We start from the raw sequence: 72,089 nt of genomic DNA, 5'->3' as shown, positions 1-72,089 counted from the left end.
TTCATCAAAGGGGCTCAGGCCCTGCCCATGTCCCCACTGGGGATGAAACCCATCAGGGCACTGGGGTCCACAGACTTCAGGGAACCCTCTGCCCTCAGGACTGGTCTCCCTTCTTCTAACCAGCTGCTGGCCCTGATTCCACCCCCAGAGCCTGAGGAGTAGTCCAGTGTATAGAAGGATCACTCAGTCTTCATGTTCCTGTTGCTGGACATTTTGATGGACTCTATGTCTTGGCTATTTTAATAGTGCTTCCCTGAAAACGGGTGCATGCATCATTTCAAATTGTGATGTTCTCCAGATCTGAGCCCAGACCTGGGGTTGCTGGATCCCATGGCCCCTCTGTTCACTTTCTTCAGGAACCTCCACACTATTTTCCATGGTGGCTGTACCCTTGTGCATCCCTACTCAGAGTGTAGGAAGATTCCATATTCCGTACATCCTCTGCAGCATTTATTCTTTGGAGATCTTTCTGATGATGGCCATTCTGACCTGTAGGAGGGGATTCCTCACTGTAGATTTGATTAGCATTGATTTAATAATGAGCAGGTCTTCTCTGGTGCGGCTCAGCAGTAAAGAATCTGCCTGCAGTGCAAGAGATGTGAGTGATGCAGGTTCGATCCCTGGGTCAGGAAGATCCCCTGGAGAAGGAAATGGCAACCCACTCCAGTATTCTTTCCTGGAAAATTCCATGGACAGAGGAGACTAGCCGGCTACAGTCCATAGGGTTCCAAAGAGTTGGACATGACTGAGCAACTGGGCACAGTAATGAGTGAGGGTGTCTTTCGCTAGACATATGTACGTTCTCTTTCAGGTTCTCCTCCCATATAAGTTATTACAGAGTATTGAGGAGGGTTCCTTGTGCTATGCAGTGGGTCCTTGTGGATGATTTTTATAAAGAATAGTGTGTGTATGTTAATCTGAACTGGCTCCTTTCTCCCTGCTGTCCTCTTTTCCTCCTTGGGAACCATAAGTTTCTTCTTGGGAACCATAAGTCTGTGAAGCCATTTCTCTTTGGTAAAGAAGTTTATCTGTCTCCATTTTTAGATTCCACCTAGAAGAGATACCATATAATTCTTGTCTTGCCCTGTCTCCCCTACTTCACTTAGAATGATCACCTCTACTTTCCTTCCTGTGGCTGGAAATGTCATCTGATCCTTTTTAATGGCTGAATAATATTGTATTATGTCTAGGTACCCCATCTTCTTTATCCGTTTGTCTGTGTTTTGCACTTCGATTCCTGCCGTGTCTTGTTTATGGTCCTAGTGCAGCTGTGGTCATAGGGCTGCAGGCGTCTTTTCAAATTCTGGTTCTCTCCACATCTACACCCAGGTGTGGGACTGCTGGATCCTGTGGTACATCTATGTTTAGTTTTTTAAAAGAAACTTCATACTCTTTGCCTCCTAGTGAATGTACCGATTTACATTCCCACCAAGAGTACGAGGGAGTTCCCTTTTCTCTGCATCCTCTGCAACATGTACTGTTGGAGATTCTCTGAGATAGCCATTCTGACTGGTGTGAGGTGTTAGCTCATTGAACTTTTGATTTGCCTTCATCTAACTGAAGGAGGAAACAGACAGAACAGGTTCCATCTTGAAAGCAGGACTCCGTCTTGGGCTGGACTGTGGACTTTGAGCTATATGCCCAGTATCTATGGAAACGACATACCAACTGGAAAACCAGACCCACCCCCACCCCGCCCCCTGGCCATGGAAAAACCCCAGGGCTCATACCTAGACTCTCTGAAGTCTAAAAGAATACCCTAATTATCTGTGTAACCAAATAGAACCATAAATTCTATTATGCTTATTGGGGTATGACCACAGGCCTATTGATAATTGTCCATTGTTAACTACCTAGGCTTAAGGCATAAGAATCACAGGTCTAAGGTATACTAAGCTGGAATCAAGATTGCCGGGAGAAATATCAATAACCTCAGATATGCAGATGACACCACCCTTATGGCAGAAAGTGAAGAGGAACTAAAAAGCCTCTTGATGAAAGTGAAAGAGGAGAGTGAAAAAGTTGGCTTAAAGCTTAACATTCAGAAAACTAAGATCATGGCATCTGGTCCCATCACCTTATGGGAAATAGATGGGGAGACTGTGGAAACAGTGTCAGACTTCATTTGGGGGGGCTCTAAAATCACTGCGGATGATGACTGCAGCCATGAAACTAAAAGATGCTTACTCCTTGGAAGGAAAGTTATGACCAACCTAGATAGCATATTAAAAAGCAGAGACATTACTTGGCCAACAAAGGTCCCTCTGGTCAAGGCTATGGTTTTTCCAGTGGTCATGTATGGATGTGAGAGTTGGACTGTGAAGAAAGCTGAGCGCTGAAAAATTGATGCTCTTGAACTGTGGTGTTGGAGAACACTCTTGAGAGTCCCTTGGACTGCAAGGAGATCCAACCAGTTGATCCTAAAGGAGATGAGTCCTGGGTGTTCATTGGAAGGACTGATGCTGAAGCTGCAACTCCATTACTTTGGCCACCTCATGCAAAGAGTTGACTCACTGGAAAAGACCCTGATGCTTAGAGGGATTGGGGGCAGGAAGAGAAGGGGACAACAGAGGATGAGATGGCTGGATGGCATCATCGACTTGATGGGCATGAGTTTGAGTAAACTCCAGGAGTTGGTGATGGACAGGGAGGCCTGGCGTGCTGCGAATCATGGGGTCGCAAAGAGTCGGACACGACTGAGCGACTGAACTGAACTGAACTGATCTGAATCATGGGTTTACTTTGATTGTATCTGTTTTCCCTTTGTTCAGACTGTTTTGTCCGATGTCCGAATCCCCGAGCGGGAAGAGAGAAGGCTTCCAAGACAATGCAACTCGCAAAAAAGGGAAGTTTATTACTGACTCGAGCCAGGGCTCTTGCCGCATCCAACGCAGTGGTGCAGGGTCAGAGAGCCCCGAGCCCAAGCTGTTACCCAAATTTATAGGGTATGTATAAGCGGTTGGTGGCTGGCTTAAGCGGATTGGTTACATGTTTGCAAAGCAATTTTATTGGTACAAACTTTTGTGGGCTTTTTTCAAACTTGGGCGTTCGCGGGCTTTTCAGCTTTCCCTTTGTTACTTACTGGGCGCATGTTGATTGGCTGGCTCCAGGCGGCCTGATGGGGGCAGGGAATCTTACCATTTGAGGGGAAACCGAAACTTAGGTCCGGGCCGCCTGTCATAGTGTTAGCCCTGGAAGCCTCACACAGACTAGTTTCGGAGAATTTGTGGAGGTGGATTTGAGCATGTACACTTAGGGTATATAAGGTTTTCACAAAGACTGGTTGGGGTCCTTGGCTGAGAGGAGACTGCCTTAGGCCCTCTGGTGCAATAAACTGCACTCCACTATCTGCATTGTCCTTCTGAGTGAGTTTGTTTCCCGGAACACGTGGCTACAACATAACTGATTAATGATACTGAGCATGTTTTCAAGTACTTAATGGCCATGTGTATGCCTTCTTCATAAAATGTCCATTGAGATCTTTGGCCCATTTCTTATTGGGTATTTTTGTTTTATTTTTGCTATTGAGCTGCTTGAGCTGTCTGTGTTTTGGATATGAACTCGTTGTGGGGATCTTTGTTTTGGAATATTTTTTCCTATTCTGAAAGTTGTCTTTTTCTTTAATTCAGGGTTTCCTTTGCTGTGAAAATGCTGCTAAGGTTAATTACATCCCTTTGGCTTATTTTTATTTTATTTTTTGTTACTCCAAGATGTGGATCCAAAAAGAACTTGCTGTGATCTACAACAAAGCGTTTTCTGCCTATATTTTCCTCAAGGGTTTTAGAGTGTCCATCCTTACGCTGACACCTTCAAATCATTTAGAGTTTATATTTGTGTATGATGTTAGGGAGTGAGAAATGGACTGTTTCCTGCTGTATCAGTAAAAAAGGATGTCATAGTCATCAGCCGGTGAGCCCTCGGGAACTCAGGAAGGATAAGAATATCTGTTTTCTTAGCCGCACTAAAGAGCCTCGTGATGAAAGTGAAAGAGGAGAGTGAAAAAGCTGGCTTAAAACTCAACATTCAGAAAACTATGATCATGGCATATCCTGTCCCATCACTTCATGGCAAATAGATAGGGAAACAATGGAAATAGTGACAGACTTTATTTGGGGGGCGGGGGCTCCAGAATCACTGCAGATGGTGACTGCAGCCACGAAATTAAAAGACACTTGCTCCTTGGAAGAAAAGCTATGACAAACCCAGACGGCATATTGAAAAGCAGAGACATTACTTTGCCAACAAAGATCCGTCTAATCAAGGCTATGGTTTTTCCAGTAGTCATGCATGGATGTGAGAGTTGGAATATAAAGAAAGCTGAGCGCTGAAGAATTGATGCTTTTGAACTATGGTGTTGGAGAAGACTCTTGAGAGTCCCTTGGACTGCAAGGAGATCAAACCTGTCCATCCTAAAGGAAATTAGTCCTGAATATTCACTGGAAGGACTGATGCTGAAGCTGAAACTCCAATACTTTGGCCACCTGATGCGAAGAACTGACTCATTAGAAAAGACCCTGATGTTGGGAAAGATTGAAGGTGGGAGGAGAAGGGGATGACAGAGGATGAGATGGTTGGAAGGCATCACCAACTTGATGCACGGGAGTTTGAGTAAGCTCCGGGAGTTGGTGATGGACAGGGAAGCCTGGCCTGCTGCAGTCCATGGGGTCACAAAGAGTCAGACATGACTGAGTGACTGAACTGAGAAGTCATCAAACTGCAGACACTCCCTAAAGTAAGCCCTGAGGAAAGGAAGCTCAGGATGTGAAAACAGAATACTGGCTGCAGATAGGTGAGGTGCATGTGAAAGGAACGATTTCAGTGAGCCAGGACTCTAGCATCTTCCCTTACACAGAAAAGCACTAAATTCCTTGACTCAGGATATCTGGTTTTCTTTAACAATAATCTTTTGATATTCAGACTACCTGTCCTTTGTTACAAAGTTCCATGTAATCGGCTCCTCCCTTAACCTCCTGGGAGCAATTCTCTCAGGATTACTTGAGATGGTGTCTCGTGGGCTTGAAGTCCTAAAAATTCCCACTGAATAAAACATAACTCTCAACTTTTAGGTTGTGAGTATTTTTTTAAGTTGACAGGAATATTGTAATTTTGTTCCCATTTTCATTGTTTAAGGAACCTCCACACTGTCTCCATGGGCTTCCCAGGTGGCACTAGTGGTAAAAAAAATCCACCTGCCAACACAGGAAACATAAGAGACTTGGGTTCGATCCCTAGGTGGGGAAGATCCCCTGGAGGAGGGCATGGCAACCCACTCCAGGGTTCTTGCCTGGAGAATCCCATGGACAGAGGAGCCTGGCAGGTTAAAGTCCACAGGGTCGAGAAAAGTCAGACACGACTGACGTGACAGCACGCACACATACTGTCTCCATAGTGGCTGTTCCCAATCGACTTTCCAGCATCGAAGGAGGGGGGTTCTCATTTCTCCACACCTTCTCCAGCCCTGGTTCTTTGTATGTTTGACAATGGCCATTCTGACCGGTGTGAGGTGATACCTCATTGTAGTTTTGATTTGGATTTCTCTAGTATTTAGCAAGGTTGACATCATTTCCTGTGATTTTTTTTTTAAAAAGAGTATGAGTGAAACATCTTGCAATTGACTCTTGAACGTCTGCCCTGTGTTTTGATGAACACTCCTAGAACATTCCTTGAAGGCAGGTGGTGTTTACTCAGAACCCCACGGACCTTCTGAATATTAAGTGCCCATCAGCACAGCTCAGTTCAGATGAGATTTCGACGTTGTTGTTATGGAAAACGGCCACAAGGTGGCAGCATTTTTTCATGCCCCTTTTTTTCTTTTTCTTTCTACGCAATTTCCTTTTGATCTTACATTGGAATAGAGTTGATTTCCAAAGTTGTGTTTGTATAAGGTGTACAAGTGTTGCAGAAACCAGTACTCGAGAAACCAAGCGCCACACTGGGAGGGTTGGCGATCTCAGGTTTATTACACCGGTGGGCCCAGGGGAGTTAACACTCCAAGCTCTGAGCTCCAGAACAAAGCAGGGTTACAGAGTCTTCATACAAGGACATGTGGTGACTCAAGAATGAAAGAGCAGATAACTAAGGAGGGTCTTGGAATGCAGGAATGGAAAAACCAGACCCTTATCGTCCTTCCCTCCCCTAAGTTGTGACTATTAGTGGAACTGTATAACCTGTCTCCCCTCCTACCCCCATAGGGAGGAGGTATTTGCCCTACTCTTCCCCCCCACCCAGTATAGTGCCTCATCCAATCAGGAAATGACCTGCAAGACCCCTATCCCACCCCTTGTACCCTGGGTATAAAAGTAGACTAAGGACCCCCATTCAACATTGGGGTGGCCCACTGTTCTAACAACGTCTCCCACTCTAATAAACTTTATTTCCCTCTCATTCTATCTCATATCTGGAAATTCTTTTCCAACCCGGGCCTGGACCACGACATTTTGGGTGGCCTGTACGGGGAACTTGGCATCTCTTCCCCCTCCTCCTCACTTCTGTTTCATAGGGACCCTCTGCAAACAGGCAAGTGCTATGGAAGCAACTGAGGAACTCTGGCCAGGGTTACCCTCGGGTGTGTTCCAAAGGCCCCACTGCTCACTGCGCCCCAGTAGCTGCCGCCCGAAGGGGTGAGGGTCTCTCCTTTGTCTTCTTTCCAACTGAGGACTAGGCCACCCAATATTGTGTGGGCACAGGTCAGTCACTTAAAAGCCATTAGGGCGCCTGCCACATGAAGACTCCCGTATGAGGATAAGGGGGACACAGAACGGATCAGGCCACAGGGGCATTGCCCCCAGCAGGAAAACTTCCGAGCACCGGGTGAGGCACACCGTGGTTGAAGCAAAGCAGAGACCATTGTCCTCTGGCCACCACCTCCCCATAGGATTGTAAGGATTGTAAGGCGGATTCCTCAGCCTTCTTCCCTGTCACTTTCACTTCTTTCCCTTTCTATCCAGATTGATTTACAAGAGCCTAAGTATTGCCTCTGAGACATCCCAAGAGTGCCTTCCTCGTTTCAGGGAATCGCCAAACGGTGAGTCACTCGGTTGCTCCCAGGAATCTGGTCTTTCTCTGCCCGGGTCACGTGACATCTCAGCTCTGTCTTTCTTACCCGGGTCATGTGACCGCACGGTTCTCCGCGGTCACCTCTCACTGTCGGCTGTGACTGTTGGGACAGTGGACCCTTTTTGTGCCGTTAGCCACACAGAGAGATCGCTGGGACAAAAGGGACGCTTCTCTGTCAGCAGGTGACCCCCAGTACCCCCATTCTATGGCAGGTAGGCTGAGTGGGTTCTGGTACGTCCCAGGAGCCTCTCTTAGACTCACCCCTTGGCTATATTCTCAGAAACTGGAAAATTTTGACCCTGCAAAAGGCCTGGTCCCAATACAAACTGGGGGACCCCCCCAAAAAAAACTTTTGCCAAAAGCAGGGAAAAGACTCAGAATTTCTTTATGTTGAGTCCTTCATGGCCCTCAGTCAGAATCCGGATTTGAGGGACTCAGACCACATGTGTCTTTCTGTTGCTTCCCTATCTTCTGTCCCCCTCTGTCTCTCTCCATCAGATTTCCTTGATGACCCCTACTTGACCTTTCATATCCACATGACTTCTAGGAAAGAATTCTGAGGTTCCCTTTGGCCCAGATCTTTCTCCTATATTCAAAAGCCTGAAGGATCAAAAACTTTCCTAACACTCTAAAGAATCCCTTTCTAACTATGCTTATCTCTCAGGTGGAGAGGGAACCAAGTTTCCCCCACTCCTGAACATGCTAAAGAATTCCCTTCTAACTACTGCTGTTTCTCAGGGTGGGGAAGGACCAAACTTCTTCCCCGACTCCTGCAAATTCCCTTAACCCTTCAGATTCGTCTGATGGGACAAAGACTTCACTTTCCACCAGAGGGACAATCCAACATCTTTATCAGATGATCTGCCCCTGATATCAGAGTCAATCTGAGCACTATTTGGTCTATATTTTAGCTCTAAAACTATGACTATAGAAAGGAAAGATGACTTTTTGACACAGTATGGCCATGATATTCTTTAGACTCCAGAGAAAACTGGTTAAAATGAAATTTTTTCTCTTGGAAACTGCAAAACCGGTTTTTTTTTCATATGCAATTAAAAACAACTAGTGGTGTCAGTCACCTTGAGCCTGGCGAGCGCTGTGGTTTGATGAGCAGGGGCAGCAGGGCAGTGGGAGTACAGACTGAAAAAAATGCAGACCACCGGGGCACTACTCATTTCCCCCACTCTGATCCGCTCTTGTACCAGGGGTCTGATCAGGCCTGTGTCTGCCTCCTTCCTGAGTAGGCCAGGGATCCCGTCCGTACAATCTTCCTACAGCAGTGGGCCACAGCAGGTGGCCCGGCGGGAATTCCAGACCAGTGTTGTCTCCCGGGACATTGACACCGCAGCCGTGTTTATTGGCGCTGGGGCTGCCACAGTTGGTGTGGCTGGTTCAGGGGCCGGTATTGGAACAGCGTTTGGCAGCTTGATCATTGGCTATGCCAGGAACCCGTCTATGAAGCAGCAACTCTTCTCCCATGCCATTCTGGGCTTTGCCCTGTCTGAGGCTATGGGGCTCTTCTGTTTGATGGCCGCCTTCCTCATCCTCTTCACCATGTGAGGCTCCGTGGAAGTTACCTACCCACACTTGCTGCTTCGACTCCAGGCCATGCCCCATGCTGGAGTGTGCTAACCTTTACCATTAAACACAATGTTTCTCTAAACAAACAAACAAACAAACAAAAAACTAGCTTGACTAAAAGGCCTGCCTAGGGAAAAGCTTGAAGTTAACCCTTTCCATGTCCTAGAAATACGTAGCCCACTTTGCCTGAGACCTCAGCCTTGGGCAAATTAGAACTTCAAAAAAAGGGGGGGGGCATCAAAGAAACATTTTAAATCTCTAGCAGAAAACTATGAGATTTCTGTCTGTCGTCTGGATTTATGTATGTCTCAGTGTGTGTCTTTGGCTTTTTAAAAAATATTGCTGAAGTTGTAAATAAATTCTAATTTAATTAGCCTAAAGAAAAGTAAGTGCTTACAAATCAGACAATTCTAAATACAAGAGAAATTAACATAAATGAATATTAGATTCTCTTGAACTGAGAAATAGTCAATATTAAATATCTAGTATTAATGTTTGTTTGCTAATCTAATAGAGATATGTCTAAGAGTCATTAACATAAGCATAATATTTTCATTAACATAAGCATAATATTTTCACTGTGCCTAGGTTTATTATAAGTTAAATATTGTTATATTGTTATATTTGTTATAAGTTTGTCAGCAAGGAAAGTACCTCGAGTGAAGAAACTTCAAAAAAATGTAAGTGAGATATGAGCTTTTAGATTAACTCTGTTCAGGATAATTATACTTTAGAAATGTCTGTCTAAAACAGTCCCTCTAGATTTTGGTAACCTGAATTTCTGCTGCTGCTGCTGCTAAGTCACGTCAGTTGTGTCCAACTCTGTGCGACCCCATAGACAGAAGCCCACCAGGCTCCCCCATCCCTGGGGTTCTCCAGGCAAGAACACTGGAGTGGGCTGCCATTTCCTTCTCCAGTGCATGAAAGTGAAAAGTAAAAGTGAAGTCATTCAGTCGTGTCCGACTGTTCGCGACCCCATAATTTCTAGGGTTGTGCTAAACTAAGTGACTGATTTATTGAATAGCTAGATCATTTCCAAATAAAATAAGATTCTGGAACATTCATTACTGAACACTAACTTCCTCTTACAGAGAAACTAGAGATTTTGGACTATTAGTGAATAATGTTGATACCATCCTGAGATGTTCTCTAGAATTTTTTTTTTTTTCCAGAAATTATCACTGGTATTTATGTTAAACAAATCTATAGAATGCTAATATAAAGGTCAGTTCCTGGTTGCTTAAGGAAAGTATGATGTGTGTTTTCAGTAAAGAAGGCTTGAGGAATGAAATTACATTTTATGAAGGGAAAAGGAAGTAGGTCTGACTTACAGGTGGCTGTTTCAGGATGGGAGAACAAAGTAATGGGTACAGAAATTGATAAGAAGGTTTGATGGAAAGTGCACCCCAAGAGAAGAGTTTTGTGCATAAATACAAGTTTTCTTGAGATGTTGAACTGCCTTTGATAATGGGTTTTAAGTTTCTTTACCTCTGAAGAGATCTGTTCTATATTTACCTTTGAAATCTTTTGTTAACTTTGGCTAAGTGAATAACTATTTTTTCACAGTGACTTATATGATCCTATCTGATTGAGTGTCATAAACCCTTTTGATATTTATTGAAAACACTTCCTAAATCATTTGACTTCTAGCTAACTTTGGGATGCTTCAGAGGGCCCCTGAAACATCCCAAAGAGAGATATTAAACTATTTGAGTTCATTTGACATGTTAGATTACATAGGAAGTATTGTTGGAGGAATGATGAATCTTCTCAGATTATATTGTATGGTTGATGTTGCTAATATAGATATCCTAGAAATTATGTGAAATTCATGAAAATCTGATATGTCCTGGTAAAATGTTGTCAGTTATAATTCTAGTTATCATATTAAAGTGCTACATATCACAGCAATGACCAGGCTACTTTGTCAGTTACAATTTAATCAGATTTTAAACATGCCTTCTATGGTTTCACTCTGATGCCTTTGCAAGAATACTGCTACTTTAAGATTTATGGCAAAGACTTCTAAAATTAACCAATAAACAAATTTTGTTTGTTATCTGGTAAGCTGGTACCACCAGACTGGAATTTAGTCTACACTCTATGTTAAGAGAACAAAATTTTCTTAGAATGCAGCTTTCAATAACAGATTATGAATTTCTTTGCCTTTAAGTGATTTATATTTGTTTTTGAAATCTTTTGTTACTTTGGTAAAGTAAATAAACATTATTTAAGATTATAGTACATGTAGACAAAGCTCATTCTGCTTCTACTAAAAATAAGCCCTCGTGGTTAGACTTTTGCTATTCTGATGTCCTTAAAACATGGCAATAGTCTACTCCTAAATCAGGGAATTAAAAATGGGTGAACAATAGCTGTATAAATCAAAGAGTCAGGGCTGTGGGAAATCCACGATGGCCACTTGGACTTTCCCGGCTCCCTGACAAAGCTCATTTTTATTTGATGGGTTAAAGCCTTCCCTGGCTACAGGGTTAATGCCCTCATAATGAAAAAATTACGTTTTACTGAATATTAAGCTTTGTTAATTGTCAAACTAAGTTTCTAGTTTTGTTAATTAAGGTCTAGTGTTTACTAAGACTCACTTCTGAGACAGTTTGTTGTTGTTATGTTATATGGCTAAAAGATTGAATTGTTATTAAAAAGGAAACTCTAAGTTTGTTTCTAAAGCTTATCTAGTAAGCAATCTTCAGATAAAGATCAGATGCTTCATGATGTACAACCAGGAGATTAACACCAGGGTATAGTCATTTAACAAATGAAGTCAGATGACCTGGGGTATACTGGGCTCTACCTAATGAAAGTTCTTGACTTATAATTCTAACTTATGACCTTACTATTAACTGCTAGCTATATTATTTTCTATGTAACTTGTTTCAGAAGATTGTTTCTTATGTTACTAAATGTGTGACTGAGCCTGTGATAAAATGCTGATATGCAGTTCCATATGAGATCAATGATTGTAATAATGTAACTCTAGATATGAGAAGAAGCAACGAGAGAGGATATTTTCCTGGACCAAGAAGCTAGTAAGACAGGTATGGTCCAGAGACTTTTGCTGCTTGCAAGACCAGGTCTAGTAACAGCACATTGAATGGCCTGTCAATGGAACCTTCATTAGACCTGGGAAAGAGCCTTCCAGCTCCATGGGAGAAAATTGGCATGAATGCCCCCAAAGCACGGTCAAATATGTGGCTATGAAGGGACTCTGCTGACTGAAAGTTGACACTTGCCAGCTGCCTCTACAAAGATTGCATCGTGACCACTGCAAGCTGCTGAACTTCAACACCCCCTTGAAAGGAGTTCAGGTTGGAGATCAGAAATAAGGCACTCTGTGCTCTGGGATAAACCCGGAAGAACCGCCCTTCAGATAGTCAGATGTTTTCAGGTAAAGATTTTATGAGTCCAAATTCTTGCATCTTCTCATAACTAGAGAAACACTAATGTCACAAACCAAGGTCTAGTCCTGATTCTCCTGGCTAGCTCTTGAGCAGCTTTTCTACTTCTATTCATCTTTGGGCCATGTACCTTTAAATTTCTTGTTAAGTTTGTTTCATCTAGAATACAACAAATCTCCAAGTGATAGTTTGACAAGAGTTTTCCCTGACCAACAAACACCTAGACAATGCTGAAACAAGTCACCTTATCATTCCATGGACTCTCATCTCCCTCCATAAATGCACCCTGACAGAGAGCAGGCAAAGGGAGCCCAGAGCCCCATGATGCGCCTGGACAGCCTGAAGAAGCCAGTGTGGTCATCACCCCTTTTCCCCTGAGACTGGGTTCCCAAATGCCTGAGAAGGGATATAGGTAGACTGTTAGACATGAGCAGCGTATCAAAAGGGGCCAAAGAATTGGCCCTAAAAATAAAGAGAGGGAGGAATGTGGTGGCCCAAGGACAAAAAATCAGATACCAAGGAGGTCTTGGAATGCAGGAACAGAAAAACCAGACCCTTATCCTCCTTCCCTCCCCCAAGTTGTAACTATTAATGGAACAGTATAACCTGTCTCCCCTCCTACCCCATAGGGAGGAGGTATTTGCCTTACTCTTCCCCCCACGCAGTATACGTGCCTCATCCAATCAGCAAATGACCCACAAGAACCCCTATCCCACCCCTTGTACCCTGGGTCTAAGAGTGGACCAAGGACTCCCATTCAATGTGGGTTCTCTCTTGAGCTTGCCCGCTGTTCTAACAACGTCTCCCACTCTGATAAACTTTATTTCCCTCTCATTCTGTCTCATGTCTGGAAATTCTTTTCCAACCCATGCCCACACCATGACAGGACAGCCATGATTAAGCAGGTTTGTGGATTTGCAGGGGCTAGGGGGATTGCAAAGAGCAGGACAAGGGTGAGTGAGATAAGCTCCAGTTCCTAGTATTGTGAGTCCCCACTTTCTGAGACCTACATGATCTAGACTTTGCAAGGAGCAAGCTGAGTTACAGAGGCAGGAGAAGGAGGTAAAATTTTAACTTTTCCTCTTCATAGGAACTTAATTCAGTCCATGCATAAACACATATCTATTCTTTTTCAGGTTCTTCTTCCCATATACAGAAGATCCTAAAAAATACTGAGAAGCAAGAGTCAAAGAAGAGAATAAAAATGTGGCAAGAGGTGGTGGAAGTGTTGGAAACAAATGCAAAATCCAAGAAATGTAATCCTGTGGAAGCGGAGCTCTGCAAATTTAAAGTACAGAAACTGGATTCTGGAATTCTTTATGATGGGTACATTTTCCCTAAGAAATCGCCAGAGAAGCCACCCACTGTGTCTATTGACTTTGATTTTGAAATGGAGAAAAGAATCAATCAGCGAGACAAATCAAAGAGGGTATTGGAGGATAAACACTTTCATGCGAAGCCTTGCCCTTATCATATCCTGTTAGGTGTTGTGGGTGTTCCTGTTAAGAAAGAAATTCCACTTACCATCCCCAGGACTCCTGCCTTTGTTCAGAAGAAGAGAACCCCCAAACCCACCCAAGAGGGTGAGGATGAGGAGCAGCCAATGGTGATCAGAGCTCAACAATTGCCCCATTACGGAGTACCTTTTAAGCCCAAAATCCCTGTGAGGAGAACTGTGGAAATATGCCCTTTCTCTTTCAATTCAAAAAGTCACTTACAGAAAGGGAAGAAAATAAAACAGCTGCAGAAAGAGGAGGTGCCCAAGTTCTAGGCGCTTCCTTTGCCTCATTTTACCACCATTAACCTGCAAGAGAAGAAGATGAAGAACACAACTCAGGTGGAGCCTTCTGCTTGGAGCCTGGCAGAACAGGTGCCCGAAGGCACAGACTTGGGTTCTCCCCGTGCCCCGGTGACAAAGAAGGCTCCTCCTTGTGTGATGGAAAGAGCAGCTCTGGTTCCCGGATGGTGTCTGCAGCCGAGACTAGCGGTGGAGTCGACTGGAGAACCTGGGTGGTACCCACAGAGTCAAGGGCTGCTCACGTACAGTAATTTGTGTTATTTTCAGCCGCCTCCTCTTTTATAAGTCAGAATATATAATTGATTTAGTTTGTAATTTATTCACTTAAAGTGTAATTTTTACTGCTCTTATCCTTTACTTTTTATATTTAAATTTAAAAATAAAGATACTTGATTCAATTTATAGTTTGTGTCTGATTCTTTCCTCTTCTCTGTGCAAACTGAATTTGGAGTTTAGGAGCCCTTTGCTGTGAGGGGGGGAGCCTTGTTAACCGCCTGATGAGGAGGAGACTTGACTGATGTGTCCCTCACCAAGGCTGTCTGCCGGCTGTGGGCAGAGCTGTTCTTCAGGCAGCTTCTTCCCTTGTTGGTGCTGACAATGAGGGAATGCTAAGCAGGACATGTTTTAAGTCTTCCTGTGACCTGGGCTGGAATCAATGTTTGTCCTACTAAAAATTTAGAAAGGCTGTTTCATACTCCTCTCAACAGTGATTCTTAGCATTTACATCTTATCAGCACCGTAAGTGTTCCCTTTCCTCCGCGTCTTCTCCACCACTTACCTTTGTAGGCTGAGGATGGCCTTTCAGCCAGGTGCAGTGTTACCTCGCTGTGGTTTTGATTTGCACGTCTCTAACAGTTCCTGAGGTGCAGCACATTTTCATGGGCTTTGGTTTTAACTAGTATGTGTGGAACTGACTGTGGAAATTTTCTTCTTCGCAGTCTGCCCAGTTTTTATTTATTTTCAGTTAGTTACCCATGGAAATTTTTAAAGCGCTAGTATCATTTAGAGCCCAGCAGTCCTTGTGAATATGAAGTGTTCGTAAGTGTTGCAGTGAATAAATAAATAGTTTTCTTTTTCTCTTTTGCCTTTTGAGTCCTTCTCTACTTTAACTCTTCCTATCTACATTCTGCGTTGATAACTAAGTTCCCTTCTTTTAGAAGACTAACCTGTTTTGTAAACTATATCCTGCACCTGCATGTGTGTGTGCGTGTGTGTGTGCGTGTGTGTGTGTGTGTGTGTGTGTGTGTGTGTGTGTGTTAGTTGCTCAGTCATGTCTGACTCTCTGTGATTCCACGGACTGTAGCTCACCAGGCTTCTCTGTCCGTGGAATTCTCCAGGCAAGAATAGTGGAGTGGGTAGCCATTCCCTTCTCCAGGTATATCCCACACCTATCGCCCTCTAACTCTGCATGAGCCATACTTTGCATCTATTATCTTTTAACTTTATGCTAGTCACATCCTGATGCTTAACTTTATGGTACTCTCTGCAAACCTCCCCTTACAGTTTGTTCTTCCTCTTTTTGTATTACAGAAAGAAAGCTGCAGTGCAATCGGCAAAAGACAGTGGACCCAACTCCTGGGACTGTCGGCCACACCCAAGTTACTGGGCTCCCTCTAACTATTGACTGCTTTGAAACAATGCAGAAAGAAAGAATACAGGATCCTTACATGTTTGCTCTTTATCTCCAACTGCTGACTATGAGTCCCAACTGTGTGATCCTCTTGATTCCCTATGGGGAGAGACACAATTCTTGAGGCACAAGCCTACTGTGTTCTCTCCTCTGCCAGCTTGGGGATTAAAGCCATCTTTCTGTTTTCTCAAAAAAACACTTATTTCCACAAAGGTATAAGGTTCATATATTCCTGTTCCTTTTTGCATTGTTTCAAAACAGTCAATAGGTTAATCTTCTGAAAAGAAAGAAAGTTAGTTATCAATGCAGACTGTAGATCAGGAACAGCTAAAGTAGAGAAGGAATCAAAAGGCCAAAGAGAAAAAACTTTTTCTTATTTCACTGCAGCATAAGCAATAGCTTTAAAGTTTCTTTTGTGGGAAACGGCCACAAGGAGACAGGATTTCTTCATGCCCTACTCCTGTTACTACAGTAACCGGAACCTTAGGATTACTCCTAGCCATTGTTTCTTCTGGGACATGCCAGAAGCCTGTGTCTCATTAATCCTTGTTTCTGTTTTTTTTTAAACTTAATGTTTACTTCTTTTGGAGGATAGCTGACTTACAATGTTGTGTTTTTTAGTGTAAAGATTCTTCATTGGCTATCCCCATACACATCTTGATTCATCTTTGCTTTCTTCATATACACATTATTATAGAATGTGTAGTACACCACCTTTTCTAAAGTAGGTCCGTGTTGATTCTATATTCTATATGTATTCATGAGTCTAAATGAATCCCAACCTCCTAATTTATTTTTTCTACCCACCATGCCCCTTCGGTAACCATGTTTGTTCCCTGAGACTGTGCATGTATTTTGCTCTATAAAATAGCTCACTGGTACCAGTTTCTCCTTCTGAAGTACTTCACTTACTATGAGTGTTCTAGATTAATCTATGAGTGTTCTAGATTATCCCTGCAAGTGGCATTATTTTTGTTCCATTTCCTGATATGGGTGAAGTGTGGAACCCAGGGATGGTTTCTTCTTCAAGAAACACACATCCTAGATCCCACATGCAGGTGTGCCCCTGTCCAGCAATGAGAGATCCCAGGTATGTGACCTGTGCCTCCTGGGAGCGTGGCTCTAAGCCACTTGGAACCTGACCAAGTTCTGTCTGCATGGTAGATTCAGACTTCAGCAAGTCCTGTCTACACTGATTATGTTTAGATGATAATGTGTTTCTACAATGAAACCACTTACACCTGACCAGGTCCTCTGTGCAGTAGGACATGAAGACCTGGGTAGAGACCCGGCCTGGCCACTGTCCTGGAAAACTCCAGGCCTGCATCTGAATGTCAGTGCTCAGATGTCTGGCGTCTGGAGCTGAGGTGGGCTTCTCTGGGTAACCGTGCTCTTCTCTGAGTGGAGTTGCATGGCCCTCCCAGGGTCAGTGCTGAGGTAGGGCTCTTAGTCTTTCCCTCTGACAAGTTCACCTTCCCTGGGGCGCATCAAGACACCCCTGGTAGGCTACTGATTGTTGTTGTTCAGTCTCTAAGTTGTGTCCAATTCTTAGTGACCCATGGACTGCAGCACGTCAGGCCTCCCTGTCCTCCACCATCTCCTGGAGTTTGCTCAAACTCATGTCTGTTGAGTCAGTGATGCCATCCAGCCATTTCATCCTCTCTTGTCCCCTTCTCCTTCTGCCTTCGATCTTTCCCAGCATCAAGGTCTTTTCCAATGAGTCAGCTTTTCCCATATGGTGGCCAAAGTATTGGAGTTTCAGCTTCAGCATCAGTCCTTCCAATGAATATTCACAGTTGATTACCTTTAGGATTGACTGGTTTGATCTCCTTGCTGTCCAAGGTCTCTCAAGAGTCTTTTCCAGCACCATAGTTTGAAAGCATCAATTCTTCAGTGCTCAGACTTCTTTATGGTCCAATTCTCACATACATACATGACTACTGGAAAAATCATAGCTTTGATTATATGGACCTGACTTGTTTACCCACTGGGGGCCCACCAACCACAGCCATGGTGTCCTGACCAAGGGAATGTGCGACCCCAGGTCCGGGGGTCTGGGGACTGTGTGAGTCTCACCCCATCTGTGTGGGTCAGAATCATGTGCAGAGGGAGACCATATACTCAAACCTAAGAAAAAGGGAAGAATATGTGTGAGCATCACTTGACTTGTGTTTAAGAATTAATGCTTTACAATATCATTTTATAGAGGCCTGTGCCTATTCCCTCTTTACCCCTGCGAGGTTCCCCATCCCTGGGGCTCCTGGAGACTCCTCAGGTGAGCTACCTGGTAATTATTCCAATTCACCAGCACGAGCATGACAAGAAGGGAGCAGGTTTACCTGGGCAACTGATTGCAGGGCACATGGATCAGGCAAAAAGCCAAAAGGCAGCAGGTTGCTGCTGTGATCTCGTTCCAGTAGACCGTCCATACTCAGCAGAGACCAGACCTGCCCCTCATCTTTCAGCCCAGTGTCTGCTGTGTTTTCACAGCACCTCAGTGGGACAACAAAAGACTGAGACTACAAACACCAGGGTGGTGTGTTCAACATCATTATGAAAGCTGCAAAAGCAGTTAATATCACACAGAACCAAACAGAGAAGAGGAGGATGTCTCTGGGACAAATGTGGGGGAAGGAGACGGACCTGATACTCTGATCTACCAAGCCAGGAGGTAACAGGGACTCATTCATTTCCACCGTAGGGGCCCAACCAGCAGAGATTTGGTGTCTTGACCAAGGGTCTTGCCACCCCAGGTACAGGGTCTGGGAGAGGGGTCACCCTGGAAACTGTGGACATGTGACCCCATGTGCAGGGTCTGGGGACGGGGGTCACCCTGGAGACTGTGGATGTGTGATCCCAGGTGCAGGGCCTGGGGACGGGGGTCACCCTAGAAACTGTGGACATGTGACCTCAGGTGCAGGGTCTGGGAGAGGGGTCACCCTAGAGACTGTGGACATGTGACCCCAGGTGCAGGGTCTGGGGACGGGGGTCACCCTGGAGACTGTGGATGTGTGACCCCAGGTCTAGGATCCAGGTATTGTGTGGACCTCACCCCATCCACATATGTCCAGATCCTGTACCCAGAGACCCCATATGTGGTCTTTACCTCAGTGTGGCTTGTCCCCTCTCAGATTTCCAACATCTGAATTGGGGGTGTCTCCCTGATTAACCTGTGGTCCTATTTCTTCTCTTCATATTGTCACATTCATGTGAGGTTAGGCACCTTTGAGTGAGTTGCTGCTCTGCGTTCTGCTGAGTGAAAGAAGACCTTTGGTGGTGTCATAGTAATATCATCATAGCATTAAAATAATATAATATTACAGCATTAAAAAAATAATATCACAGCATTAAAAATACAATAATATCACAGCATTAAAATAATAATAATGATATCACAGCATTAAAATAATAATAATAATATCACAGCATTAAAAAATAATAATATCACAGCATACTGTAAATCTAATTCATAGGGTCACCACTGTCTGGTTTCCTCTAGACCGAGTTCATATAATTTAATTTGTAATTTATTGTTATTTTATATTGGGGTAGAGTTGATTTCCGATGTTTGTTTTAGGTGTACATGAACTTGATTCAGTTATACATAGATGTATATTCTTTTTCTGTTTTTTTCCTCATATAGGTTATTACAGTTTGTTCAGTAGAGCCCCCAGTTCTATTCAGTAGGTCATTTTTCATTATCAACTTGATATATATTTGTGTGTATATTTTCATCTCAAACTCTTAATTTATCTGCCCCTTCCAGTGTTCCTTTGATAATCATATTGATTTTCTCAGTCTGTGAGTCTATTTTGTAAATTAGTTCATTGGTATGAACTTATAGATTCCACCTGTACATGATATCTCAGGATATTTGTCCTTTTCTCTCTGAAAAGTATTTATTGTATGATAATTTCTTGGTATATCCAAGCTACTGCCAATATCATTATTTTCTTCTGTTTTATGGCTGAGTAGCATTCCAGTGTATAGATGTACCACGAAGCCTTCATTTTTCTGTCAATGGATATTTTGGTGGATTCTGTGTCTTGGCTATTGTAAATAGTGCTGCCCTGAGAATCTAGTTGCACATGTCATTTTGAATGGTGATTTTCTCTGGACCTAAGCTGAGGAATGGAACTGCAGGATCATATGATACCTCTAGTGCTTCAAGGAACCTCCACGCTGTTTTCCCTTGTGGCTTCACCATTTACATTCCCACCAAGACTGTGGGAAGATTTTACTTTCTGTGCATTCCACACTAATTATTCTCTGTAGATCTTTTACATGATGATGGCCATTGTGGCCAGTGTGAGGTGATACCTTGTAGTTTTGCTTGGCATTGATTTAATAATTACTGATGTGGACTATCTTTTCATGTGCCTTCATTATTATTTTACATCTTGTGAGAACAATTTACCTCTTCAATCTGACTTCTTGAAAGTTGGCCCTGCTTGGAATTTTTTTCTGATGATTTACCCTAGGACATTTCTTGAGGGTAGGTGTCATTTACAGCCCTCTCGGACTTGTGACTATTATGAGCCCTTAGCGTCTGTTTTAAAGTGTACATATTGATCCGAAACAGCTTATTACTCCCTGTGAAAGGTCGGGGCATGCCCCAGAAAAAGTGCTGCAGATGAGTTCCGGAGGCTGGCTAAACTTCCGGGGACCGACCCCCTGCAGCCTTGTCCAATCAGGTACCGACCCGGAGCCCTTGGACATCAACTGCTGCTGTAGCCTGCGCTTTCTTCCTTATATGAAAAGACCTGGCTTGGACGCCGGCCCTGGCTATAAAACCCCTCCCCACCCCTCATACCTCGCAGACTCCCTGTGTCTGCTCGCTCACCCGCCCCCAGGAGTTCGGCCGGAGAGCGACCGCCCAATAAAGGTCTTCATCAACGGTCCTTAGAGGTGGCTTTTTCTTCCTGCGGCGTTTTCTAACACCCTGTCCCTCCGCCTATCTTTTTCGGTAACCTAGCCTTTCTTTTCTAAGTCTATGAGGATGTTTCTCTTTTGTAAAGAAGTTTATTTGTATCCATGTTTAGATTCCACAGGAAGTAATATCCTATACTTGTCATTCTCATCTCACTCTTATCTCTAGTTTCTTCCCAGTAACTGAAAGTGGCATTATTTCATCCTTCTTTATGTCTGAGTAATATTGCATTGTGTACATGTACCCCATTTTCTGTCTTCATTCATCTGCCCTTGTACACTTAAGTTGCTTCTGTGTCTAGGTTATTGTACCTATGATCGTTGGGTACAGGTGCCTTTTTAAATTTTGGTTTCCTCTGGGTCTACACCTAGGTATGGGATTGCTGGGTCACTGGGTACTTCCATGTTTGGTTTTTTAAGAACCTCCATAATGTTCTCCCTAGTGAGTGTACTGACTGACATTCCCACCAACAGTGCAGGAGGGTTCCCTTTTCTCCACCACTCGGCAGACTTTATTGTTGTAGGGTTTTCGATGTGACCATTCTGATCAATGTGAGGTGATATCTCATTGTACGTTTGATTTGCTTTTCTCTTAAGAACTAGTGATGCTGAGCATCGTTTCATCTGCTTTATGGCCATCTCTATGATGTCTTTGTAGAAATCTGCATTTAATCTTTGGCTGATTTTTTATTGGATTTTTTTTTTTTATATTGAGCTGTACTAGCTCAATTTTATCTGTTGAAGAGAAATTCCCTGTAGGTATCTTTGTTTACAAGAATTTTTTTTTCCATTCTGAGGGTTGTCTTTTTCTTTCACTGATGGTTTCCTTTGCTGTGCAGATGCTTTTAATGTTTATTAGGTCCCACTGTTTATTTTTGTTTTATTTTCATGATTCTATGAGGTGGATCAAAAAAGAACTTGCTGCATTTTATGTTAAGGCGTGTTCTCTTTTCCTCAAGAGTTTCATAGTATCTGTCCTTTTATTTAGATCTTTAATCTCTCTGGAATTTATTTTTGTGTATGGTGTTAGGGAGCTTTCTAATTTCATTCTCATTTTCATTGCTCAGAAACCTGCATAGTGTCCTCCACAGTGGTTACTCCTAATTTTCATTCCCAGCATCAGTGTAGGAGGGTTCCCTTTGCTCTATACCCTCTCCAGAATTTATTACTTGTTGAGTTTCCGTCTATGGCCATTCTGACTGGTGTGAGGTGATACCTCCTTGAAGTTTTGATTTGCATTTCTCTCATATTTAGTGAAGTTGACATCTTTACATGTGATTTTTTAAAACTGTGTGAGTTAAACTTACTGATTCAAATTGTCTTCTTGAATGCATGCTCTGTTTTTAATATGGTTCTGTTGACCTCCCCTGGGACATTTCTTGAGGGCAGGTGTTTTTTATTTACAGCCCACAGGCCTTGTGACTATTAAGTGCCTGAGAGCAAAGGTTTCAAAAGTTGTTGTTATGGGAAATGGCCACAAGGCAGCGGCATGTTTTTAATGCCCCTAACCTGGTTGCTGGGGGAACCTTAGGGAAAGTCCTGTTTCTGGATTGTCAATGAGGGTGGAATGTGCTAGAAGAAACACCCAAGGCTTGTGTCCCATTCCTTCTTCCTTCCTTCCCCTGTCCCCTGGAGACATCCCAATTCCTGCAACACCGCTCTGTAGAAGGTGCTTTCATCATAGGTGGGGTGACCCTAAGGAAGGAAGCTAGAGGAGGGAACCCCATCACCTGGAGACATGGAGCCCAGGGGGCTTTCCAAAGCTCATCCAGCCCAGAGGCTCTCCACCCTTTGGGTGCAGTAGGTGTCGTTCTGAAGAGGAAAAGTTAAAATTTTACACAACCTACTGCTCCTTCCTCCTCTGTAACTCGGCTTGCTCCTTGCAAGTCTGGATCACGTAGGTCACGTAGTCTCAGAAAGTGGGGACTTACAATACTAGGAACTGGAGCATCGCTCACTCACTCTTGTCCTGCTCTTTGCAATCGCCCAGCCCCTGCAAACCTGCTTAATCATGCCTGTCCATGTAAAGGTCAGGCACCCCCTCCCCATCTTGACCACTGTTCCCACACACACATGAAACCTCTTAGTTTAAACCAGCCTATTAGCAGCTAGTGTTGCCCACTATAGTAGGTCTATAAAAACTCTGTAACCCCTTTGTTTGGGGCTCAGCTTAGCGTGTTAACTCCCCTGGGCCCGCCGGCGTAATAAACCTGAGTTCTCCAGCTCTCCCAGTGTGGTGCTTGGTTTCTCAATTACTGGTTTCTGCAACAGTTTCACTGCAGAAGGACCCACCAGGATCTGGAGGTTGTGGGCTGGTGCAGAGGGGAATGGGCTCACCAGGTCCATGGGGCAGGGCTCATTGGCTGGCACATCCTCCCCAGCTCCCTCAGCCCCAAGACAGTCCATCCAAGGGACCCAAGCCTGCCCAGGCTCTAGGGATGTGGCAGCAGTCCAGGTCACTAAGGCCTGGAAGGAATAGAGTCAGCATTCTCTGTTTGTAATTTGTATTTTGTATCAGTGTATAGGTGACTTACAATGTTCTGGAGTGTGTTTATTTGTTTCAGGTGTACGGCAAATGATTCACTAATGCATAACTATGTACATGTTCTTTTTTGGGTTCTCTTCCCGTATAGTTTATTATGCAGTGTTGATTAGGGGTCCTCATCCTGTAGTAGGTTCTTGGTGATTATTTTACAGAGTCGTGTGTGTATGTTCATCTCCACCTTCTCGTTTCTTTTGCCCACCACCTTTCGTTTTTGGTAACCATAAGGTACTTTGCTATGTTGTGAGGCTTCCTCTGTTTGGTAAAGTTCATTTGTATCCATGTTTAGAATCCACCTCTAAGGATATCATATGATACTTGTCTTCCTTTGTCTTCCTTACTTCACCTAGCGGGATCATCACTCCTTCCCTCCTTGTCCCTGGACGTAGTGTGACGGCACCCTTTTTATGGCTAAGCAGTGTTGCTCTGTGTGTGTACCCCGTCTTGCTGACCCATTCATCTGTCGTTACCCACTTAGGCTTCACCCGTGTCTTGGCTATTGGACATAGTGCTGCCATGAACACTGGGTGCAGCTGTCTTTTAAAATTATGGTTTTCTCTGGATCTGTGCTCAGGAATGGGATTGCTGGGTCCTATGGTACTTCTCTGTTTAGTTTTTAATGAACTCTGTCCTGTTCTCCTTCGTGGATTTAATGACTTTCATTCCCACCAACAGGGAGGAGGGTCCTTTTTCCTCTATACCCTCTCTAGCTTTTATTGCTGTAGATTTTCTATGCTGACCATGCTGACGTGTGTGAGGTGATGCCACATTATACTTCTGATTCACAGTTCTCTAATACTTACAGATGCTGAGCAGCTTTTCACATGCTCCATGACTATCTCTATGTCTTCTGTGGAGAAAGGTCTATTTAAATCTTGTGCCCCTATTTCACTGGATTGTTTCTTTGATATCAAAGTGCATAAGCTGTTTGTATGTTTTGGAGAGAAATTCCTCGTGGGTATCTTTGTTTGCACATATTAGTTCCATTATGAGATTTGTCTTTTTGTTGTGTTTATGGTTTCCTCCACTGTGCCAGCACTTTTAAGGGGAGTTAGGTCCCATTTATTTATTTTTGTTTTATTTTTCATGCTTCTAAGAGGTAGGTCAAAGAAACACTTATCATATTTTATGTTAAAGTGTGTTCTGCTTTTTCCTTAAGAGTTTTATTTTATTTAGGTCTTGAATCTATTTGGAGTTTGCTTTTGTGTATGCCATTAGGCAGTATTCTAATTTCATTCTCTTGACCATTTCTTTAAAAACCTGCACACTGTTCTTCATAGTGGCTGCTACTAATTCACCTTTTCACTAACAGTGTGGAAGGGCTCCCTATTTTCCACACTTTCTCCAGCATTTATTGTTTGTCAACTTTTGGAGAACAGTCATTGTGAACCATGTGAGGAAATATCTCATTGTAGTTTTTATTTGCATGTCTCTAATATTTAGTAATGTTGACATCTTTTCATGTGATTCTTTTAAAGGGTGTGAGTTGAACTTACCTCTTAAAATTGGCCACTCGAATGCTTGCCTTGTTTTGAATTTTTTTTTAGTCACACCTAGGACATTTCTTGAAGGCAGGTATTTTTTACTTACAGCCCCTTGATCCTTGTGCATATTAAATACCCAGCAGCCCTGCTTTTCATGGTGTTGTTAAATTAAAAATCCAGAAGGAAGCAGCACTTCTTCATGGCCCACTTCTTTTTTTCCCCTGGTTATTTTATGTTGGAATATTGTTGATTTCTGATGTGTTTGTTTCAGTTGCACAGACACCTGATTCAAGTACCTTAGGACCCAGGAGTCCCACACCTGGGCATAAACCCAGAGAAAATTAAAAATTTTAAAGACATGGGAACCCCCGCAATCTCGGCCCAAGGTACAATAGTCAAGTCTGGGAAGCAAGCTAAATATAGAAATTACAGATGAATGGAAACAGAGGATGGGGCACATATACACAATGCAATATTTCTCAATGATAAGGAAGTAGGAAATAACGCCAAGTCCAGCCCCAGGAAATAAAGTAGAGATGATCATTCTGATTTAAGTAAGGGAGACAGAGGGGGACAAGTGTCATGTGATATCACCTCTAGGTGTAATCTAAAAATGGATCCAAATGAAGTTCTTTCCCAAAGAGACACACCCTCACAGATTTAGAAAAGAAACTTCTGGTTACCGAGAAAATCAAGATGCAGTACTTTGAAAAGGATAAAAAACAAAACAAAAACAAAACCCCCCCACAAGATTGTAATTCACTCCCATGTAAATTATAGGGTAAAAACAGAAAAATATGGAAAAGGAAATGCTGATTCTAGTCCCCTCAGGCCATAGTGACCTGCGCTGGTGTCACATCCCTGGAGCCTGACTGGCTTGCGTGGGCAGGCCGGAGGGGCCTGGGGCTGAGGGGGCTGGGAGCATGTGGCAGGCAGGGTGCCTCCACAGTGAACCTGGGGAGCCTGTTGCCCTCTGGCAGAGCCCCCAACCTTCAGAAACAAGTGAAAAAAGAGGAATTTGTTGCAGTAAAAAGAAAAAAAAAAAAAGAGAGAGAGAGAGAGAAATGAGCTTTTCCCTGTCCTTATGTGAGGCCCTAGACTCCTCACGGAGCGGGGTTGGGGGTTGGGGAGCCACTGTTCTTGAGGCACAAGCCTACTGTGTTCCCCTCTCCACTGGCTGAGAAAGCCACCTTTCTATTTCCTCCAAACTCTGTCTCCGTATTTTTTTATTCAGCCTCAGTGGACAGAGAAAGCCAAGATTTTGGCCAGCAACACTTGTATGTTATTTTTAAGTGACCCTCCATACATTCTCCTAAGATATATACTCCTAACAGAGCAGGAGGGTTCCTTTCTCTCCACACCCTTTCTAACCTTTATTCTTTAAGATGTTTAGAAGTGGCCAATCTGATGAATGTGAGTGCTTACCTCAATGGACTTCTGATTTGCATTTCTCGAGTCATTAGTGATGCTAAGCATCTTTTCATGTGCCCATCTGCTATCTGTAGGCTTTCCTCAGAGAAATAACCATTTCGATCCTTGGCCCATTTTTTTTTTCTTGGTTTGTATGTATTTTTGATATTGAGCTGCATGAGCCGTTTGTATGTTTTGGAGATGAATTCCTTGTGGGTCTCTTCGTTTGAAAACATTTCTTCCTATTCTGAGGGCTGTCTTTGTCTTTCCTTGAGGGTTTCCTTTTGGTATGCAAAAGCTTTTAAGTTTAATTCAGTCCCATTTTCTGATTTGTGATTTATTTTTCATTTTTCTAAGAGGTAGATCCACAAAGAACTTGCTGCATTCATGTCAAGTTGTGTTCTGTTTATATTTTTCTCAAGAATTTCATAGTATCCATCCTCACAACTAGATTTTTAAATCTATTTGGAGTTTATTTTTGTGTATGGTGTTAAGGAGTATTCTAACCTCATTCTCATTTTCAAGGCTGAAGGAAGGTTCACAATGTCCTCCATAATGGCTGTTACCAATTCACATTCCAAGCATTGGTGGAGGAGGGTTCCCTGTCTCCACCTCCTCTCCAGCAGCTATAGTTTTTAGAGTGTTTGGCCATGGCCATTCTGATTGGTGTGATATGATACGTCACTGTGGTTTAGATTTGCATTTCTCTAATAAATAGTGATGCTGACATCTTTTTTTGTGATTATTTTAAAGGGTGTGGGTTAAACTTACTTCTTGAAATTGGCTTCATAACGCCTGCCTTGTTTTGAATTCTTTTCTGATGACCAGCCCTAAGGCATTTCTCCATGCCTTAGGAGGGCAGGTGTTTTTTACTTTGTGAAATGAAAATATCTCCTGTCATATTAATAAACAAAAAATGTCACAGCCATCAGCGATATGTGGCCTCCAACTGTGAATGAGGGCTCCCCAAACTGTGATCCAGAGGATGCTGCCACCCCCCACGGTGATTGCTGAGGAGTAGGAAGAATACAAGAAGCAAGATGAACTAGGAAACAGGATTGGCACAGATAGCTGAAGTGCGTGAGAAAAGAATGAATGCAGTGAGCCCAGAGGCTTGCATCTTCCCATACACAGAATGCTAAATTTCTTAACTGGATATCTGATCTTTGCTGTTCTGACTGCCTGCTCCCTTTTTTGCAAACTTGGATATAGACTGACTCCCTCTCCTGCCTCTTTGGAGCAGTTTTGTTAGAGCTACTGAGATGCTGTCTCCCAGGCTTGGAGTTGTAAACATTCCCACCAAGTAAAATAACTTTTTACTTTCAGGTTGTGACTTTATTTTTCAGTTGACAACTTAAAGACCTTGAATCCTTGTGAATGTTAAATGCCCAGCAGCACAGCTCTTCATGGTGTTGTTACAGAAAATGGCCACAAGGTGACAGCACTTCTTCATACCGCACCTTTTTTTTTTCCCCCACACTGTAATTTCCTTGTTATTTTCTATTGGAATATGATCGATTTCTAATGTGTTTGTTTCAGATGTACAGGAACTCGATTCAGTTATATTAATACATAGACATTTATCTGTTCTCTTTTGGTTTCTTTTTCACATATAGATGATCACAGTGTGTTCAATAAACTTCCCTATGCTATTCGGGAAGTAGTTTTTGATCATCTATTAGATATATATTAATGTGTGTGTGTATATATATATATATACACATATATATATTGTTCATTCCAATTCCTTAGATTATCCCGCCTGTATCTGGAAGGCAACAGATACTCCAGGTTCATTGTGGAGGCACACTGCCTGCCACATGTTCCCAGCTCCCTCAGCCCCAGGACACTCCAGCCTTGGGAACCAAGCTAATCAGACTCCAGGAATGTGACAGCCCAGGTCACTATGTCCTGAGGGAAATAGAATCAGCATTTCTTTCTGCTTTTGCTGTTTTTATCTCATCATTTGAACTAGAGTGTATGGATGAATTACAGTCTTGTGGGTGGTTTTTTTTTCCTTCTACCACAACTAGTTTCACTTCTATTAATACATATTGAGGTTTTTATTCCATATAGGTTATTACAGAGTGTGGAGTAAGTGTCCTTGTGTCATACAGTGGGTCCTGATCATTTATTTTATAAATAGTAATATGCATATATTAGTCTGAAGCAACTCGGAAGGAACTCATTTCTCCAAGCCCCACATCTTTCTATCCTGGTGATTAGAAGTTTCTTTTCTAAGTCTGTGAGGCTCTGTCTCTGGGCAAGATGTTCAGTTCTGTCCATCTTTAGATTACACCTAGAGGTGATATCATATGATACTGTTACTTGTCTCTTTCTGCATTCCTCACTTCACTCAGAATGATCATCTCTATTTTCTCTCCTGTGGCTGGCTTTGGCATTATTTCCTACTTCTTTTTGGTTGAGAAATATTGCATTGTGTACATGTACCCCATCATCTGTACCAATTCAATTGTGCTTCTACAATGAACTTGATTCCTAGTCTTGGCTATTGTACATAGCCAAGGGGTCAAAGTTACAGGGTTACCCATTTTTTATTAATATTTTGGCTGTATTCTCAACCCCACAGCAGTCCAAACGTGAGACACAAGCCTGCTCAGACTCCACGGATAGGATAGCAACCCAAATCAGTGAGGTTGCAGGGAATAAATTAGGCACTGATTTTTTTTCTTTTTGTTTTTTTTAATCTCATGCTGAAGCTATGTCAGAGTATAGTCGATTTGCAGTTTTGTGCTTGCCATTAGTGTACAGCCACCTGATTCAGTTATGACATATATACACAGCGTATCTGTTCCTTTTCGGATTCTTTTGTCGTAGAGGTTATTGCAGAATCTCAAGCAAAGTCCCATTTCCTGAACATTAGGTCCTTCTTGAACATCTATGACAGCTACAGATTTCTGTGTATATATGGAAGGAAGGAAAGAGATAATCCTTTTGGATTATCTATTACACCTACAGATTTCTGTGTATATGCAAGACCCTACCTCTGAATTCATCCCTGCCCTTTCTTTTTTTTTTATTGGAACCCTCTGTGTTTGAATGGTCAGAGTCTCTTTTTGGGTTGTAACTTTAGTTCCTCTGTATCTCTTTTTTAATTTTTCCTACAAGGGACATCAAAGGCTGCTGTCTTCCTCAGTCTGGCTGATTTCACTTAGTGTATGATCCTTCAAGGTCCATCCTCCTAGTGACCAGTGGCGTAATTTCAGTGGTGCTTTTTCATGACTGAGTAATGGTCCATTTTCTATCTGTAACACATCTTTAACCTTTAATCTATCAGTGGACATTTTGCAGGCTCTGCTTTGGCTGTTGCAAGTAGAGCTGCAGTGGATGTTGCAATGCACGTTTTTTTTTTTTTTTTTAATGCACGTGTTTTTACTGAATGATGAATGATGACCGTCTCAGCTTATAGCCCCAGTTATGAGGATGTCTGATCCTAGGACTGGCTCTCTTGAGAGATTTTTTATATTTATTTCTTTGACATGTGGAGGCTGTGCTTTCTAGTGGCTGTTGTCAATGTCCATTTCCACTGAACATGTAGTGGGGTTACCTCACCTGTCAGCTCTCTCCTGCATTTATTGTTTGTAGACTTGTGAGGATGGCCAGTTTGACTGCTGGGATTTGATTTCCCATTGTTGTTTCGATTGGTATTCCTGCAGCAATTAGGGATGCTGTGCATCTACTCCAGTGGTGGAGGTTTGCTTTTATTTCCCCTTGTTTTCTTTTTTTTCCCCTTGTTTTCTTTACATTAAAGGGTGTGAAGAAAATGTACTGTGGCAATTGGCTTCTTGAAACTCTGTTGTATTTGGAATTTATTTCTTCAGTCTCCTCCCTGGGAGATTTCCTGAGGGCAGCTGTCATTAAGAGAACCCCAGGCCTTGTGAATTAGAGGTCAGCCTCTGTGGTCAGGTTGTAGTTGCAGGAAATGTTTACAGGTGGCTGCACTTTTTAAAGCACATCTCTGGTTCCTGGGAAAGTCAGCATCCTGGGCTGTGGAATACAGTGAATTGTACCTGAGCAAACACCTAAGGGCTTGTGTTTCACTACTTATCCCCCATAAAGCCTCACACACACACACACACACCAGGCTAATTACTTCTGCTGAGTGTGCTTAGGTGCCTAGGAGGCTGCACTCCAAAAAGGGGGCTTGAACTGGAGTGCCCAGCACCAGGGCACGTGCAGGGTTCATAATATTTGCTCCCAAGTCCCTGGAGGCCTGGATTCCGCTGGGGAGTCTGGTCCGAGCCAGAACATAGCAGGCAGTGGATGTTTAAAAAGGGTTCAGTGAAGGGCGCCCTGCCAGGCTGTGTCAAACTCACCCCAGGCCAGCAGTGGGACCTACACCTGCTTAGGCTCCAGGGATGGGGTAGCAGCCCCAGTCAGGGAGGTCGGGGGAGTAAAGTAGGCACTGCTTCTCTTTCCTTCTCTTTAACATCATGCAGATGTTATGTTGCAGTATAGTCAATTTGCAGTGTTCTGACTGTTGTCATATAGTCACCTGATTCAGGTATAACATATCTATGAAATATGTCTATTCTTTTTTGGATTTTTTGCCATAGAAGGTCAAACAGAGTTGTGAGCATCAGGTCCTGGTGGATTATGTATCTCAGATACAGTTTTCTGTGTATGCAAAGAAAGAAGGTAGGATATAATTTCTCTGGATTCTCTCCTAGAGATACAGATTTCTGTGTATAGGTTAGAGGTACAGATTCCCATGTGTATGGGAAAGGAAGGAAGGAAGGGAGAAAGGAAGAGGATAATCCTTGGGGATTAGTGATTACAGATACAGGTTTCTATGTCTGTGTTAGTTCAGATCTCCTTTCATTTTCAGGCCCTTCATATTCTCTCTATTTTTGTTTTTTCTTTTTCTTGGAACCCTTTGTTTATGTTTGAAATCTCAGAATCTCTTTGGGCTCATAAATTTTATACTTTGTATGTCTATTGTTATTTTGCCTAGAAGATATATTCATACACTACTATCTTCCTGTGGCTGACTGACTTCTCTTAGAAATGATTCTTTGAGGTCCATCCGTGTGGATACCTGTGGACACGTAACCCCAGTTTCAGTGTCTGGGAGGGGGGTTCTGGAGACTGTGGATGTGTGACCCCAGGTACAGGGTCTGGGGGTGGGGTCCCCTTTGAGAGTGTCCACGTGTGACCTCAGGTGCAGGGTCTAGGGGTTGTATGGGTCTCACTCCTCTGCATAAGTCAGGATCGTGTGTACCTGGAGACCCCCTGTCTCCCCTTTTTCTGTAGCATGTCTTGTTCCCCTAAGATTTCCAACATCTGAGTTGAGGATGTTGTCTGATTTACCTGGTCCTTTTTCTCCTCTTGTTGCATTCATATGCAGTCAGGCTCCATGTTCTGCTGAGTGACTGATAACCCTTGGTGTGCAGTTTCTGAACCCCACTCGAGATTCTCTCCCCAGCACAGTGAAGCCCGTCCACTGACCCCACATTGTGGTGAAGGAAAGGAAGCATGTATTGCGTGCTGAGCATGGAGTCCAGGGCAGACAGCGGTTGAAAGGCTCACATTCCCTGAAGGCGTCATGGGAAGTTGAAATACAAGGTCAAGAAGGGGCTTATGGAGTGGGTGATCTGCTCAGGAACCTTCTCCTGATTGGCTGATGGTGAGGTCATCGGGAGTCAGCATCATCACCTTCTGGTTCTAACAGGTCTGGAGTCTGCCTGCTTGTGGGCAGCATGCAGTCAACTTCTCCACCTGATGGGGTTTCAGCGTGTTTAAGACAGCTCACAGGACATGGCTCAGAACACTATCTACAGCTCTTGAGGAGGAACATAGGTCCTTGACTTTGTTTAATGGCCAAGTTATTGTTTTCTCTTCTTTGACAGTTTTCCTTTCTTTCGGCATGTTCTCACTTCTCTGGTTAAATGTACTCTTTGGAACTCAGAGAAGCTTGGGAGTCTAAAAGTTTTCTACAGACAGGAGGCAGGCAGAGGACATGATATGTTTTCCCTTAAAATTTGATTATTTTTTAGATTAATGGATTAATCAGTGCTACATAGGATCTACTCCTCTTGTTTTATTCCCACCTCTTCCCAGGAAGGTCAATTTCAGTAATTAAAGGACAAGGTAGGGGCTTCCCTGGTGGTCCAGTGGCTAATAGTCTGCGTTTACAATGCAGGGGACCCAGGTTCATTCCCTGGTGAGAGAACTAGATCCCACATGCCACAGCTAAAAGATCCCTTATGCTAGACTGGCCCCAGTCAAGTATTATGATAAATAAATTACAAATATAAAAAAACAAAAAATTTTAATTAAAAATAAAAGACTTGGTAAAAACCATATGTAGCCATTCTTTTATGTAGAAAGTCTTTCTTCCGAGAATACATGGCCACGCTATGTATACACAGACAGGATCCCGTGACAGTTAGAGAGATGTCACCAGACAGGCTGTGCCTCTAGTACCAGAACTACCAGAGGCAGTGTTCTTGGTAAACAGGCAGGATTTGTGATTGCTGAGTTCATTCACTTGTTTTAATCTCTCCTTGAACGTATGTCTGTGCTTGAAACAGCAGGACACTGTTGTCGTTGCCACCCCCTGCCAATCATGCCCTCCACCTGCCTTTTGTCTATGGAAAGTTTCAGTCAAAAAGTAAGTTTAATCAGAGAAATGAAAAATGCTAAAAAAAAGGAAAGCAGTCAAAGGAGACTTAATAATAATAATGCCGTCATTAAGCATCGTAAAGGACCTTCAGTTCTTTCTCAAAGTCTGTAGATAAAATTCTGAGTCACATCCTGTGAGCTGTCCTGTTGCAGAAATTAGCACCACACTCAGAGAGTTGGAGAACTTAGGTTTATTACGCCGGCGGGTCCAGAGGAGTTAAACTCTGAGCCCCGAACAAAGGGATTACAGAGTTTTTATAGACAGACTGTAGTGGGCAACACTGGCTGTTAATAGGCTGGTTTAAACTAAGGGGTTTTGCACATGTTGGGACAGCAGTCAAGATGGGGAGGGGGATGCCTGACCTTTACACGGACAGGCATGATTAAGCAGGTTTGCAGGGGCTGCGCAATTGCAAAGAGCAGGACAAGAGTGAGTGAGCTAAGCTTCCAGTTCCTAGTACTGTAAGTTCCCACTTTCTGAGACTATGTGACCTATGTGATCCAGACTTTGCAAGGAACAAGCTGAGTTACAGAGGCAGAACAGGCAGGAGGTGGTGTAAAATTTTAACTTTTCCTCTTCCGTCTTAAGGATACTGAAACCTCAGGTGGAGAAGTTAACTACATGATGATCAGACTGTACCCAGGACATGAACTGCCACAATTCAGAGATCCGGCCACAAAGAAATGGGAACAAACTGACCCTGGAACTGAAAATTAATTGTACTTAAAACAAGATGACACTGGTCAGACCACTGATAACCAGTTTCAAGTTGACTGTCAGAGCTGACTGTGCTGTTCCCGCATGTAGGCCCTCTCCCCTGTTCCCACCCTCCCCCCGCCCCCGTCTATAAAATCTCTCACCCACTGCTTGTCCGTGAAGGCAAGGGCTTGGACAGCCATCTACCACCCCACTCTCCGCAGTTGCTGGCATCTAAAATAAAGCACACTTTCCTTTCTGCCAACCTGGCCTATTTATTGGCTTTTGAGCAGCGAGCAGCCAGACCCCACGTACTCTTTCAGTAACATGCTGATTCACAATTGTTTTAATAAGTAATTAGGTATTGGTTTAGGATTATTTTACTGTTAACTATCAGTGGGTTTATGCATTCTGATATAAGCTTTATGCAAGGAGAAACATTTCTTGTTACTAATATGAACAGTATTGCTTCTATTAATTAATAAATTCAGTTTAGTTCAGTTGCTCAGTTGTGTCTGATTCTTTGCGATTGCTGCACACCACACCTTCCTGTCCATCACCAACTCCCAGAGCTTGTTCAAACTCATGTCCATTGAGTCGATGATGCTATCCAACCACCTCATCCTCTGTTGTCCCCCTCTCCTCCCACCTTCAATCTTTCCCAGCATCAGGGTCTTTTCCAATGAGTCTGTTCTTCACAACAGGTAGCCAAAGTGTTGGAGTTTCAGCTTCAGCATCAGTCCTTCCAATGAATATTCAGGACTAATTTCCTTTAGACTGGACAGTGGGATCTCCTTGCAGTCCAAGGGACTCTCAAGAGTCTTCTTCAACACCACAGTTCAAAAGCATCAGTTCTTTGGTGCTCAGCTCTGTTTATAGTCTAACTCTCACTTCCATATGTGACTACAGAAAAAACCATAGCTTTGACTAGACAGACCTTTGTTGGTAAAGCAATGTCTCTGCTTTTTAATATGCTGTCTTGGTTGATTATAGCTTTTCTTCCAAGGAACAAGCAGCTTTTAATTTCATGGCTGCAGTCACCATCTGCAGTGATTTTGGAGCCCAAGAAAATTAAAGTCTCTCACTGTTTCCACTGTTTCCCCATCTATTTGCCATGAAGTGATGGGACCAGATGCCATGATCTTTGTTTTTTCAATGTTGAGTTTTAAGCCAGCTTTTTCACTCTCCTCTTTCACTTTCGTCAAGAAGTTCTTTAGTTCCTCTTCACTTTCTGCCATAAGGGTGGTGTCATCTGTATATCTGAGGTTATTGATATTTCTCCCAGCAATCTTGATTCCAGCTTGTGCTTCATCCAGCCTGCCGTTTTGCATGAGGTACTCTGCATATAAGTTAAATAAGCAGGGTGACAACATACAGCCTTGATGTACTCCTTTCTCAATTTGGAACCAATCTATTGTTCCATGTTCGGTTTTAACTGTTGCTTCTTGACCTGCATACAGGTTTCTCAGGAGGCAGGTCAGGTAGTCTGGTATTCCCATCTCTAAGAATTTTCCACAGTTTGTTGTGATCCACACAATCAAAGCCTTTGACATAGTCAATAAAGCAGAAATAGATGTCTTTCTGGAACTCTCTTGCTTTTTCTATGATCCAACAGATGTTGGCAATTTGATCTCTGGTTCCTCTGCCTTTTCTGAATCCAGCTTGAACATCTGGAAGTTCTCAGTTCACGTACTGTTGAAGCCTGGCTTAGAGAATTTTGAGCATTACTTAGCTAGCTCGTGAGATGCGTGCAATTGTGTGGTTGTTTGAACATTCTTTGGCATTACATTTCTTCGGGATTGGGTTAAAAACTGACCTTTTCCAGTCCTGTTGCCACTGCTGAGTTTTCCAAATTTGCTGGCATATTGAGTGCAGCACTTTCACAGCATCATCTTTTAGGACTTGAAATAGCTCACCTGGAATTCCATCACCTCCCCTAGCTTTGTTCATAGTGATGCTTCCAAGGCCCACCTGACTTCGGACTCTACCACGTCTGGCTCTAGGTGAGTGATCACACCATTGTGGTTATCTGGGTCATTAAGATCATTTTTGTATAGTTCTTCTGTGTATTCTTGTATAATTAGTAAATTAGCCTCGTATTAGTTAGTACGTGATGTGTTTATTATTCACATTTAGGTGATTGTGTGGTTGACCTTGAAGGCTTTCTTAATTGATGACTGCTCTTAAACTAACTGTGGTGTTGTATATGCTTATTCTCTAGAGACATTTGTTGTTGTTTAGTTGCCCAGTCATGTCCGGCTCTTTGTGACCCCGTGGACTCATGGCCCACCAGGCTCTGACCTGCCCTAGCCCACCAGGCTCGTCTGCCATGGAGATTCTCCAGGCAAGAACACTGGAATGGGTAGCCATGCCCTCCTCCAGGGGTTCTTCCCGACCCAGGGATCTTTGAGTCCGCTGCATTGGCAGGTGATTCTTTACCACTGAGCCACCAGGGAAGCCCAGAGATATTTGTACCCTGTAACTAAAAACCTGTATCTAAAAACTTATATCTTTTAAAATAACACTGAATGTTATGTTAAAAGTTATGTTTTTAAGCAATATTTAAAGTTGAACTAAAGTTCTTTTCAGAACAGCTATCACCAGGCTTATAAGGTTTATTAGCTCTACTCACAAATGACAGGATGAGTTTGTTCTTATAAACTGTCCATAATCATCTCCTCTGGCTCGAGGGTATGCAACTTCTTTCATCATCCTTTATGGTACTTTATCCACAGTACCAGCTTTAAATTTCTGTCTTCTACACATAGATGCTAAATGAGTCTTTTATTTACTTATGAGAGTTGAACCTGGTGGAAGTTTAGTCTGGTTTTAGCACAAAGTGTTCTTAGGTTTAAAATATCCTTTAGGCTTCACTTTGATCCATCCAAGCACAAGGATGCTCATCTTGCCAGAACTTATCTTCTCTTGTATGTTAGGAGCTTATTAATGGTTTATGAATTTATTGATATTGGAGGGGCTGACTGTGTGTGCTTCCTGACTCAATCAAGCTCTCTATTCTTTATTTTCTACTAAACTCTCCTTTGGTTTTTTTATTTCCTAAAAACTTTTGTAAAAGTTATGTTCCTGTGGTACAAAATGTAGCCTACAGCTTCCCCTCCCACAGGCTATGCCTTGGCCGAACATCTGATAATTATGGTAATTATGCTTTCTGCTGTTCCTCACCAGGGTTCCCCAAGGATGGGGTTTACCAGAGTCTGTCGATTATCAAACAGGCTCCTCTAGAGAAGTGTGAATCACCACCAAGTTCTCTGACTTTTAGGCTGATGCTCATCTTATTCTGGTGAATAATTTTGTTGTTATAATTATGTGAATGTAGGGCTAAGCATAGAGGGATATCTAATCCCAGTGTGGATCTTTGTTGTGGTGTAATCAGAAGTGTTAAAGTCCGCTTCATAGCTTATTTATATTTTTTATTATTTTATTTTTTAATTTAAAGGCTTGTCTTCCACTTTTATTGATATGTAATTGACATAAAGAGACTGTATAATTTAAAAATATACACCATAATAAGTCGACTTACATACATGATGAAATGATTATTACAAAAAATTTAGTGAACATCCAATCTTATATAAATACAACATTAAATAAATAGGAAAAATATTTTTTCCTTGTGTCGAGAACTCTTTAAGATTCTCTTAGCTTTCATATGGAACATATACAGTGTTAATTTTTTTTCTGTAGCTTATTTTCTTTTAGCTATGGATTTTTACAGCTTTGCTAGGACTCAACTTTACTTTGAGGTAATCCTTAACATGCTTTACACTGGCTTTCTACTGATATGAGTTAATCTTAGGACCAAAGTGGCTGACAAGGTGTGCCAACCCTAATTAGCTAATATAACTTACTCAGACTTCCTCTTGCATGTGCTTGGTCTCTAGTCATGTCTGACTCTTTGCTCAGTCGTGTCTGATCCCATAGGCTGTAGCCTGCTAGGCCCCTCTGTCCATGGGATTCTCCAGACAAGAATACTGGGGTGGGTTGCCATTTCCTCCTCCAGGGGATCTTCCCGACCTGGGGATGGAACCTGCATCTTCTGTGTCCCCTGCATTGCAGGTGGGTTCTCTGCCTGCTGAGCCTCCTCTTACGGCTCACGTTTCATCCCTGCCGTTTCCCATGAGGCAGAGTTATATAAGGCGTACTTTTTGTGCACCTGGTGTCTGCTCCTCTTAATCTTCTATCTTTAGAGACCATTCTCACCGGATGCAGATAATTGCATGTGCAATTGTATCAATATTAGACATTAGTAAACTGGAACTTGTGTGTTTATGGGATTATTAAATCCATCCAGGTATTTACAGGGCTTCACTTTAATTATTAAGTTACATCACCAGATTGAGTAGAACTTTGTATGACTAAGTTTTATGCATTTAAGTGATATATTGGTATTCAGTGTAGTAGTTTGGGTTAGGTTAAAATTAGTCCATGGGGTTGCAAAGAATCGGATATGACTGAGAGACTTTCACTTTCACTTTGTCAATTTATTACAACTGGTACACTCCACAACACTTTGATATACCACGGGTATCTCTGCCGTTTGCTATTGTAAACTCACGCAGAACCTATGGTGATCCAGCTCAGCTCAAGTGTGGCTTTCCATTAAACAGCTTCAATTTACTCATCCATATGATAAACTTTTATCCATGCTCAGAGTGGGCCTACCCAGCTCACCAGATAGTTTTAAAAATCAAATGAAGTGATTCATTTTTAATTAATTAATTTGCTTATTTATTTCTGGCTGTGTTGGGTCTTCACTGCTGCTCAGGCTTTTCTCCAGTTGTGGCAAGCAGAGACTACTCTCTGGCTGTGGTGTGTGGACTTCTCACTGCGGTGGCTTCTCTTGTCGTGGAGCTTGGGCTCTAGGGCGCAGGATCAGTAGTTGTACAGGCTTAGTTACTCCACAATATGTAGGATCTTCCTGGACCAGGGATTGAGCCCATGTCCCTTGCACCGGCAGGAAGACTCTTCACCGCTGGACCACCAAGGAAACCCATGAAGTAATTTATACACAAGAGAATTTTATGGAAGCCATGTATGCAAACAATTCCAGTAGGTGAAATTCTTCAGAAGGAAGTAATGAACCTATCATTTCAGCTTTATATGTAAAGCTTTGCTTGCATAATAGTTGAAAATTGCTTCTTAAAAACACAGCAACACACTTGCCTCTAAGCAGGAAGTTGATGTAGTGGAATTCTGTGGAGAGATAGCAAGGAACTGTGTGTATACCTACACACACACTAATCAGAAATATCACTAGTGGCTGTTTTCTCTGGGTAGTGGAATCACAGAAAATGATTAAAACATTCTGATTGCTTTGCAGTAAGTTATGAATTTTTTCCCATATATGTAAAACTTTGACAACTTTAAAAAAAAGAGTTTTCTTTCTTGGGGAAACAAAAAAATCAATGCTCCCCTGTAAAATAGAATTTAGATAGCTCTCTGCAGAATTTTCATTCTACAGAATTCCATTATTCAAAGCTTGTATCAGTAAGTGCAAAGCCATTCCTGAGTGCTATCAGAAAATCCATTCAGCAAAATTACTGCCTTTCCAAGTAATCACACCAGCAAAAGAAAAGGATATCTTTTCCATTTCCCATCATTATAAGTTTAAATTAAATTCTGTCTTCTCTTTGTTTCCTTGTTCTCTTGTCTGTGTTGTTTCTTTGAGGCTTAGAAGAGGATCATTTTGTGAGACCATCTCTATGGAAACTCTAAGAAAATACAGAAAGAATTGGCCAAGTTGGAACGAACACAAACAGTGAAATCCATTTCATAGTCCTCTTGTGGACTGTGATTGTCCAGCGCATCTCTGTCTTTTCCTGTTCTGATGCTGAAACGCTTCGTCTCTCGTTTTTTGTTTTTTTTTTTCATCTCTCATTTTGTACAACCTCAGCCATCTCTGAGACACAGTGTCCCTCTGACCTCAGGAGGAAGGATTTGCTTCCTACATAACAGCACTAACAGGATAGTTGTTCTCATCCCTGCTAATGTGTCTGGGGATCCGAGGTGAAGGAAACGATGCTTTACTTGCTTCGTTTACTCCTTTTCTTTCTCCTTGATGGAAGCTAAGGCTCTGTAAATGTTATTGCATTCTATTTATTCTATAATGGCTACTTAGCAAAAGGTTTAGCCTTTCTTCTCTACTGAACCTCAAATGAGAGCCTTTAAGAAATGTAACTTCTTTCTTCAGGTAATGCAACAGCGACACATATATTGATGTGTGTGTAATATAGCATATACTTTGCCCAGATGGACAAAATCTCAATAGATTTTGCTAAAAAAAAAATAGCACAAATCTCAATGAAATTATTTAATATGTACCATTTTTGAAAATATGCACTGGTAAGACCAACTCAGTGAAGACCAACTCAGTGGATGGACTGAGTAGAAGCTCCAAAGCACTTCCCAAACCACACTTGCAAGAAAAAAATGTCATGGTAAATGTTTGGTGGTTGGCTACCCGAACTAATCCGCTACAGCTTTCTGAATCCCAGCGAAACTACTGCATCTGAGGATCATGCTCAGCAAATCAATGAGATGCACCAAAAACTACAAGGCTTGCAGCCAGCACTGGTCCACAGAAAGGGTCCAATTCTTCTCAATGACAATGCCCCACCGCAGGTCACACAACTAACACTTCAAAAGTTGAACGAATTGGGCTACGACATTTTGCCTCATCTGCCATATTCACCTGACCTCTCGCCAACTAACTACCACTTCTTCAAGCATTTTGATGACTTTTTGCAGGGAAAACACTTCCACAACCAGCAGGATGCAAAAAAAGTTGTCCAAGAGTTCATCATATCCTGAAGCACAGATTTTTTTTTTTGCTACAGGAATAAACAAACTTATTTCTAATTGGCAAAAATGTGTTGATTCTAATGGTTCCTATTTTGATTAATAAAGGTATGTTTGAGCCTAGTTATAATGATTTAAAACTCATAGTTTGAAACCACATTTATGTTTGCCCCAAACTAATACATGGACAAAAGGCACATAATAAGATGCTCAGCATCACTAATTATTAGAAATGCAAATCAAAATCACAATGAAATAACAACTCACACCAGTCAGAGTAGCCATCATCCAACCTTCTCACAGACAGGACACAAGTCTGGGATCTTATGTATCTTTGTACCTATTTGTATCTTTCATTCATAAAAATGATTAATGGCAGAGAGGCTGAAAGTAGCATGATGCTTTGAAAGGTTCTTAATTCTCACCAAATGAGAATTTCTTTTTTTTTTTTTTTATTGAGAATTTCTAACAAAGTATTTATTTTACATAAAACTGAGAGATGGTATTAAATGTAAAATTATGAAAAAGAAGGAACTAAAGAAGCTCTGATGCAAACATTGTTGAATTCTTTTGTCAATCTCAGGGAAAGAATATTAAATGTTTAATGGCATTTTAATGATGATAACCTCGGAATTAGATTTCTCCAGCAGTGTTAATGCTGAGGGAGGCTATTTAATACATTTTTTAAATGTCATGTAGGTGGGATTTACATAAATAGAAGCAGTTATATACACATACAGATAACTAACATTTGCTTTGCTAATATGTATCACTGTAAATCTAAGACAGGGCACAGAACAATAGATTAAAACATTTGTCCAACCAACAAAACAGGCAAATTGGCTAGTTGCCCTGGGATTTTTAATTGGAAAATTCCTGACTAGATCCAGGTATGTTATGGTATTTTAAATTAGTGTCTTCCTTTATCAGATAATTTCAATAATTTGAAGATGTTGAGAAAGAAGTAGCATGTCTTTTGTCTTCCATAGTTGGTGAATGCATGAAGAGGATGTTGGATATTCTACATCCAAAAGAGTGGAAGGCTCTTAGTCCTCAAGGCAACAAGCAGTATGCTGTGACTCTGTCCCCTTGGGCACATGGAGCTTTAGAACTTCCTGTAAACCCAAGTTCAGTGCGGTTTGTTTGCTTAAGTTTCATGTCTCTGGGTAAGACAGTCGCCATGCTACCATCAGGTAGCATGGGTAAGCCAGTTACATCTAGAGAACTAGAGTTCATGCCCACAGAATTTCATGTAAAAGAAAACAATCCCTCAGATCTGTCAGACCGGCTTTTACATGGAAGTTCCTGCACATGAACATGTGTGATTTAATCTGCTTCTTGAACTCAGGACATCTGAACATTTGCTTGAGATCCCCAAGGAAAACAGAGATCATGAAAGGACAAAGCAAGCTTCATCACCAACTCCGTTATGATGGTCTCTGGTGGTAGACATGACAACATGGAGAACATGCCTGTATCAGATGGACATGAGTCTGAGTAAGCTCGGGGAGTTGGTGATGGGCAGGGAAGCCCGGTGTGCTGCAGTTCATGGGGTCATAATGAGTCGGACATGACTGAGCAACTGAACTGAACTGATTGTGGTATATAACTATTTTTATATATTGTTGGGTTCTATTTGCTAATATTTTCATGTAGATTTTTGCACTTATGTTCCTGAGAGATATTGGCCTGTAGTTTCTTTTTTTAGAATTTACTTTTGGCTGTGCTGGGCCTTCATTGCTGTGTGGGCTTGTCTCTTGCAACAAACGGGGCTTACTCTCCATTGGTGGTACATAGGCTTCTCTTTGAGGTGGCTTCTCTTGTTGTGGAGCATGGGCTCCGGAGCACAGGTTCAATAGTTGTGGTGGATGGGCTTAGTCGCTCTGTGGCATGTGGAATATTCCCGGACCAGACATCTAACCTGTGTGCCCTTCCTTGGCACATGGATTCTTATCCACTGTACCAACAGGGAAGTTCATTATATAATTTCTGCTGTTTTAAATTTGTTAGACTGTCTGTGGCCCAGAATGTGGTATGGTATATCTTTGTGAATCTTCCACATGAGCATGAGAATAACGTGTGTTCTGTTGTTGCCATAATTCATAGATGTGAATTGTATCCAGTTGACCAATGTTATTTCTTAAATATTTATTTGGCTGTGTCAGGTCTTAGTTGTGGCATGCAGGATCTTCATTGCATCATGTGGAATCTTCTGTTGCAGCTCACAGACTCTCTGGTTGTGATGTGCAGGCTCAGGAGTTGGGGGGTGTGGGCTCCAAAGCATGTGGCTTCAGTAGTTACAGCACATGGGCTTAGTTGCTCCTTGGCATGTGGGATCTTAGTTCCTGAACCAGGGTTTGAACTCGTGTCCTTTGCATTTCAAGGCGGATTCTTAACCACTGGACCACCAAGAGTTTCCTAGATATTATTGCTGAGTTTAACTCTGTCCTTCCTGATTTTCTGCCTGATGACCTGACCATTTCTGATAGACAGGTGTTGAAATCTCCAGCTCAGATAGTGGGTTTACCCATGTCCTTTGCAATTCTATTAGCTTCTTCTTCATGGTTTGTCTGTTGTTAGGTTCGTTCATATGAAGGATTGTTATGTCTTCCTGATAATTGGCTTCATTATTTATCCCTGATACCTTCCCTTGAAGTTTGTTCTCTGTGAAACTAATAGGCTGCTCCTGCTTTCTTGTGACTGCTGTTTACATGTGGATTTTCTTTCATCTGTTTGTCTTTACACCCAGCGTGAGCTTCCTATAGACAACATATGACTGAGTCTGCTGTTTTGATCTAGCTTACAATCAATTATTGGTCATTTAGATCACTGACTTGCAAAGTGATTATTGATATAGTTGGATTAGTATCTACCATATGTTACTGTAGTTTATTTGTTGTCCTTTTCCATCTAACTTTTTTTGACACTTTTTCTGCCTTTTGTGATTTTTACCTGCGCATTTTGTATGATGTCATTTTCTCCCTTTTATTAGCATATCACTTAAATATTCTTTTTACTTTTTTTAGTGGTTGCCCTAGAGTTTGCATCATACAGCTAATCATAGGCCACTTTCAAATAATGTCAAAATTCAAAGGTTCAAATACCTTAAAATAACAAAATAATCTTAGTCCCTTCCTTCAATCCCTAGAATCTTTGCTGTCATTTAAAAAATTTATATACAAGCATATTGTTGTTGTTGTTGTTTAGTCATTAAGTCATGTCTGACTGTTTGTGACCCCATGGACTGTAGCCTGCCAGGCTCCCCTGTCCATGACATTTCTCAGGCAAGAATACTTGAGCAGTTTGCCATTTCCTTCACCAGGGGATCTTCCTGACCCAGGGATTGAACCTGCATCTCCTGCATTAGCAGGCAGATTCTTTACTGCTGAGCCACCTGGGAAGCCCATATACAAGCATACACAAGCAAATATAAGTATATAATATATGCTTACATAATTGAATATATTGTTGGTAGCATTATTTAACAAAGTGTTATCTGATAGATACATAAGAACTAAGAAAAATAAGTTTATTTTGACTTCACTTATTCTTTCCTCAATGCTCTTTCTTCCTTTCTGTAGGCCTGAGTTTCTGGTCTTCTCTCTAAACAGCTATTTTTTCCTTCTGTCTAAACAACTGATAATTTTTCTTCTCTAAACAACTTATTTTTGCCATTTCTTCCAAGGCAACAAATTCACTCAGTCTTTGTGTGTCTGAGAAAGTCTATATTTCTCCTTCATCTTTGATAGATAATTTTTCAGGATATAGAATTCTAAGTTGGTCGTTTTTTCTCAACACTAAATACTGTTCTCTCTTCTCTTCTTGCTTTCATGGATTCTGAGAAATTAAATGTAATCCTTAGCTTTGTTTCTCTAGGGTATTAGAGAATGATTAAAGAAAATTCAGGAAATACAAACAAACTTTAACCCTTCATGAAGCAAACAGTCTCCATTTGGAAAACTGCAAAATGGGGGAGAAGGCAAGAAGCTTTTCTAAGAATGAATGAAGAACAAGATAGAGACAAATAGAAAAATTCTGATTGGTTGGGCAACACAGTAGATCTTGTTTAGGACAAGAAGGAGCAAGGTAAGAAGTATAGAGCCCAGAACTAGCTCAGCCTTTGGGGACTGACTGACTGGATATTGCAGTGTTTTTGGTCAAGAGGAACATGTCCAGAGACGCAAAAGTCATATAAGTTTCAATTTGCTGCCACAGCACCCTAGGCAGAAGCAGCTCCGTCTTGGACCTAGAAAGTTATTTCAACACCAGACAAGGTGTTTCCCCCCTCTGGTATCTCTCAGGATTTCTTGTTTATCTTTGGTCTTATGTAGATTGAGCATAAAATTCCAGCCAGTTTTCATAACCCTAAAAACAATTATGCTATTAAAGTGCTGCACTCAGTATGCCAGCAAATTTGGAAAACTCAGCAGTGGTCATAGGATTGGAAAAGGTCATTCCAATCCCAAAGAAAGGTAATGCCAAAGAATGTTCAAACTACCGCACAACTGTGTATTTCATATGCTAGCAAGGTAATCCTCAAAATCCTCCAAACTGGGCTTCAGCAGTGTGTGAACCAAGAACTTCCAGATATACAAGCTGTATTTAGAAAAGGCAAAGGAACCAGTGGTCAAATTGTCAACATCTTTTGGATCACAGAAAAAGAAAAAGAATTCCAGAAAAACATCTACTTCTGTTTCATTAACTATGCTAAAGCCTTTGATTATGTGGATAACAACAAACTGTGGGAAATTCTTAAAGAGATAGGAATACCAGACCATCTTACCTGCCTCCTGAGAGGCTTGTATGCAGGTCAAGAAGCAATACTTAGAACCAGGCACAGAACAACAAACTGGTTCAAAACTGGGAAAGGAGTGTGTCAAGGCTGTATATTGTCACCTTGCTTCTTTAACTTCTATGCAGAGAACATCATGTGAAATGCTGGGCTGGATGAGTCACAAGCTGGAATCAGGATTGCTGGGAGAAATATCAATAACCTCAGATATGCAGATGACACCACTCTAATGCCAGAAAGCAAAGAGAAACTAAAGGGCCTCTTGATGAGAGTGAAAGAGAAGAGTGAAAAAGCTGACTTAAAACTCAACTTTCAAAAAACAAAGATCATGGCATCCAGTCCCATCACATCATGGCAAATAGATGGGGAAATAATGGAAACAGTGACAGACTTTATTTGCTTGGGCTCCAAAATCACTGCATATGGTGACTGCAGTCAGTCATGAAATTAAAAAACACTTGCTCCTTGGAAGAAAAACTATGACAAACCTGGACAGCATATTAAAAAGCAGAGACATCACTTTGCCAACAAAGGTCTGTCTAGTCAGAGCTATGGTTTTTTCAGTAGTCCTGTATGGATATGAAAGTTGGACCATAAAGAAAGCTGAGCGCCGAAGAACTGATGCTTTTGAACTGTGGTGTTGGAGAAGACTCTTGAGAGTCCCTTGAACAGCAAATAGATCAAACCAGTCAATCCTAAAGGAAATCAACCCTGATTATTCATTGGAAGGACTGATGCTAAAGCTCCAATACTTTGGTCACTTGATGCAAAGAGCCAGCTCATTAGAGAAGACCCTGATGCTGGGAAAGATATAAGGCAGAAGGAGAAGGGATGATAGAGGATGAGATGGTATCACTGACTCAGTGAACATGAGTTTGAGCAAACTCCACAAGATGGTGAAAGACAGGGAAGCCTGGAGTGCTGTAGTCCATGGGGTTCCAAAGAGTCAGACACGACTTAGTGACTGAGCAACAACAAGTTGTTTCATCTATTTCATTTGTTTCTTTCTCTTTGCTCCTTCAGTTAGGCTCTGATGATCCCCAGGTGGGTTAGGTTCTCATTCCTAGGTTTCCCTAAGTGCAGCCTTATTGAGAACAGAGTGTTCGCTCTATTAGAGCATAAAGGGTTTTCTCACTGACATTTACTGTGAGGACCTGGTTGAGCTCCTCAGGGTAAACCCCACAATCTTGTGGGTGTCCCCCCCATCATTAGGTCCTTCTGGAGTTCTTAACACAGGTTGTCTCCACTGAGCCTCTGGCAACTCACAAATTACAGTTAAGGCTTTCCTATCCCAGAACTGGCTCCTGGGGTAATTTCCACTTGTGTGTCTCCACTCCAGATGTTTTGTTCTCACATGTGGGATGCAGGAGTGGGACAGAGGTGGGTAGTTCCTGGCCCTGGGGCAGCTAGGCAATGAGGAAACCTGAATAGGTTAGCCTCTGTAAAGCGGTTTCTCTTGAGGTCAGGTCTGGTGAAGACCTGGAGCTCTAGGAAAAAATGATACTCAAACATAAAAGCATCATGAAGAATTCCTTGGACCTTATAAGCAAAAGCAACATTCCTTAGTGTCAATAAAAAGGGCACATTAGGTTTTGACTTGATTTACTGATCATCAATCCTTGAGTTGAGAAAATCCCTTGGAAAATGGAATGGCTACCCACTCCAGTACTCTTGCCTGCAGAATTCCACGCACAGAGGAGGCTGGTTGGCTACAGTCCATGTGGTTTCAAAGAGTCAGACATGATTGAAGTGACTGACACACTTTTGCTTCTTATCCAGTGTAATGGAGCAAAAAGTCACCAGTGACATGTTTCCAATGATACTTATAATAACTTTTAACGCTTTGAAAATGCAGTTTTGTTAGTCTGACTTCATCCTCTCTATACTCAGAAACGACACCTTATAAGCACAAGCTGGGAGGACATCTGTGCAAGTAATTCAGGAAAGCTTGAGAACATGACTGTGTCAGCAGGATGTGAAGAACTCCGTGGCAGACAAGTGTGTGTGTGGTTGTCTTGGAGATGAGACATTCAAGGCCACATAGGAAGACAGTGCAGACATTGTCTTGACCGACGCCTTCCCAACAGGGCGATTCCAAATGACAAACTCTGAATAATAAGTAGCCTGTTCCTGGGAACCACACGAACGTCTCCTCATCAGATGTTTGTTTACATAACAAATCGTTGCCTGAGATACTGAACCACCCCGAATCCATGACACACTGTTTTTGTGCTACATAGAAACTCACAAGTGTTGTCTTACATGACTGTACAAGCCACCTAAAATATTTCAGCAGGTTCAAAGCCACTTCCACTTTCACCTGATTCATTCTTTTTAGAGAGAGAGAGATCTGTTTTTAAGGTAGGATTTAAATGGTGCCTCTGGAGAAGGAAATGGCAACCCACTCCAGTACTCTTGCCTGGAAAATCCCATGGATGGAGGAGCGTGGTAGGCTACAGTCCATGGGGTTGCAAAGAGTCGGACACGAATGAGCGACTTCACTTTCTTCTTTCTTTCTTTAAATGGTGCATGAGACCAGAATCTCTTTAAGAAAAAAACAAAAAAACATTTATTGGAGTTTACTTGCCTTACGGTGTGTTCTGTTTATTTCTATTGTGCAGCAAAGTGAATCAGCTATATGTGTAACTATATCCCCTCTTTTTGGATTTCCTTCTCATTTAGGTCACCAACAGGGACAGAGGGGTGGGATGATTTGGGAGATTGGGATTGACATATATACACTATTGATAGTATGAATAAAATAGATAATTAATAAGAACCTACTGTACAGCACAGAAGCTTTAAAAAATTTTTTAATTTTTTTTACGGCTGTGCTGTGTGGGCATTTTTCTAGTTGTGGCCCATGGTGGCTTCTCTGCCGTGACTCCCAGGTTCTAGAGCACAGGCTCAGTAGCTGTGGCATAGGCTTAGTTGCTCTGCAGTAGGTGGGGTCTTCTCCATCCAGGGATCAAACTCATATCTCCTGCATTGGCAGGTGGATTCTTTAGCACTGAGCCTCCAGAGAAGCCCCCAGAATCTTTTTAGAATACTCTTCTCTCAGCCATTAACACATTCTGGCAATCAGATGGATACACTTTTTAAATAAATTTAAGTTTCTTTTTCTTTGAGTAGGGGAAGTTAATACTGCTTCAAATATTTTTTCTGAAGTTAGGTTTTAAATTTCACATTCATGTATCCCAGGAGGTAGGCAGGACTTTCTAATATATGACAGTAAGGGTCAATAACACTTAAATTCATGTTCAATCATAACATGCTTACATTGTGGAAATGTGCATAAATTATTAATTACTGCTCATTAAATTTTTACAAATGGCAACCCACACCAGTATTCTTGCCTGGAGAATCCTATGGACAGATGAGCCTGGTGGGCTACAGCCCATGGGGTTGCAAAGTGTCAAATGCAACTGAGCAACTAACCCTTTCACTTTCAACCTTTCTCAAGCAAAAAAAATCTAGGTATCTTCCGTTCGTACTCTCATAAATGAAGACTGTCTTGTTAAGATCTGTTGGGCCTGTATCTTGGTCTTCATGGTCTGAATTTCTGCAGCCTCTTCTCAAAATGTTTCCCGCTGTCGCCAGAGCTACTCCTGGTCTCTACTCAAAACTTGCCCCCTCCACTTTTAGCAGGAGTGAGTATACATCTTTAAGTTAAAGGGTCCAGAGATCTCAAGCCAGGCCCCTCAAGGAGTTTATAGTCAGTTTTTCAGGGGCTGTAAGCCTAATCCCAGCACACTGCCCAAGATGACGACTCATGCAGGAGACAGCTTCTCCAGAAGACCCAGGAAGCAAGCTCCCAGCATCAGAGGCAGGTGGTCCTCTTTCAGTCTGCTCTCCTGTGTTCTCTCCTTGCGTCCTCGCTTTCTTCTTCATTTACTTAAGAATCTAGACTATTAACAGATATGCAAAACTCTTACCTACAATGTGTTTGTTTCCCATCTTTAATTTTTCTTTTGATGCTTTGAGTCACCCCTTTGTGTGTCTTTTGATTAAGAAGCACATTCAGTGTAACTATTGTTTTTACTTGTGCTCCTTTGAATAACAACCCGCTTCCTCTGATGCTACTTCACTGCAATAAGAAAGGTGATATTCTCTGTAATTGGAATCAAGCAATAAGTGTTTTGGAAATGACAAAACACTGGGTCAAGTGGCCAGAAAAATCAAACTCCCATCAAACCTAGACATGAAGATGTCTGCCTGAACAATAACAACACTTAGCAACTTTGTAGCCCCTGTTTCACAGAAACAGAGCTTGGGCACCCTTAGCTTCTGCTGAGTACAGGACCACAGACCCCGGAAAGATGTCTTTCTTCGTATTATTCCATGTCACTTTGCTCAGAAGTGTCATCACCAAAATCTGAAATACTGAGAAATGGACTTTGTCCCTTCAAGTGATCCAACGAGTGATCTTTGAGCAAAAAGAAATAGCAAATCTGACAGTAATAGATTCTGGAAAACTGCTAGCAGAGCCTTATCATATATCTACAACTCACCAAAAAGCAGGGAAGATGGAAATTGCTTCTGTTTGCAGACAATGGTGTTATAATCCCCACCCTGGGCTGACATGGATATCAAGGGAGAGGGGCTGAGAGTTTAAACCCATGTTTTGGTTTTCCCCGTGATTAGAAACTATTCATCCCCAAGATACATTCCTGTCACTATGTGAAGGCTGAGAAAAATGAAAGACAGGGTAAGTCTGGCTCTGGGACATACTTATCCCTGAATATCAACTGTAAATCAGTAAAAACACCTGAATTATCAAGATTATTGAGCAAACTCGGCTCAGAACTTGATCTCGTATGCACATGAGTATAAAGCTATTGTGTCTTACACACTGCCAGGTCCCAAAGAGTTCCCGATCTCATAATACTCATCTGAGAATCTGTCACCTAGTCAGACCCTACAAACCCACCACTCCACTCTTTCTGTCTAAGCTGTTAAGATTCTGCCAGGGTGTTTTCCTTTCTTATTTCAGTAAATCCAGCAAAGTAAGCCTTGCCTGCTCAGTGAGGTTTTTTGACACTGTTTTGCTAAAGCCTAAAGTTGACAAAAGCTATAAACACAAAAATCAATAGTATATCTATAGGATAGCAAGGCATGCCTAGAAATAGAATTGGGAAACAATCTTTCCACGATATATAGAGCAATAATAAAATGCTTATAAACAATGTCCACAAGAAAGGCACAGGATCTATATAAATAAAGCAATCGAGTCATTCTGAAAGAAGTAATGGAAAATGCCAACAAAATGGAAAAGTGCGAGAAGAATAAAAGTATCAATTTCTCCCAAATTATCATAGAATTCATACAGTCTTAAAGGACCACAATACTTTACAAACATTTTGCCATGTTAAACAATTAGCACTGTTCTCAGATTGGTAGATTTAGATGGAATATGACTAGAGTGTTACATCTTTAATTTATTTTGGCAGGTAAATGATATTAGACTACATAAGCATTAGTCTTATCTTTATAAAAATAAATAAGATTTAATTACATCTTCAAAAGCATTTACATTCAGCTTAATTTAAGTCATTCTGATTTCTTTATAGTTTTCATTCTAATTTATCTTTTAATTTTAAAGATAATGTTGAAGTAATATAATTTTCATTGAACAAATCTAGGTGATCTATTGAAGGGAAAGTAATGTTTAGAAGGAAAAAAATTTAGTCATATTTTGTAAAGTTTTATTACCTTCATTTTAGCAAAATCACTGTTTTCAATTATTTATATAAATATCCCTTCCCTTCAACAGAATATGAAAGCTATGCAGTGATAGTCAGCGGTCTTGCGGTCTTGGATATTTTGTCAAATTTCAGTCACATAGCACTCATAATTTCACACATTTTAAAGTCTTGTCTTGAAGATTCACATACTATTTGATAGTTTATTGGCATTTGTAATTTTATCTTTAAAAGTGTAAACACATCACACACTCACCTCACTTGTACTGTTGCTCACGACTGTTAGGAGGGGCTGCAGGAAGGTTCCTGGATTCATCTGAAAAGCTGGCAGGGGAGTGAGGAAGTGCAGGCATTCCGAGGAGGTGGAGTGGGAACGGGGCACAGGTGGAATCTGGAGGAGCTCTAGGTCCAGAGAAACTATGGAGGGACTTTGACCATGGTTTCTTGACCACAGCACTTATTTATTTTTACTGTGGTATCTTTATGCTTTTATTTGTACATTTTACTACTGTAATACAGACATGACAAGATGGAAGACCAGTATTGGACTGTGATAAATTCAACAATGTCATATCACTTAAGATCTATCGGGTCTTTGGTGAGGATTATTTTCAACGTCATGCTCTATGAAGCTATAGCATCCATTATTGTAAAACCTGTTTTACAAACATATGAAAATACAGTATCATGGGTCTGAAATGTTTCTGAAACAATCTCATAAGAAATAGAAACTTTTATTTATTTTTTAAATATTTATTTTTCTGCACCTGGTCTTGTTTGTGACATGTGGGATCTAGTACCCTCACCAGGGATTGAACCGGGGCCCCTTGCACTGGGAGAAGAAATACTTTTTTCCCTGATTTTTATTTAGCTGTTAGCTCTGAATATGGCAACTAAGGCTCTATATAGGAAGAGTAGTTCTGGATATGATGAAGAATTTAAGCATAGAAGACTTACAGAGGGGTTTTGTTGTGATAAATAAAGCAAAACAGGGAAAAGGGCAAGTAAGACTGCTTTAAATGTGAGACAAGTGGGAGTTCAAAAACAAGAAATGTGGTGGAAAAGGCCACTCCAGTATTTATTGAGGAAATATTGTATGATGGGCCAGGCAGGTTCCCATCCCGTGAACTGTACATTCTTGTGGGCAGATGGGACACCCCATTTTCTGAACCCCAAGCATGCCCTTGACATGTTTTTACTAGCAAGTGTGGTTGGACCTATCTAAGTTGTTGTGTGAAGCAGCAGAATCTGGTGAGTAAAAAATGTGCAAGTTCTGACATTCTGCAGGTTATGAGGAAGGCCTTACAAACAGGTTTTAGTGAACAGATTTCACTCCTTGTGTTGTTTTCATTAAATATTAACATTTCTGTGATGAGGCAGAACTAAACAGGGTCAAAATCACGCATGGATCATTGGAGTTAAGACTTTTTAAAATATGTTTATTTGTGTATTTATTTATTTATGGCTGTGCTGGGTCTTTGTTGCTGCCTGGGCTTTTCTCTAGTTGCAGCAAATGGGGGCTACTCTCTCGTTGCAGTGCCTGGGCTTCTCATTGCAGTGGCTTCTCTTGTGGCGTGCAGGTTCTGTACCTGTGGCACGTGGGCTCAGAAGTTGCGACTCCCGGGGTCCATGGTGTGTGTGCTTAGTAGTCGTGGCCTACAGGCTTAGCAGCCCCACAACATGTGGGATCTTCCTGGACCAGGGATGGAACCCGTGTCTCCTAAACTGGCAGGTGGATTCTTTACCCTGAGCCACCAGGGAAGCCTTGGAGTTAGTCTTTTAAAAAGTAAGCCTCAAAAAGAAACAACAGAGCCTCAAGGATGACAACGGTCATCTTACTTGCATTCATCTCCCTAACAATAATCGCTGGTAATTATTGAGTGCTCTTTGTGTACCACACATCAGTATGTACTTTAAATGCATTATCCCATTTGTTATGTAATTGTACCAAAGATATGTTGGATATTGATGTTTAATGTCCAATTTTCAAGTAAAGTATCCTCACCACCATCTATTAATACTATGTCTGTTTCCATGAGCTCAGTTTCTCTGGCTTAATCCTGTTATGGAAGGCTTGCAAGACATATCTCAGCATGTTATAGTAGGCTTTTCTTCTAATGTATTATTTTATCATTTACACTTAATATTTTTGTGTTATATCTACTGGTGGTGTTTCCAACTGAAATTAGTCCATTTCTACGTAAGTACATCTCATGATGTCAACATATTATTTGTGATTCTTTTTCTCTGTTAAATTCTATAAGCATACTCTTATTTGAGGCAATTATACAATTCTGCTCTCACAATGACACATTTAAATTGTTTAAATAGATACCAACACAAATTCTCATTTATACCAAGGAGCTGGTCATTTCTGAAGTCATGGAAAAATAAACAAAGAACAGCTAGTTGAGCCATCCTACAAAAAGGCTGACTTTTAAAATTTTCTCATATTTTCCTTTAAGTTCTCCATGTTTCCCATCCATGATAAACCAAGATTATGTAACAGAAAATTTCAAATTAGGCTTAAATTCCAAAATCAAGTTTCAGTTCAAATTCTTTCTCCAAGAGAACTAGTTTTCTAAACTTCTTCTCTTTTTCTCAAATCTAATCAAAACATTTGAGATAGTTAAAATTCAAAAAACCTCAAGGTCTCATCAAGGTTACTTTTATGTGTCTGTCTTAATAGGGAACCACAATTCTACCTCTGCATTTCTAGTGGAAGGACTTGCCATCAAAGGGCTATGCACAGGTCCCTTGACTAGGAGTATACAGTTTAAAATCTGGTGTTTATTAAATGTGCACAATATTGGGATGTAATTGGCATTTTAAAAAATTCAGTAATGCCCATTACAAATATCTGGACAGACTCAAAAATAACTGGTTAACCTTAAAATAAAGAGAACCACCATTTAATAACACATTTTTACCTTGGTAAGAATGAAACAGTGTGACCTAGGAGAGTCTAGAAATTCTTGGATTAATTATAATAACATGGTGATAGGTATCTCAAGGTACTTTCTAAACTCAGCAAGCCACTGGGCTCCAACTGCTCCATCCACAACCCGATGATCACAACTAAGTGTAACAGACATCATGCTAGCCACATCAAATCCTTTTTCATTATCTGCTGGAACCCGTTGATCCTCTGAAGCACCAATTACCAAAATACATGCTTGGGTGGGTTAATAATAGCAGAGAAGTTCTTCATCCCAAACATTCCTAAATTTGAGGTTGTAAAAGTGCCACTCTGGAACATACGCGGCAGTAGTTCACCCTCTCGTGCTTTGGTTGCTAAAGAAACAACGTCATTAGCAATGGTCCAGTCCTTTTATATGTGCATTAAATACAATAGGTGGGATAAGTCCTGCTGGAGTACTGACGGCAACACTGATATCAACAACATGATTTTGTCTTACAACTGTGTCCAGCCAAGAACTTCCTTCAGGAACTTTTAAACATGCCAAAGCTGAAGCTTTATAATGAAGTCATTGATGGAAATTTTGCTTTTTCCTTGTAACATCTTCTTTCCTACCAACAAAACTTCTCCCATATTTACATCAATAGAAAGGTAATAATGAGGTACTGTTTGCTTAGATTGCATTAACTGTGGTGCGATGACTTGGTGAAGGTTGGTGACTGGGATATCTGTGAAGACACCCAGAGGAACTGGAGCCACTCTTCGACTCAGGGGAGGCACAGCTGCTGCTGGAGTGGGGGCAGTCTTCATAGGCGCAAAGGAGTTGTCCTTCTTAATGATTCTGCCGTCTGGTCCCTTTTACTTGTGTAAAGTCAACCCCTTTCTCTGCTGCCAACTTCTTTGCAAGCAGGCTAAAGAGCACTCTTCCCTTTGGTCCAGCTGGAGCTGGGCGGGGCGGGGGCGCTGAAGGTGGATGGGCTAGGCGGTTTTAAATCAGTTACTTCAGTTGGCCGATAGTCAGCAAACGCTGGTATATCTGCCTCTTTTTCTACAATGATACAGAGTAGGGTTCCTACAGGGACATCTCGTGTGCCTTCAGGGATCAGGATTTTGATCCCTTCTTCCTGTACTTCGAAACCTATAGAGGCCTTGTCAGTCTCTATCTCTGCCAATAAATCTTCGTTTAGCTTCTCACCCACTTTCCACCCCCACCCCCCACCCCCCCATCTCTGAATGTGTCCATGGTCACGATGGGAGAGAGGGCAGGGAGAACCACCTGCATGTGAGTAGGAGATGAGCTACCAAGAGCCTGAGCAGAGGGTGCACGTGACGGAGCAGCGGCGGCAGGGGTTAGTGCAGGGCTCCTTGTGGGGCAGGTGCTGCCAAAGAATCAAATGTGTAATTTTTAAAGATTTCAATACCTTCAGGCTCTTCAACTGTGATACAGATGATTGCTCCAACTGGAACATCTCTGTTACCTTCAGCAACAAGGATCTTTGCCATGTAGCACACCTCCACGCTCTCAAATCCAACAGTAGCTTTATCAGTTTCAACCTCTGCAATTAGTTCACCCTCATTGATTTTTTTCTCCTTCCTCCTTTTCCCAGCAGGCTATATTGCCTGCCTGCATTGAGGGAAAAGTGAAGGCAATGGAACCTTCTGATGCGGGGGTAGGCTATGCAGCGGCGGCTAGGCGATCCCCAGAGCTGCAGCAAGACGCGATTCCGCGGTGTGGCGCAAGAGATGGGGTTCCAGCCGCAGAGTGCCCGGACTCTGCCATATCCTGTGGTCTTGCTGCTGCAACGAGCCAGAGCCGAGCCAGCCTGCGAGGTCACGCACGGAGCTCCCGGCTCCTCCCGCAAGGCCATCCACCGATCCCCGAGTCTTGCCCTTGGGGCTGCATTCTGAGCCCGTCGCGCACGGACGCGCCACAGAGTGCCACGGACCTTACACCCGAAAAGCAGCGCCGTATCCGGAGTGACCTTTCCAAGAGCAGCGCGGCGTTGCCGTCAGCCGCGCCGCGCGGCCGCAAGTTGCCGTAAAACGGGCTGCAACGATCCCCCACCCGCCTCCCCACCGCGGCTCCGCGGACCAGAAATGCGGTGAACGTACGGTCTTTCTTCGTGAAATGGGGCTAAGGATGACCCAGAGCGGGTCAGGGAGGCTGCTATAGAGCCACGCGGGGCAGCAGCGTTCCAGCAGGCCAAATCTGGGAGAATTAGGCTTAGAGAGGAGTGGAAGGTGGTGGGCTCTGTGGTGAAGGCGTCTCTGAGGAGGACAGGACCTGAGTGCTGTGATCCTTAATTGTAGCTTAAATTATGGATGATACTTTGGCGTGAATTAATTTTTAAAAATTTTGTGATCCCATTTTAATTTATTTTTTATGCAAAGACTTCCTCTCCTGATCCTCACTTTCTCCTTTCCTAGCTGTCTGTGATTTTTATCTGTTTCTTACAACTTAACTTGATTTGTTAAAAAATCACATCATCCAGGTGGTATGTAAAATACTTTCTATTATTTTTAGATAAGAAAAAAGAGAAATGAATTCCCTGGTGATCCAGTGGTTAGGGCCCCATGCTTCCCCATGCAGGGGGCTCAGGTTTGACCCGGGTCAGGGAACTAAGATCCCACCTGCCCGCTGGACAACTATGCCCACGACCACAACTATAGCAGAGCCTTGACCTGCAAGGAAGACCCAGCACAGGAAAAATATATAAAAATGTTCCCTTCGTCCTGCACCCCAGGGCATCCCACCTCTCTAGGCTGATACCTACCTATACTCATGGCTGATTCACATTGTTTTGGGGCAGAAACCAACACAACATGTAAAGCAATTAACCTCCAAACAAAAATAGGTTTTAAAAAGTAGTATCAGGCCCCCCCTCAAAAAAAAAGATCTGTGGAATATGTAATGAAGGTATACAGGTCAAAATTCAATTATTTGAAAAAAATAATTTTATATAATTTAAGTGAAAAAAAAATTTTTAAGTCATGAACTTCGCTTTATCTTCCTGGCTTATGCATTAATCCTTTCCCTGCCCAGTGGTTGGAGGTGGAAATCTCATGAACTAAAGGAGAATATATTTGAGAAAGGCAAGTATTTGAGAAGAATTGCATCAAATTTGCAAATATTTATTGGCTTGTGCATTCAATAGCTAAATCACTTTATGAATTTTTCCTTTTTCTCTCATGCAGCTGCTGCTAAGTCACATCAGTCGCGTCCGACTTTCTGTGACCCCATAGACGGCAGCCCACCAGGCTCCCTTCCCTGGGATTCTCCAGGCAAGAACACTGGAGTGGGTTGCCATTTCCTTCTCCAGTGCATGAAAGTGAAAAGTGAAAGTGAAGTCACTCAGTCGTGTCTGACTCTTCGGGACCCCATGGACTGTAGCGTACTAGGCCCCTCCATCCATGGGATTTCCCACGCAAGAGTACTGGATTTTCTCTCATGAAAACTTTCTAAATAACTCAAGACACTGTCATTGGTAGCTCACATGGAGCCTGACTGTTTTTAAACATTGGATCAGAATTCAGAAAGGCAAGTAAATACATATGCAAGTGTTTGTGTATTTATTAAAACTTTTAAAATTTCAGAATCAATAGCAAATGAATACATTAACTCTTTTGCTCTAGGGAGTATATTTCTATTTTCAATATTGGTGTTGGTTGCTTAGTCGCTAAGTCGTGTCCAACTCTTGTGGCCCCATGAACTGTAGACCACCAGGCTCCTCTGTCAATGGGGTTCTCCAGGCAAGAATACTGACTTGGGTTGCCATGCCCTCCTCCAGGGGATCTTCCTGACCCAGGGATTGAACTTGCATCTCTTGCATTGGCAGGCAGATTCTTTACCACTGAGCCACCAGGGAAGTCCATTTTCAATAATAAATTTCTACAATTACTGTGCATTTTTGAGCTGAACAGGTAACACAGAATCAAATTTAGTTGTTTTTCTATTAATGAAACAATATTAATGTGATGAACTAAGGGTAAAGTCATCTTTGTAACTGTGTATCAGAGAAGAAATATCTAATTAAATTAATTTTTAACACAAGAAATCCCTGCAGTGGTGACCTGACATTGATTAAAGTTGTATTAAAACTACAAAGTTTTTGCACAAACTGTTTCAGAAGAGAGAAAAAGTTGTAACTGTGCATCTAGGGATATCTTCCCTTCCTGAAGTTGCAGTGCCTTTCAGAAATGCATGTCTTTACCCCTGTTCAGAGTCAATTTTCAAAAGTGCACAGTTTCAGTCATTAATCAATATGGAATCATGGGAAATAAATCCTTTCTTAGACGCACTCATCTTAACCACTAACATGGTTAAGATGACTGCAGTACGTCTTTAGTACATCCAAACATCAACCTTTCACCTCATTGTCATCTACCTTTGGATCCACATACATTTCTGGTATTTTTTGAGACCAGAAAAACCTAAGAAAAAAGAAAGCCCAGGTCCTTGGCTAAGAGGAGACTCTGCCTTGGGCCCGCCGGTGTAATAAACTGCACTCCACTATCTGCATTGTCCTTCTGAGTGAGTTTGTTTCCCGGAAAACGTGGCTATAACATTTGGTGCATGGGCCGGGAAACTCCTCACTTTGAGGAGACAGGTCTCATTTGAGGCCACCCCAAGGCTTTGTGGCTTGAGTCTCCTAGAGGGGGGAAGGCGCCTCACCCCTCTGGAAGGATTCTGCTTCTCAACGCCCGGACCTTTCACGTCAGCAGGTAGTGGACGGCAGCAGGGGAACTGAGCGCTCAGGTGAGGAGGAGCCCACCCGGCAGGGTGGAGGAGGGGGCCTGATCACCCCCCTGGGAGGGACTAGAAGGAGCGGGGACCCACAGGAGCCTGGGATAGGCAGGCGGCGATTGCTTGGTACACAGGTCGACGAGCGTGCTAGGGTTTAGGAAGGAAATTTGTGAAGGTCATTTAGGAGGTGTTTCCACGCCTTCTCGGGGAAAATTATTACCAAGCGATCGCCAGGGGATTTTTAGGATAGGAAACTGGTCCTTGTATGCTCGTATTCTGCCCTCCCCCAGGAGGTGTCCTGTCTGCTGTGAAATTCTTGACCCCCTCGGAATTGTTAGGCTAGAAGGAGGGGGATACAGAAGTGAGTATGAATTGGCTTTTCCGGAGATGGCCTGGGACATGGGATATTAACCCATCTGTGTTTCTGATCAAGCCCACCAAGGCAGAATGGACTTTAAGGGAGAAACAGTCTTGGACCATGTGATGTTCTGGTTCAGCTATGCTGACTGGCAGGTGAAGACACGCCGATCCCCCTTCTCCCTCTGGGGTCTGGCAGGTAAGGCTCTTCTCGCCCCAATTAGGAAGGAGGCAGAATGGCAATTTAAGTGTCACTGAGTGGAAATATCAGAAGTACATAGGGTACTGAGAACTTCGTAGACAGAACGAAAAGGAAAAGTAGAAGAAGGTCCGAGAAGGTAAGCAAGATGGGGGAAAGTGAATCTAAGGCAACTGTATTGGAGTGCATGATTAAAAATTTAAATAAGGGATTAGGAGGAGACTGTGGGGTGAAGATGAAGCCTAACTGCCTCCACATACTCTGTGAGGTCGAATGGACCCCTATGGGAGCAGGAAAGCCACCAGAGAACACCGTGAGAGTCACAGGAGAGCCAGGACACCTGGATCAATATCCATCTATTGACTCATGGCTAGGGTTAGCTCGAGACCCTCCTACTTGGACAAGTTTCTGTATCCAGAAGGGAAAGGGAAAAATATTAATGGCACAAAAATTGACTGATGATAAAAAAGGAAATTCTACAGGATTTGGACGGGGATGACCTGACCCCTCCCGCATACTGGATAATGACACGCCTGCCTCCCAGTGCTTCACCAGGACCGGAGGCCGCCTTAATCCAGGGCCAGGTGAAGTTTCTGCAACAGCCAGCTTTCCCGGAGTTCGTAGAGCCGCCGTTTGGGCAGGCTCCGATCCCGGTGACAGAAGCCTCTGGCCAACACTTCCGGCTCCAACCGAACCGCCCAAGCTATACCCGCCTCTCCCTGTGAGTACTGACAAGAGGGGGAGGGAGATGTTGGAATTAAGCAGAGACCGCGCTCTGCCAGAGAGCCGGAGGGAATAAAAGAGAACAGACTAGAGACTTACAGTGCTAGCTGCTGCTCTGGGAAAGTCTATCTCGGGCCCTCCAGAAAACCTCATCTGCCCCAAGGACAGGACAGTCCTTCAGCCGGTCCCAAGGGAGGCCCTGGGCCCGTTACAGCCAAACCAGTGTGCCTGGCGCCGAGCTTTTGGCCACTGGAAGAATGAATGCCCTAAGGCATGGAAGGAAGAGGAAGCTCCTGCAGTTGTGGGGCTTGCTGAATTAACTAGGGCTGCCAGGGCTCAGAGATATCAGGTCCCTGAGAGCCCATGGTAACCGTAAAAGTGGGGGACCAAAACATTGACTTCATGGTGGATACAGGAGCAGAACTGTCGGTAGTAACAAAACCTGTGGCACCTCTGTCCACAAAGGCTGCCGCTGTAACTGGGGTATCGGGAGAAGAGATGACTAAATTGTTTTGCCAGCCCAGAAAATGTCAGATGGGGGGGGGGGCACCAAGTGATTCATGAATTCCTCTACATTCCTGAGTGCCTAGTACCCCAGTTGGGAAGAGACTTGCTCTCCAAACTAGGAGCACAAGTGACTTTCTCCCCTGAGAGAGGCCCACCTTCTGGATGGACTCTATGACTTATTTGCCCTCTCTCTCAATACCAACCCAAGATGAGTGGAGGTTGCATGAGCCTCTGAAGGCAGAACCGGGTGGGCCAGAAGAGCATGAGGGAGCTAACTCAATTATTCCCTGAGGTCTGGGTGGAAGACAACCCCTCCTCCCCCCAGGCTGGCTAAACATCACGCCCCAGTGATAATGGAACTCAAACCAGGCACCATCCCGGTTAGAGGGCGCCAGTACCCGCTATGGATGGAGGCCTGAGCCGGCATATTGCCCCACATCAATAGATTGAAACAAGCAGGCATTCTAGCAGAGTGCCAGTCGGCTTGGAATACGCCAATCCTGCCAGTCAAAAGGGAAGGAGGACAGGACTATAGGCCTGTACAAGATCTCAGGCTAGTCAACCAGGCTACTGTGACTTTACACGCCACTGTTCCAAACCCCTATACCTTACTTAGCCTCCTCCCACCGAGGACTAAAGTTTACACTTGCCTAGATCTCAAGGATGCCTTCTGCATATACCTCGCCCCAGCGTCACAGCCCATCTTTGCCTTTGAATGGGAAGATCCAGTGGGGAGCACCAAACAACAGCTCATCTGGACTCCCCCACAAGGGTTTAAAAACTTCCCAGCCATCTTTGGGGAAGCCTTGGCTTCTGATCTGGACTCATTCCATCCGGAAGAGTATGGATGTCAGCTCCTACAATAGGGGGATGACCTGCTGCTGGCTGCCTGAGACCAAGGAAAAATGCTGGAAAGGGACAAATGCACTACTCCAGCTGTTGATGGAAGCAGGTTACCGGGTGTCGAAGAAGAAGGCACAGATCTACAAAGAGGAGGCCCAGAGTTCTGAGATGGTGGAATGAACCAACCGGACACTTAAAGAGACTCTCCAAGTGGATCAGAGAGACTGACTGCTCCTGAGTGGACTTGCTCCCAGTGGCTCTACTCAGACTCAGGATGACCCCACAGTCCCAAGGTTATTCTCTACACGAAATTGTGTATGGGAGGCCTTCTCCCATAAGAAAACAGGTGTCAACTAATTTGCCTCAGGTAAGGGGGGATAGGATTTCACAGCAGATGGAACTGGGTAAGGTAATAAATCGGGTAACTAAGTTTGTACAAGAAAGGGTGCCGTTCCCCCTTGGGGAACAGATTCATGAGTTTACACTTGGTGACCAAGTATGGGTCAAAGATTGGAAACATGATTTGCTAGCCCTTTGGTGAAAGGGCCCTTATGTTATTCTAACTACCCCTACTGCAGTTAAAGTTGCAGGTATTGTCCCTTGATCCATCACACCAGAGCAAAGAAGACATACCACGCTGACCCGAAGGACGCCGAGTGGACCACCCAGAAGGACCCCACTGACCCACGGGAAACCATGATCATTCTGAGGAGGAAGAAGAAAACTAGGTCCCAGACGAGCCCTCTACAGGATGGAGCTGGGTAAACGACTCCTGCTGCTCGGCCTCACCAATGCAATTTTGAACTTGGGTATGTGGGGCTATGCCCCTGTCAGTAATAGACAGACTCCCCTGGTGGGTATCGTCACTCCGTTATGGGGACTTTAACAACAGAAAGGAACTTTCCTCTCTCTCACCAACCATAACCTTTCTTTGCCCTCTGGTGTTAGAAGAAGCCATCAATGGGCCAGGGACATAGGGTTACATTTAACATGAACACCAGCCTTACGGAGATAACAAAGGCTTATACCTCATATGTGAGAATTAAAGAGGAAAAGGGCTCCCTTACAAAAGGGGGACAGGACTCCCGGTGCCTTGAGCAATACTACCAGGTCTGGGATGAATATTTCTGGATGACTCCTGAGAAAGGACAGTTGATTGCCCCTGCTACTATTTGCTGGGAACAAAAAGAACAGAAAGTTGGATTTGGAGACCATCCCCTAGACCCAAAAGAATTGTTATTTGTCCCCTGAACAAAGTAAACAAATCTTGGAAGTTACCTGTCACCCCAATCAGTCTGCTCAGTGGCCCGGTTCCGACTGGAAATATAATCCTGGAATCCGCTGGGTAGCCCCCAATGGGACCCAGTGGCTCTGTGGGCTTAACTTATGGCCATGGTTACCAGTTGGCTGGGTGGGGCGTTGCACATTAGGATTTGCTTTCGCCCATGGCAGAATTAAGCCTAGCCTACACCAGCCTCCAGTAAACCTGCCTTATCTGCATGCAAGATGGACACGATCTGTGTTCCAATGGTATGACTATCTTGCTGCCTTGTTTATACCCTCTGTAGGGACAACGGATATCATGGTTAAGGTAGAGGCCTTAACTAATTTCATTAAACAGGCCCTCTTAGACAGTACTAAAGCCATTCAAGCTTTGAATGAAGAACAGATTCAGATGAGGAAGGCAGTAATTCAAAATAGGATGGCATTAGACATACTCACAGCAGCCCAAGGAGGGACTTTGGCGAATGGTGTGTACATCCCTGACTTATCTGAAGATGTATCTGCTGCCTTGGAGGATATGCAAAATCAAGTGAAAGCCATGTCTAATGAACTGTTGTTATAGTAATCTTGATCATACTGCTTTGTGGACCCTGCTTCCTACAATGCCTTGTGAATTTTGTAACCCAGAGGTTGATAGCATTCTCTCATGTGGGTGGCAGGAGGGCTAAGGTACAATATATCTCAATAAATGATGCTCATTATGGAAACTAAGAACATCAAGAGGGGGGAATGAAGAAGGAATTCATAGGGCCTGGACTCCATCTCAGGCCTGTCTGTGCTGATCGTGCGCGGCCACCTCTCCAGTGGACTCTGAACTCTGTGCTTAGCGCCTGTGGGAATGACAATGGAAGGATAAGACCCCCCTCTGGGCAGGGGAATCTTGAAGAACAGACACTAATCACCCCTGCCTCCAGACACTATCAGAATGTAAGCACAGGCTTATCAGTTATTAACTATTTGGAATGTAACTGCGGGCTTATTGATTATTGACTGTTTGAACACATAACACGTGAATGATGGGGTTATTGTAGTTGTATTTACCCTTCCTTTGTTTATGTAAGTCTCAAGGGAATTGGGGTAGTGGGTTTGGACACATGGGGTATAAAAGATTTTCACAAATGCTGGTCGGGGTCCTTGGCTAAGAGGAGACTCTGCCTTGGGCCCGCCGGTGTAATAAACTGCACTCCACTAAAAAAAAAAAAAGAAAGAAAGAAAGCCCAGCAAATAAGTAATTATGTTGTTTTCTCCATGTGTACTTGTGAATTTCTCATTTTTCCCATGACCTGAGTTTAGTTTTCCCTTAGTGACTTTTTCTTCACGCCTTTAATATGTGCTGAGTTTTATCACAGAAAATGCTGCTTTTCAATGAACTCCAATCTCTTCTTTGAAAACTCTCCGAAATGTTTGGCCTTGTGTGAACAAAAGAGCAGAAACCACCTGGAACAAATCTGAAACTGTAATACCTGAATACTGTTCTCCACAAAGAACAGTAAGAGAACTGCTCTCCACAAAGAAATAAACAAGTGTTTTAGAATAGGAAAATGGTAATATAGTAAAAATAAGATTGGGAGTCACAGACAAATCAAGCAATAAAATTAGAATACACTTTTTAGCTCCAGAAAGCAAACATAAGTCATGGATAATCCAATGTCTGTGCTCAAACAAATTAGTTAGTGTACTTTCAGGGTGAAATACAGATTGCTTTGTTTAAAGATGCTTCTTTTTATCTAGACAGACATGTTGATACTGAATCCAAGTGGAAGATACCTAGAAGTTACATTATGTGGGCACTCTAATGATATCATCTCCATAGTTTGAATAATTCTGGGTTTGTATATTTGCATAAAAAGTTTCACTGGAAATCCAGAACCACAACTAAATTTGTCCAAAAGGTCAGTGGTATTGAGGTAAGAAGTAAAGTCAGGTGAATCATCTGGAGAACAGAGCAGAAACTATTTTAAAATAAACACCAGTTTAAACTGTTTGACTATGGCATTTGGTTTGCATCAGTTGAGTTCAGTTCAGTCGCTCAGTTTTGTCCGACTCTTTGGAGCCCCATGGACTGCAGCACGCCAGGCTTCCCTGTCCTTCACTGTCTCCCAGACTTGCTCAAACTCATGTCCATTGAGTTGGTGATGCCATCCATCCATCTCATCCTCTGTCATCCCCTTCTCCTCCTGCCTTCAATCTTCTGCAGCATCAGGGTCTTTTCCAGTGAGTCTGTTCTTCACATCAGGTGGCCTTCAGCATCAGATTCAGCTTCAGCATCAGTCCTTTTGATGAATATTCAGTACTGATTTCCCTTAGGATTGACTGGTTTGATCTTCTTGCAGTCCAAGGGACTCTCAAGAGTCTTCTCCAATACCACAGTTCAAAAGCATCGATTCTTCGATGCTCAGGTTTCTTTATGGTCGAACATCCATATGTGACTACTGGAAAAACCATAGCTTTGACTAGATGGACCTTTGTTGGCAAAGTAATGTCTCTTCTTTTTAATATGCTGTCTAGATTTGTGTCGGGAGCCGCCGGGGTGCACCCAAACCATGACAAGGTCACGGGATGAGAGAGGAACCTGCAAGGCAGCTCTTCCTCACATGGGGCTGCCCCGGGAGCCCGAGGTTGTCCCGGGGACAAGGTCACGGGACGAGAAAGGAATCTGCAAGGCAGCTCTTCCCCTCAAGGTTGTCCCGGGGGCCCGGTATGTCCCTTTCTTCCTTCTGTCTTACTGTTTTTGGGCTTTCTATTAATTTTTGGAAATATAATATATGGTAATAAGGCCTCGCTGGAAAAGTCCAAGCCTTTTTGGAAATGCTCATGATTGCTCTGGCTCAGGACACAACCATAAACATCAAGTCAAAAAAAGAAAAGGCCACAGGTGTAGTTTGGCTGCTTGCTTAAAAGATTATAATGTTCTAGAATAGAAAAGAGTAGAGGCATTTAGATTTAGAAGTAGATATACTGCTTCAGTTTACTTGCTCCTTGGTTGAGAGGGTTTTCATTATTGCTATTTCCTTGCTGCTATTTGTTCATTGTTTCCCTTTCTTTAAACAACATGGAAAATTATGGGTATTTTTGTAGAGTTAGGAAATGGAGTACATAGGATTTCAATAGAAGATTTATATTAACCAGCTTCACTGCCATTATCTCACTATTAATAGAGGTGTTTTGCTGCTTTAGAGGTGTTTTTGTTGTTTAATAGTTAACCATTGTAAATTGGGATTTTGTGGTTTCAGGTAAAGAAAAATATCAGGGTTTTCTCATGGTACTACTCTCAGAAATGTCAAACATGTTACTGTGACCCTTCCCATGTATTGTTTTATTACCCAAAGAATTCCTACTATATCTGGAATCTATGGAACATTGTTTTTGTTAGAGTGAAAATGTTAGGCCATTGAGGCAAGAAGACTATGTATGGGACATTTAAGAAAAAACTCTGTAATCAGAATAGTTCCAGATGAATGCATAGGGGAAAAACATGGAGAAAAAAAATATTGATGGAAGCACAAAACAATATCTGATATAATATGTGGTGACTTAAGGGGGAGGTAACGCTCATTCTATAAAAACTGAACTATCTAAAAATTTAAAAAAGCTACCTCTTCTACACAACCTTCTGTGTGTGTGTCTGTCTGTCTTCTTTCTCGCCGAGGCCACTCATCCCTTGGGTATTCCTGGTCCTGCCGGGGCTGGACCTCGGCAAGTGGTGCCACGAACAGGGAGCCAAAGGGTAAGCCCCTTAATAGTGCATTTTCAGGGTAGCTAGGACTTCACCTAGGGTGCTGCAGACCCCCCTGCATAAGATAGGTAGGGTGAGACGGGTGAACAGTGAGATATTTATTAGAGACCTTAATTAGAGATTTCAGAACATGGGTAACGGAGAATCTAGGGAAAGACAGTTATTCATTGATATAATTAAGCATTTATTAATGAAGAGAGGAATTAAGATTTCAGTCTACTTTATCATCTTTCTTTTGTACAAGAGCAATGCCCTTGGTTTCCTGAAGAGGGCACCGTAAGCTTGGACATGTGGCATAAGGTGGGAGAAACACTTAAACAGTATTATTCATATCATGGCCCTGAGGGTATTCCAGCTGAGACTTTTTCTTTCTGGAATTTAATTAGGGATACACTTGACCCTACCCCAGAGGTTGAAAGAGTTCCATCTAAAAAAGATAATTTGGATTCCAAACAAGAAGTTTACAAAGAATTTAGGGAGATAGTGGCTGCGGCATGCTTGAATGATGATGATCAATTGAGCCCTCAAGATGAGGAAGCTGCAGTTAGATATTATGAGAAGGAGGGAGATTGTACTTTTTCTGTGGCAAAGCCTCAACCTAAGCCACGCATTCTTAAAAATCCTTTAAAGTTAGAGGTTCCTAAATCCGGTCCAAGGCCTCCTAGACCACCTAGACCTCCTTCAGCTCCTCCGCCTCCCCCGTATGCTGGTAATGGAGCGCCGTACCCTCATAGGAGGTTGAAGGATGCCGATGAGGATCCCACTCTTTCAGCATGCTTTCCAATAGTGTTTGGTGAGTTTGAGGATGAACCGGTCTGGGAGCCCTTACCTGTGAAGTTACTAAAGGAATTAAAACAGGCTTGCTCTATGTATGGGCCCCAGGCTCCATATACACAAACTCCATTAGATGCTCTCACTGCCAGATGGGTAACACTTTATGATTGGGCCGCAGTTGCTAAAGCTTGTCTTACAGGTCAGTACTTACTTCGGAAGACAGATGGGGCCAGATCAAGAGTCTCTGTCATCCGGCTGTGGACGTGGTAAAATCTCAAAAGATTCCAGTTACTCCTGAAAACCACTTCCTTGCCAACTTGGCTCTACGTTCGTGTCAGGTAATATTAGTCTCTTCTCATGGTGCTTATTGGGCTTATTTTCCAGATCCACCAGTTTTACAGGTTGTTACTTGGGATGAAACGCCAATAAGGGTAACGTCTGATAAACCTAAAGTGCTTGGAGGATCCTATTCTCCTTATCGTACAGGGAAATATCCAATTAATTTTAATTTTACATATTATGGGCTAACAACAACCCACCAACTTGCTTTAATTTTCCACACAATGAGACTAAAAAAAATGATGATTACACAGTCTAAAGTCGGCTGTGTGGGAGCCTCTAAAAAAGCAATTGTAACTGACTCACCAGCAAATGGCCAAACGACCAGATATGTTTGGTCGATGTTCTTGAGATTGCCGGGAATCTTGGATCCTTGCATTCAAGCTAAAGACAAGGCTCCACCACCTTATTCTAAGTGTTCAGGACCTCCATCTAAATCATTTAATGAATCTGATAAAGTGTGGAATACAATTAATTATGATATAGGATACCCACCATGGAAATTGTGTACTTATGACTCTCACATTGACTATAAAATTGCTGGAGGTGGAAATGTTGCAATAAATGATTAGAGTAATCCAAATCCTGAATATGATCCTAAAACTATTAAAAATTACACTAACAGATTTATAAATTGGAAAAATGCAACGGTGCCCTGGCCAGTGACTGCCTCTAGATGGCACCACAATGCCGTAGTCCCTCCAATGCTAGCATAGCGGAGGGATGGGCACGGCTTACGGAGAGCTGTGGCAGCAACCAGCTCTACACTTTCAACTCAACCCAGTGGAACTATATTATACTATATTCAGGCTTGGTTACCATCACCTTATGCTTTCATGTATACTAACGGCTCCAACAAACTGCAGATATATCCTAATTACACTGGAGGACCTACAATAGTTACTTGTGATCAATGCATATTATCTACCTCTGTAACTTCTTCTTTTAATATTCAAGCCTTTGTTATTCTTAAAAGACCTCCTAATCTTATGATACCAGTCAATAGTACGGGTATCTGGTATGATAATTATGAATTGCTAGTTCTGCAGCAAGTTAAAGAATTGCTTAGATCTCGTAGGCTGATAGGACTGTTAATTTTAGGGATTTCTGCGTTGATAGCCTCTATAGCTTCAGTTACTGTTGCCGCAGTTTCACTTTTGCAGCAAGCGCATACCGCTTGGCATGTTAATGATCTATCTAAGAATGTTTCACTTACTCTTGCTACTCAAGAAACTATTGATAGAAAATTAGAAGCTAAAGTAGATGCTTTAGAAGAGGCTGTATTACATATAGGAACTGAGCTTCAGGCTTTACGTGTCCGTTTGTCTCCTAAATGTCATGCAGAATATAGATGGATTTGTGTGACTCCTTTAAAGGTTAATTATTCTTCATATTCTTGGGACCAAGTTCGCAATCACATTGTTGGGATTTGGAATAGTTCTGATACTAGTATAGATTTAACCAAGCTCCATCAGGAAATCAAAGACATAGGTCAATCTCACCTTGACTTTTCCACTGCTCAAACTGCCAATGCCTTTTTTACTAGCCTTTCAAATTTCATCTCTCACAACAATCTGCTGTCGTCTGTCTTGGGAATTGTGGCATCTATTTTTATAGTTGTAATTTTATTTCTTCTACTTCCCTGCACTGTTAGGATCCTGATCAAGAGCATCAAAGAGGTCTCTCTGGAACTCCATTCTGCTCTTCTGAAAAATAAAAAAGGGAGAGATGTTGGGAGCCGCCGGGGTGCGCCCAAACCGTGACAAGGTAACGGGACGAGAAAGGAACCTGCAAGGCAGCCCTTCCTCACACGGGGCTGCCCCGGGGGCCCAATATGTCCCCTCGGGAGCCGCCTGGACGAGAAATGAATCTGCAAGGCAGCTCTTCCCCTTGAGGTTGTCCTGGGGGCCGGTATGTCCCTTTCTTCCTTCTGTCTTACTGTTTTTGGGCTTTCTATTAATTTTTGGAAATATAATATATAGTAATAAGGCCTCGCTGGAAAAGTCCAAGCCTTTTTGGAAATGCTCATGATTGCTCTGGCTCAGGACACAACCATAAACATCAAGTCAAAAAAAGAAAAGGCCACAGGTGTAGTTTGGCTGCTTGCTTAAAAGATTATAATGTTCTAGAATAGAAAAGAGTAGAGGCATTTAGATTTAGAAGTAGATATACTGCTTCAGTTTACTTGCTCCTTGGTTGAGAGGGTTTTCATTATTGCTATTTCCTTGCTGCTATTTGTTCATTGTTTCCCTTTCTTTAAACAACATGGAAAATTATGGGTATTTTTGTAGAGTTAGGAAATGGAGTACATAGGATTTCAATAGAAGATTTATATTAACCAGCTTCACTGCCATTATCTCACTATTAATAGAGGTGTTTTGCTGCTTTAGAGGTGTTTTTGCTGTTTAATAGTTAATCATTGTAAATTGAGATTTTGTGGTTTCAGGTAAAGAAAAATATCAGGGTTTTCTCATGGTACTATTCTCAAAATGTCAAACATGTTACTGTGACTCTTCCCATGTATTGTTTTATTACTCAAAGAATTCCTACTATATCTGGAATCTATGGAACATTGTTTTTGTTAGAGTGAAAATGTTAGGCCATTGAGGCAAGAAGACTATGTACAGGACATTTAAGAAAAAATTCTGTAATCGGAAAAGTTCCAGATGAATGCATAGGGGAAAAACATGGAGGAAAAAAAATATTGATGGAAGCACGAAACAATATCTGATGTAATATGTGGTGACTTAAGGGGGAGATAAAGTTCATTCTATAAAAACTGAGCTATCCTAAAAATAAAAAAAGCTACCTCTTCTACGCAACCTTCTGTGTGTGTGTCTGTCTGTCTTCTTCCTCGCCGAGGCCACTCATCCCTTGGGTATTCCTGGTCCTGCTGGGGCTGGACCTCGGCAGATTTGTCATAGCTTTTCTTCCAAGGAGCAAGCAGCTTTTAATTTCATGGCTGTAGTCACCATCTGCAGTGATTTTGGAGCCCAAGAAAATAAAGTTTGTCACTGTTTCCATTGTTTCCCCATCTATTTGCCATGAAGTGATGGGGCCAGATGCCATGATCTTCATTTTTTGAATGTTGAGTTTTAAGCCAGCTTTTTACACTCTCCTCATTCACTTTCATCAAGAGGCTCTTTAATTCCTCTTCACTTTCTGCCATAAGGGTGGTATCATCTACGTATCTGAGGTTATTGATATTTCTCCCAGCAATCTTGATTCCAGCTTGTGCTTCATCCAGCCTGCCATTTTGCATGATGTACTCTGCATATGAGTTAAATAATCAGGGTAACAGTATACAGCTTTGACATACTCCTTTCCCAATTTGGAACCAGTCTGTTGTTCCATGTCTGGTTCTAACTGTTGCTTCTTGACCTGCATATAGGTTTCTCAAGAGGCAGGTCAGGTGGTCTGGTATTCTCATCTCTTGAAGAATTTTCCAGTGTGTTGTGATCTACACAGTAGAAGGCTATGACCTAATCAATAAAGCAGAAGTAGATGTTTTTCTGGAATTTTCTTGCTTTTTCTATGATCCAGCGGATGTTGGCAATTTTTGATTTCTGGTTCCTCTGCCTTTTATGAATTCAGCTTGAACATCTGGAAGTTCAACAGTTCACGTACTGTTGAAGCCTGGCTTGGAGAATTTTGAGCATCACTTTGCTAGCATGTGAGATGAGTGCAATTGTGCGGTAGTTTGAACATTCCTTGGCATTGCCTTTCTTTGGGATTGGAGTGAAAATGGACCTTTTCCAGTCCTGTGGCCACTGCTGAGTTTTCCAAAGTTGCTGGCATGTTGAGTGCAGCACTTTCACAGCCTCATCTTTTAAGACTTGAAATAGCTCAACTGGAATTCCATCACCTCCACTAGCTTTATTTGTAGTGATGCTTCCTAAGTCCCACTTAACTTCGAATTCTAGGATGTCTGGCTCTAGGTGAGCGATCACACCATCGTGATTATCTGGGTCATGAAGATCTTTTTTGTATAGTTCTTCTATGTATTCTTGCCCCATTTTCTTAATATCTTTTGCTTCTGTTTGGTCCTTACCATCTCTGTCTTTAATTGTGCCCATCTTTGAATGAAATGTTCCCTTGGTATCTCTAATTTTCTTGAAGAGGTCTCCAGTCTTTCCCATTCTATTGTTTTCCTCTATTTCTTTACATTGATCACCGAGGAAGGCTTTCTTATCTCTCCTTACTTTTCTTTGGAACTCTGCATTCAAATGGGTATATCTTTTCTTTTCTCCTTTGCCTTTAGCCTCTCTTCTTTTCTCAGCTATTTGTAAGGCCTCCTCAGACAACTGTTTTTGCATTTCTTTTTCTTGGGGATGGTCTTGATCACTGTCTCCTGTACAATCATCTGGAGAACAGAGCAGAAATTATTTTAAAATAAACACCAGTTTAAACTGTTTGACTATGGCATTTGTTTTGCATGAATAAACATGATATTGTTTCAGAAGACAATTTAAAAACAACATGAAAAAGAAAACAGCCTTACCAAATGAACGGCTTAATGTCCATTTTATAGTACTAAAATAAAAAGGACAAAGATTTAAAAAAGAGAAGAATCAATAAAAACATATTTGTGAGGAGATGAGAGTGCCCACTTTTTGTTTAAGTAGTGTATAGACTGAATATTGGCTCTAATTACTGCATTCAGCCTTTGAAACAGTTTCATCCACAGTCTGACACTGACTTTCAGTGTAATGTCAGGGCTGAGTCACCAGAATCGGGTGGTGGAATTTTACTAGTAAGGCTTTGTGCCCCATTTCACTGGGGACCACAGGAGAATGTGGATGTCATTGCAGGGCCTCAGGCAGGATAGGGTTAGGATGAACATGGTTGCTCTAAGTTGACGTGCTGGTGGTAACTCACATTCTAAGGTGCGACTTCAGAGGCAGATAGTGAATGGTTAAAAAAAGAAAAGGGTATTTAGCATTGATACGATATTAACCCTCAGCCCTCATTACTATATATAAAATAGATAACTAACGAGAACCTACTATATAGCATAGGAAACTACTCAGTGCTCTGTGGTGACTTAAAAGGGAAGGAAATCCAAAAAAGGGGATATGTGTATACATGTGGCTGATTCACAGCAGAAATTAACACAACAGTGCAAAGTAACTATATACTCCACTAACAAAGAAGAAAAATAA

The 72,089-nt window shown here is 42.4% G+C and overlaps 2 protein-coding genes, 1 long non-coding RNA gene and 1 pseudogene across 5 annotated transcripts in view; 3 read left to right on the top strand and 1 right to left on the bottom strand.

The window, feature by feature from the left end:
- The window catches only part of LOC122444138 (ATP synthase F(0) complex subunit C1, mitochondrial-like), a 13,764-nt gene extending 5,045 nt beyond the window's left edge, over nucleotides 1-8,719 (top strand). For both annotated transcript variants that reach the window (XM_043472940.1, XM_043472941.1), the window contains exon 2: nucleotides 8,123-8,719. In XM_043472940.1, coding sequence (XP_043328875.1) covers nucleotides 8,206-8,616 — 411 coding nt within the window. In that variant the 5' untranslated portion in view covers nucleotides 8,123-8,205 and the 3' untranslated portion in view covers nucleotides 8,617-8,719. The remainder of the gene's footprint in view (nucleotides 1-8,122) is intronic.
- A 44,547-nt stretch (nucleotides 8,720-53,266) lies between these two features.
- On the bottom strand, nucleotides 53,267-55,357 carry LOC122443656 (annotated as a pseudogene).
- Nucleotides 55,358-57,188: 1,831 nt separating this feature from the next.
- LOC122443655 lies at nucleotides 57,189-63,623 on the top strand. Its single transcript, XR_006270079.1, has 2 exons — nucleotides 57,189-57,873; nucleotides 63,300-63,623. It is a non-coding gene; the product is annotated as an uncharacterized LOC122443655 (long non-coding RNA).
- An 856-nt stretch (nucleotides 63,624-64,479) lies between these two features.
- Nucleotides 64,480-68,887, top strand: LOC122443654 (endogenous retrovirus group K member 7 Env polyprotein-like). Of its 2 annotated transcripts, XR_006270078.1 has the most exons (3): nucleotides 64,480-64,776; nucleotides 66,788-66,926; nucleotides 68,582-68,887. XR_006270078.1 is itself a non-coding variant. In XM_043472106.1 (2 exons), exon 2 carries the CDS (start codon nucleotides 67,764-67,766, stop codon nucleotides 68,688-68,690), a length of 927 nt encoding a protein of 308 aa, XP_043328041.1. In that variant the 5' UTR covers nucleotides 64,480-64,776; nucleotides 66,788-67,763; the 3' UTR covers nucleotides 68,691-68,887. The 2 variants fall into 2 exon arrangements, 1 of the variants encoding a protein (XP_043328041.1); XM_043472106.1 differs by having other exon boundaries at nucleotides 66,788-68,887.
- The last annotated feature ends 3,202 nt before the right edge of the window (nucleotides 68,888-72,089 follow it).

The sequence above is a fragment of the Cervus canadensis genome, chromosome 6 (genome assembly GCF_019320065.1).
Source record: "Cervus canadensis isolate Bull #8, Minnesota chromosome 6, ASM1932006v1, whole genome shotgun sequence".
NCBI lineage: Eukaryota > Metazoa > Chordata > Mammalia > Artiodactyla > Cervidae > Cervus > Cervus canadensis.
Note: the sequence above shows the minus strand (reverse complement) of the source record. Positions and strands in the feature narration are given on the sequence as shown.

Excerpts from the sequence above, each read along its gene's own strand:
- LOC122443654 (XM_043472106.1), top strand. The coding sequence starts at position 67,764 with ATGTATACTAACGGCTCCAACAAACTGCAGATATATCCTAATTACACT.